Source organism: Silene latifolia, chromosome 4 (assembly GCF_048544455.1).
Source record: "Silene latifolia isolate original U9 population chromosome 4, ASM4854445v1, whole genome shotgun sequence".
NCBI classification, from domain to species: domain Eukaryota; kingdom Viridiplantae; phylum Streptophyta; class Magnoliopsida; order Caryophyllales; family Caryophyllaceae; genus Silene; species Silene latifolia.
In genome coordinates, this window is record NC_133529.1 from 29,296,089 (window position 1) to 29,368,177 (window position 72,089).

General features: G+C 37.0%; 2 protein-coding genes across 2 annotated transcripts; one reads left to right on the forward strand and one right to left on the reverse strand.

Annotated features, from left to right (window-relative positions):
• The first annotated feature begins 28,843 nt into the window (after window positions 1-28,843).
• LOC141651300 (uncharacterized) lies at window positions 28,844-30,013 on the forward strand. The gene has a single exon (XM_074459019.1). It carries the CDS (start codon window positions 28,844-28,846, stop codon window positions 30,011-30,013), a length of 1,170 nt encoding a protein of 389 aa, XP_074315120.1.
• A 9,689-nt stretch (window positions 30,014-39,702) lies between these two features.
• Window positions 39,703-40,131, reverse strand: LOC141651301 (uncharacterized). Its single transcript, XM_074459020.1, has one exon. The coding sequence runs from the start codon at window positions 40,129-40,131 to the stop codon at window positions 39,703-39,705; it is 429 nt and encodes a 142-aa protein (XP_074315121.1).
• Between the last annotated feature and the right edge of the window lie 31,958 nt (window positions 40,132-72,089).

Below are 72,089 nucleotides of genomic sequence, written 5' to 3' on the forward strand. Positions count from 1 at the left end.
TCTCAAATTTAATCTTTTTTAGGTTTAACTTTAATGTTCTAAAATAAAATACATTCAATTTTAATTAAAACTAATAAGTGATAATTAATTATGTATGATCAATATTTTATAAACAAATTTGTAATTGATCAAATATTATATTAATTAAAATAAAATTTATTCGATAATGCAACAATCAACATTAAGCTCTCAAATTATATCATTTAACGATAAGTTATGTTTTAAATCAATTAATATTTGTTCAAAATGATATGAATATGATTTTATGCAATTTTTAATTTTTTTATGTTTGACATGTGATATTTATGTGTTAAAAATATATGATCCAAACTCAACTGAAGATATTAAAGCTACGTTTTCATATCGTTTATAATATTATTTTACTTAATAATCATTACTTTTGTTTTGATTATTCAAATACACTCGCATTCACTATGTGCATTCATACTCGTTATCACACTATTTAAGCCTCTCAAAATCTCACATGTATTCAATTTGTCGCAATATAATTTTTTTTCATTCCTACACTATAAAAACATATCTCTTAGTAGTTTTCTTAAAGTTTTGTTTTTAATAAAAAAATAATGACTCTTCCAAATATATTTTTCTTAATGGATTTAATTGTCTAAGTTTTATAATTTTTCAAAATGTTTTTTTTACGTAAATGTAAAACATTGTGAGAAACTCGCTTTAATCATCTCTACATATCAAAATATTTCAATAAATATAATAAAAGTTATACTCAATTGAAAGCATTTTTCGTAATGAACGTAATTATTTACATTTTATAATTGTTATCAAAATATTTTTTAAATAAATTTAGAATCAAATCATCGTAGTTATTTATTTAATTTTATATAATAAAATTTACTAAATATAATTATTATTTTGCTGAGATTTATACAACATTTATTATGTTTATATTAAATGATTAGTTATAATTAATGTTTGTCATCAAGGCTGTTGCGACACGTCCCAGTCATTTATCGTCCTTTGGTTTTGGCACAAAGACCAAGGATAAAGAATATGGCTAATTATTAAATAACAAGTGGAACAAATTGAGTGTGAATGATCAAATTGCTCATTAAATGCATTCCAAAAATAGAAAGGACAACAATAGACTGAGACGCCCCAAAATGAAATAAGACAATAAATGACCAGGACAGAGAGGGTAGATATTTATTTAATGTACCTCCTAAACAAATTAAGGTACTTGATGATTTGTTGAAACGTGGTTGATAAATAATTCAAATAAATCTAAATACTTTTATGCGTACCTATAGTTAATTAGTTATTATAAGATGTACATATATAATATAGTCAATGTACGGTCAGGATCTGGTGAGAACCACCAACATAATGAGAACCGTGAGAAACGTCACTAAATCTCCACCAAATATTGTTTCGAAAGTAGATATAGTATAATTTCAAGCGAATATGGTGTAACTTCAACTGTGTTGCCCATGCTTTAGCTCATTTAATTCCTATAGTAGTTGGTAGATCGTTTTGTGCGGAGGTGTTCGCGCCATCTACGAGCAGTGTTGTTTTTTTTATTTATCGATGTTAGAGTAATGCCTTAGAACTTTCCTTTTCCAAAAAAAAACGAGCAGTACTGAAACTTCCGAAAATTCAATGATATAAGAAAATACTACCATTGCGACGGGCTCGAAAAAATAATAATTTTAGGTTTTTGTTTCGCCTTAATCGGAGTCGAGATGAAGATTTACGGAGCGTTTTATGTATCCGCTTTTATTTTACGCGGGTTTAATTGTGTCTGGTAAGATGTCAGTGTACGGCATGTTGAGAATAATATGACCTTTGGCATAAATATATTGTACGTACATATATTTTTCATTATAATAATATGACCTATAATAAATGTAAATTATTATAATTCAAAATAATAATTACCATAGGTATATAAAATATTTAGTTCAATTTTTATCAAATACGTTTAACTAATTTAGATTAATTTTATACTGAAGGTACATTGAATATAAGTTAGAAGTATAATTAATAGTTATTATATATATGTACATATTGTTTTAACAAATGTCTTAACAAACATATATATCAAAACAGATACAAAAATGACAACAAGATGAGTGTGTCATAATGGTAGTAACAAGGTCATATGAACCAAGAGGTCATGGGTCCAAGCCTCATCAATAACTTTTTTGGAGGCTTGACTTGATAATAAATCTAAGATGTAGTTAACAATTTAACTACATATGCTAAAGTACTAACCTAGCCTTAAACTAACTAATGAAAGTTAACTATAGTTTGCCACATGTCAAGATGTCATTAGTTGTGTATGGAAAAACCCATACACAATGTGTATGTGTAGCATCTTCCGGTCTTTGAGTGTATAGCATATTACTCTGTAGTACATAGTACAAATATCGAGTGATTAATTAATTGTATGTAATATTTGATGCTAACAACTTTACCTTTAATACACATGGCTAGCAATTTGGACGGATTATTGCTTTCCTTACAACATGATCAAAATCTTACCATGTTCTTGCTTACAAACATACATGCGGGTTAACTAATGATACCAAATTAAGAGTCGGTTGATGACAAAATAAAATAAAAAATCATGATTAGCATACATTGATCAGGATATAATGATGATCAATTAACTCCTATGGAATAAAACAAATAAACAATTTTGAGCACATTCCTTATTTGAGAGTGAATTACTAAGCTTTTCTCCAAATTATCCACCGTTGTACATCAAAGCGCAAACCAACACCATTGACAATTTTATACTCACGACGTTTTTACAGGGTACTTGTACAGTTGTACTTTCATAGATTAAATGTTCATTGTGTGCTTACAAAGTCACAATGACGTTAAAAAAACAAAAGTTATATATGGTGTAAATTAAATTACCTTTTTGACGCCAATCTATCAAATCTTTTACGAAGTACAACTTAAAAATTCGGGCACCAATTCTACCATATACATTAAACATAGTTTGTTAATTTTCAAAACGTCAAAATATTAACAAAACCTTACAAATTATCCGATGACAAAGTCAATCTTCCGCGACGCCATGATGTCTACAAATGAATAAAAGTAGGTTATCAAAACCGAACATCAAATTATAAACAAAAAAATACCGCTACCTAAAATATAAATAATCAAAATATATGATGCATAGAGTAAAGACATGAAAAAAAAAAGAGTAGCGATAAAGAATAGAATCGGAATTTGTATTTATTTTAAAACAAAGTTCACTATATATATATATATATATATATATATATATATATATATATATATATATATATATATATATATATATATATATATATATATATACAATACATGTAGGTAGTAGTAATTAATATGGCTTCAAATTCTAATAAAACTAATATCCCTCTTGGGAAGAAATACTTAAACGTAAATCTTTGGTCAACATGTTGAAAGCCAAGCTAGGTTAAGGAGTAATAGAATTTGCATGGGATTGTATTTCTGTTACACCGTAGATATTTAAGATAAAATTTCACATTTAGATAAGAATTTATGTTGTTGCTTATTTAAATAATTTTTAAAATTAAAAGCGTTTTGTAAAAGCTAGACTCTCTATAATCGCTCGAAAAAAGCTTACTTTAATAATATAGATAGATAGATGTAGATTTAATTAGGTGATATATAGTTGTATAGATAAATTTTATATGAATACCACCCAAACACAACTCTAACGTGAATAAAAAATTGTTGCTAAGACGTAGTAGTAGTATTCAAGTTGGATTTGTGTACTTGCATATTCAATCAATACTATATATTAATTCCTTCGTAACAAAAAAAATATATATATTAATGCCAGAAACCGAGGAACTTCTATGTAATTAAAGAAAGTTATACAAATTAATTATACTCCGTACTAAATAGTTTTAAATCACTAGCACCGTGTGATGGACCTGATTAAGGGATCTCAATGCAAATATTATATAGTTTGGATTAAAATTAAATTATATAGAAGTTTGGTAATTTTCCTAAACATTTGTAAGACATTAAAACATGGTCAATTTCCTTAAAATAAAATAATTAATTAAGATGGTTAATTTCCTTAAAATAAAATAATTAATTAAAATAATCAATTTCAAGGAGACTAAAAGAAAGAAGATGCTTGGTAATTTTCCTAAATATTTATAGAAGACTAGAAGATGGTCAATTTTCTTAAAATAAAATAATTAATTAGTATAAACATGCACACTTATGATATTAATTATTATCATCATAAAATTATATATTAAATTTAAAATCTATGCAGTTTTATTAAACTTTATAGTTTATTAGATGTATAGAGATGTTAATTATTTAACATACAAAAATATAATATAAGTAGGTTATAAATAATTCAAGTTAGATTCCATAATATATAATATTGCATAATTCTTTCGATTTGATTTAATGCATATATGTAATATATTTATATAAATATATAATACTCTTAAAATTGCATGCCTAAATAGTAAAAGTAATTTCGTCAAAAAACAAAAGAATTGTCTAAGTAGTAAAAGTAATTTCATCAGTAAACAAAAGAATTATAGTAACATTGGATATAATTCTATGATAGTAATCACTCATTTGAATAGTAAAAGTAACAATATTATCAGCGAGATTAGTAAAAGTGGTAGAAACAACAACATGAGTAGTGAAATAATCAATATTAATGCGGCAATAGAGAAAGCAACAATAATTACGGCGGGAGTAGTGAAATTATCAATATTAATGCGGCAGTAGTGACAGTAAAAATAATTACGGCGGGAGTAGTAAACGTAACAATGATTACGGGCAAGTAGTGAAATGTCCTGCCGTAGTAAAAGTAACAATGATTACGGGCAAGTAGTGAAATGTTATTACTATTGTTTCATTAATAAGAGTAAAATATTAATAGCGGGGGTAGTGAATTTGTCTCAAAATTTATTTCATCTTAATTTTGGGATATGTCATAGAAAAATATATTAATTATAAATTTATGGGTTATGCAACTTTAAGTAATTTTATTTAATGAAGAAAAAAAATAATGGTAAGTAGAGGTAGCCCGGGCGAAATCGGGCACCAATACTATTACTATATATATTCCAGAAACCAAGAGACTTCTATGTAATTAAATAAATCTATACAAATTAATTATACTATATAGTTTTTAATTGATTGCGCTGTGTGATAGACCTGAACAAGGAACTTCAATGTAAATATTACTCCCTCCAATTCGCTATAACGTTCCCTCTTTCCCGAAACGGATTATTCAAGTAATGTTCCCCTTTCCTTTTTTGGTAACTCTTACTCTTATTTTATTCATCCCTCTCTCCTATTACCAAACCCCACACACCTCTTTTACTCTTATTTTATTACTTTTCTTAATGTTTTGGCCCCACAACTCCTTATTTAACTCCTAATAATTCATTATTCATCTATCTCTCTCCTATCAACAAACCCCACATTTGTCCTTTATTCATTTTTATTCATTTTTCTTAAGTATTGTCTCCATCTCAAATGGGATCATTATGATGAATTGGAGGGAGTATATAGTTTTGGTTTAAGTATAAATTTAGAGAATACCAGAATATGGTGAGTTTCCTTAAAATAAACAGGTCCCACTTATGGTATTAATTAATATAAAGATGTTAATTATTTAACATACACAAATATAATATAAGTATGTTATATTTTGGAAACTATTAAAAGGTAAATAAATCAATCTAGATTTCCAAAAAATATAATATTCCATAATTCATTAGATTTGTAATTTAATTAGTAAATAAAAATGATTGCTCTTAATTAATATTTTAATCTAATATTTCAGATTTATTTAAATATATAACTCTAATACAACTAGATAATCAACTACTATGATAGTAATCAACCATGTGAGTAATAAAAGTAATAATAATAGCAACGGGAGTAATGAGAGTCATACTAACAGTAACGGGAGCAGTGAAATTAACAATAAAAAATGAGGGAGTAGTGAAAGAAAAAAAAAATGACGGCGGGAGAAGTGAAAATAATAGTAGTCACAATACATGTAATGAAAGTAACAGTAGGAACAACGGAGAAAGTATGAAAAATTAACTAACAATTCGATTTTAAGAAAATATTAATTTATTTAAATATATGAGTTTGACAAAACTAACGAGGTTAACCGTAAAAATAGCAGGAGTAGTTAAACAAACAATAGTAACCGAAAAAGTAGTAAACGTAATAGTATTAACAGGGGATGTAGTGAAAGTAATAATATTCACAGCGGTAGTGGTGAACGTGTCTCATAATTTGTTAACCAAATTTAGCGAATATTTCATAGAAAATAACATTTAAATGGTAAATAAAGGTAGCCCGGGTGTAGCCGAGCACGAAACCTACTTCCTCTATAAATGATGAAAATAATCTTTTGTAGAATTATTATTAGATCTAGATTTATTGCTTATTGCTTTAATTTTCTTTAGTATTTTGTATTCAGATTGTTTGTTAATGCTAATTTTTAATCCCAAGTGTTTTTTTTACAGATCATATTCTTCAACAGTATTGCATATATCTACATAGTATAAAAGATGAGTTTTTTGAGAGATCCTATTGGTTCCTGAATTTTAGGGATTGAAAAAATAATTCTTTTTGTATGGACCCTAATACCCCATGTTCATTCCAGTGATTTAATTACTCTCTCTCTCTCCCTCTCTCTCTCTCTCTCTCTCTCTCTCTCTCAATTTTAGTTACTTTCCATTTCATTTATTTCATGATTTCATTCAAGGGTCATTTAATTACTCTTATCTAAGAACATTTCATTTATTTCATGATTTAATTCAGATTTTCTTCATTGATCATTTAATTACTCTTATCTTAAGAATATTTGAAATCCCCATAATAATAAAAGTATTCAAAAACTATTTAATTTTTTTTGGTACAAAAACTATTTAATTAATGTAAAAACAATCATAATTAAGAAAATAAATTAATCTAAATAATTAAGTTCATATTTTTGTATTAAGTACAGAAAAAAGTCGCCTAAAATGGTACAAAACTGTCAAAAATGATTAAAAAATTGATAATATAATCAAACCTTATAATACACGAAAAGTATTTCAATAAAGATTAATTAAAATTCAAAATTTTAGTTTACGTTGAATAAGACTGAGAAGGTAGAGAAAATATAAACGGAATCTCATTGTTCTTGGCCTTATTTTTTTGTTGAGGGAGAGCCTGAAATTAGGAGGGACAATATTTTCATATAATCTAACAAATCAATAGAAAATACAAGGGTAAAATAGTCCACTTTTCAGCATTAATACGACCTCTGAAGCACAAGTTACTGTACGTCTGTACGTATTCCGATGGAACAAGTAACAAATTCTCATATACGACTAACAATAGGAGTAGTAGATTGCAGCTACTACCTACCAATTATTTATCAGTAAACAATGTACCTGCCAGCCCATTTAGCATTACCTACTTGACTACTCATTTACCATTGAACAAACTATCTTACAAGAGTGATGGCTCAAGTCTACAATTCGTAGAATCGTAGGTCTCATTTTTTTTTAAAAAATAAAATAAAATTGTGGTGATGGTCTGGCGACGGTGGAGTTGAGGTGCTGTGCCGGCGAGGTCGTCGGAAAGATATGGACTATACATTTGTCGAAGTGCAGATTTACGAAGGATGAAGCAAGCATATATGTTTGTTGTAAATGCAAAATAGGTGAACTGAAAGTATGGGGCCTCTTTGTTACAGAATACTTAATTTTTTCAATTTTCCACCTTGCTATTCTTTCTACAATACTATACTCCATTTGTCATACAAGGTAATACTACTACCATTTCATATGTATAAAGACTTGAATCATCACTCTATTTATCAATAGATCAACCTTTTTTCAAAATATTTTGATTAGTTGTGATTGTTGGAAGTACCTTGCAAGTTAATGATGTAAATCATGTCATTTCCCTTCCTTAATTACATGTTCTTCTCAACTTGCTTTTTGTTGCCTTCTGGCTGATATTATAACTGTGTTCTTTTAGCATTTACATTTGTTTTGTTGTCAGAATATTATTTGTTTATACTAATTTTTATAACTAATGTCAATATGTTTGTATTATTTCATAATTTTTGATTGCTGTCTATATGTTCATGGTCAAATTTTCAAACTCTTAACCTAAAAATACTACCTTAATATTACAGAGTAATAGAGTAATTGTGTACTATAAAAATATTTTTTTACTATAAAGCAACAATGCAACAGTAAGCTTAATGGATGTGTAATTTTTTTACCAACTCATTTTTGTTTTTTCCAAATGGAACAAAAAAAATCTAAGGCAATTGTAGGGTATACATGGGTATGATTAATGAAATAAAATTCGGACATTAATAATTGACTGCTCCGATGAATTGAAATACAGGTAAACATTTTTAGATAATAAGCTATATTAGGACATCATTTGTGTAGTTTACATAAGCCGTAATCAACTTCTATATAATAATATAAAAAGGCTTCTTGAGTCTCTATTGAAGCGACACTTCATCTCATCAACTACTTGCCATGTGTCACTACTAGAGTACTAGCCAACCTAAAGAATAAGACGCAAAGATATAAAAAGAAAAAAAAGCCGGTAAAAAATAAAAGCATAGCCACAAATGTTGCACTCCTCATCTTCCAGCCTCTTGGTTTACTATCTTAATTGACAACCCCCATTATTACACTTCTATGAAACACGAAAAGACATAGAAGGTATACAATAAATCCAATTCTCTAATACATTACTCTTCTTATAACGGTTCCATCATGTTTCCACCAATAAAAATCCCCATGGAGTTGAGGACTTCTAAAAAAAAAACAGTTTTGTGAGATTACTTCAGAAATTGTCACACTGCACCGATATGAAATTAGGTGTAACAGACCATAGATATCAAGATGGAGGAAATCAGCGTCAAAACAGAGCGGCCAAAACAATCAGAGACAAGACCATATAGAGCAATGCAGACGGAAGCAAAAACAACACAACACAATATTAGACTATTAGCTACTAGATTAAGAGGCTCATGCTTAGATCGAACATTTTGATGTCAAAAGATATTTAAGGATATGGTAAAAATATTTGGAATGTTGTTATTGTAATGCTCATTCATACTCCGTATATTATTGGTCATCCCTTATAATGTACCAAATGTTGGTGATGAAGAGTAAAAGTCAACAAACAACTTTGAAAAAACATGTTTACACTAAACATAAATCCTAAACACAATCTTATAACAAAAAAAAAAAACCGCCAACCAAAACTACCCCGTGAGTTTCACGGGCATTAAAACTAGTTATGTTTAAAATGTGATCTTCATGGTTCTTCCTCTAAAGTTGTTACATCACGTAAAGACATCATTCATGTCATTCACTTGGTTTATCTTAAAACCGTGTTTCGAGTTTTAATCCCAGGTAAACAAATAATTGAGACGGATGAGTATTTACCCTATTCCCTATGATTTTTTTATGTGTCATGTATTCTCACTTTTAAAGACATGTCTTCTCTCTTCAATACCTTCACATCCTAAGAGAAACTATGTCATTTAAAAACTCTTTTTTTTTATAAGGAATCTTAAAATGAAATTTTTATAATTTTGATGCGATCCAAGCTAGTAACTCGGAGTTGGTTGATGAGATGGTTGTGAACACTAGTGGTGATGGTTCGATGAGCTTGGTTCGTAGTTCTCATCCTATGGGCTTAAATCGTTCTTCTTATGCGAATTTGCTAAGTATGGAGCAAGGGGGTTGGTTGTGGCATGCATTTCCAAGGAAGGGACGGTCCAAGCTAGACGTTTTTATTAACATTTCAGATTATATTGGTTAAAATAAGATCTTAAGTTTATCTAGTATTTAATTGTTGCATTTAACTTAAGCTTTAATGTTGTAATCAAGTGAAGAGTGATTGCTCAACTCTTCACATCTTCGACTATTGGACGGCTCAAATCAGGCTATATAATGCCTTGTTTGATTATGAATAAAATCATCTCAGAAATTACAAACAAACACTTGTGTTAAAACTCGTTTCTTGCTTAGAAACAAAACTGATTTGATTGAAACGCGATTTCGATTAAATTCCCGAGTTGTTGATCAATAGGTCTAAATATCACTCACCTTGATCAAGTAATAGGTCTTACTTGTTCAAAATACTATCCCAAATACACGAAAATCAGAACTAGTCGTACCTAGTACGTTTGGTTCGCAAAAACAGTCCGTTATTTTAAAGCTTTCGTTGTTTGAATCATATCATTTGAGGATTGCGCCTGTAACACCCCCACACACCAACTGCCTTATTAGGACCACCTAATGGATGAGAATGCTACCATCTCGGTTACCCGAGGCATAGTAATCAAAAGTGACAATCAAGAAACGTACTTTAAGTAAAATAATTTAAAGTGATTACATCAAAACCAAAACTATAAAGTACGATACAACTGTTCCAAACCAAAACCAACTAAAGTAAATAAAATGTCATGACACAACAGCGGAAGACTACTATCAGACTCGTGGTGACTCCATCCCCAGCTAATCCCGCGCGCATCCACAATATACCTGCTAGACAACTGCTCACCACCCTCGAATGGATCACCATAGTTTTTAAAACATTTAAACGGGGCCAGTTACTGCATAAACAATATATAAAAGAAACAACAACAGATACACAATCACAATCTCCAATACCGTCACATCACCTATCATCTGATTAGCCTGAAGGTCTAGTCCTGCCAAATTATGGCCGCAACCAGTAATCCACACCGCCAGTGGGGGACCGCAACCGTTCCCACCTAAGCCCCACTCATCAATACCGAGCGCAAACCCATGTTCCATAATGTGCACATCCCCTCTGTGGCGGGTTCCACATAGGGTGAATCAAGGGCGTGAAGCCACTCCCGCATGTGAATCCACTCAGCCGAGGGCGCACCTCGAGAACCACAGACAATCAACAACAACCAATCACAATATCAATTTAAAACAATGCCAATACCAATTACGATATAATCATCATGCCAATCAACCAAACAACCATCTTATAATCATTTATACAATATACTGAGTAGGGAAACCCTACCTGGAAAAGCAATCACCAAAATCGTCACAATCAGCTAATCAAAATCGTTCTTCAATGAAATAACCTCCTATCAAAGATACAATCATACAATCACCATCTAATAAACACAATACTCCCAAAACCCCCAATTTACCCAATTAGGGTTTCAACCAAAAAACAATGAAACAACATAAAAACTATACTAGGATCTTACCCACAATACGACGGTCTCAACAGCGTAAAGAACACGAAGATCCGACACCCTAAGCCTTTGGGATTTGATAGCAATGAGAGAGAGAGAGAGAGAGAGAGAGAGAGAGAGAGAGAGAGAGAGAGAGAGAGAGAGAGAGAGAGAGAGAGAGAGAGAGAGAGAGAGAGAGAGAAGAAACGTAACTGTGTTTTACCTTTGTGAAGTTTAGAAAAGTGTAAAAATGAAAGAAACTGACGGATTAAGTATATATATCTTTCTCACGTTGCTATCATAACCCGTCAAAAACAACCCGTAAAAGTAACTTACTCGATCGAGTAAGTAACTTACTCGATCAAGTTTACTTACTCGATCGAGTGACCCTTACTCGATCGAGTCCCCAACTTACTCGATCGGGTACCCAACAGCAGAACACTGTTTCGTAAACCAAACTTACTTACTCGACAGGGTAAGCCATACTCGATAGAGTATCCAAAGACATAGAAAACCGTAGTATTACAGTCTTCCCTCCTTAAAAGGAATTTCGTCCCCGAATTTCAACCCATACTCAAAACAAACATACTAACTCGATCAAGACACAACAACGCAACTAAGAACTCAAAACAAAACTCCAACCTATAAAACATGAACTCTTAACACCAACTCCACCAACTATGCCTACCTCCACAACATGGCTCACGATAACGTATCAACTACATTATAGTCTGTCGACACTAACTCCATACACTTCCAAATACCATCCACCAACGTCGCTAGCTTCGTCTCACTACATATTATCTATTAGAAAATCTAATATAAAGACACTCATAAACATCAAACGGAATGTTACATTCTACCACCCTTAAAAGGAACTTCGTCCTCGAAATTTACTCCCACTCATAACATCATCATTCAACTGTTAACACTATCAAAGTATTCTCACATTCCAAAACATCACACTACTACAAGCACGGCCATGACCTTTAATAATATCAATCACAATACAAATCCATTATTTATTCTCCACCAAGACTCAAACATTCAATCTTACTACAACATGTACAACCATCAAACTCTCTTTGCCGCATCCTACTCCTCTTAAGATAAATGTTACGTCCTCGTAACTCACTAATACTAGATCCTTAGTTATATCTTCTCATTATCCTCATCACCATCGCATGTCAAAGATAACTGTAATACTCCGTATTTTAGTTGGAGTACTCGGTCGAGTGTGTGTTACTCGGCCGAGTGCACTTGACCGAGTAAACCGGCTCAGCAAGTTAGACGGTTTATTTTATGTTTTGGTCAAGGGTTTTTGTTTATAACAGTTAAGTCTTTTCTAAAATCATTTTAGCTTTTCTAAAACTCATTTCATTTAAACATAGAGAGGGGGAGAGAAAGAAGAGATGGACGAGCCTTTCATTTGATTGAAGATTTCTCACCGATTTTAACCTAATTCGATTTCCCTGTTTGTATGTCGATTTCATTCAATTGTTTATACTCTTTTAAATTCTTCGTCTTCAAAAAGTTTGAAACGAGAGTCCTATTTATTAGAAGTCTAGCTTATGCATATCAAATTTCGTAGTCAAATTCTTTACGGTTTATCCTAGGTGATTTATTTATGAACATGTCGTTGAAAAGTCCGTGAATTTGATGTGGTTGTGGAAAATGATCTGAAACCCTAATTTATATGTCGATTCAGTTTTGGGGCTTTTTTATACGTCATCTTTGTAGAGTTTAGATGACAATAGGATATGGAATTACTGAAAAATAATGATTTAAACTCGTTTTATGAATCAATACTTTTTATGCGACGGATTCTGCCAGCTTTTGGAAATCAGTCTGAAAACCCATGATAAATTTGGAATTTGAGAAAAATAAGGTAGATATGATTTGTAGGTAAGACTCATGGGGTTCCAATCCAATTGGCCTTGCATCGATTCTATTTTTTTGGAATTAGTTATGCATTTTATACCTAGTCTGTCATGTGTTGAAAAATTAGGAAAAGTCGTGTTTGTTCTTTAAGTTGATATTCCTATTAAGTTATGATGAGTCTAGGTTATGTGCATGATTAATTGATTGAGTAGGTGGTAATTATACATAATTATGTTATGTAGGTGATGGATATGTGAAGGATCATAATTGATTGCTTGTGTGTGCTTGGATTGCGAAAAGGTAGGGTTTCCCTACCCAGTTCCTATTTAATTGATTTGAGATTATGTTGTTTTGCGTACGATTGTTTGTCTGCTGATCATTGTTGGAGTGTTGGTGTGGTGATAGTGTTGGTGTTGTGATGATTATGGTGGAGTCACTTGCGGGAGTTGCTTCACACCCTAGTTCGCCCTCCGTGGAACCCGCCACGGAAGGGGATGTGCACATTAAGGTACAGGGGTATCACTCGTTGATGAGCGGGGCTTGGGTGGGGATCGGCTGCGGTCCCCCACTGGCGGCGAGGATTACCTGTTGCGATGGGTAATCTGGCAGGACTACACACTTCGGTGTGTAGTCGGTTACTGTGTGAGATCGGGAGACCGGAGGAGGATGATGATCAGCTGCTTGCCTATTGTACTTGTCATACTTTGATTATTCAGTAACTGACCCCATTGTTGTTTTATAAAATCTGTGGTGATCCATTCGGGAATGGTGAGCAGATTTTGACAGGTGATGCAATTCTTTAGCTATGGGGCAATCATCACTCGAGTCTAGCTTCCGCCGTCAAGAGACTTAGCTTTCATTTCTAGTTGTTTAGCTTTCACAGTTGTACTTTGGTTTTGATTTTGGGAACATGTAATCGTTAAACTCAGTTGCACTTTAATAAATGTGTTTTGGATTGTTAACTTTGATATACTAACCTCGGGCAACCGAGATGGTAATAATCTCTCATGCTAGGGTAGTCCTTGGTAATGAACCTTGGTATGAGGGGGTGTTACAAAGTGGTATCAGAGCGACGATTACGGCACCTAAAACTAATGAACCCAATGAACTTAGGGAGTCTAAATAAAATGAACCCGGGGAGAGTTGTTTGAAGCTACCGCAAAGACTTGGGAGACGTCCCGAAGTCGCATTGAGGCCCTTACGATCTCGAGCCGGTCACATGGGCGAGTCTTGGGAACCGTTGTGTGTTTAAAGTCATGTGTGTGCTGTAATTGTAGTTGTGATTTTTGTGAAGTTGTTGGATGAACTGAGAAAGTATTTTGTGTTATACTTGTACCTTCAAGTATATATTGGATGAAGTATATTTTTGGGTTGAATAGAAGTGATTGGAGTATATGTAATGTGATGTGGGGTATATCTATATGATCATGATGATGTTAATGTTTGGTTTGTTGGTAGTAGCATGTGATTAAGGTCATGCGTCTATATATATGAATGTTGTATTTAATTTACATATGGGTTTGATAAAAGTTCAACTATGTACTGGTTTTTAGAAGTATTGAGTTGTTATTGTTTGCCTTATTCATGTTCAAGTTGTTGTGTTAATAAAAAAAATTGATTTGTTTGAAAACCAATTATGGAAGGGTTGTCTTAAAACTGTCATAAGTCGAGTTCTAGAAATGATATTACTGTAATTCTAATTGGAGGTGATAGCACGATTCTAACGATAGGTCACACGCCCAAATGACCAAGTAACGAGTGAGATATGACTGTTTTACGAAAATTGGACGTTGCTGAGAACTGTGCCGATACTCGACCGAGTATGTTTCATACTCGACCGAGTAAGCCATATTCGGCTGAGCAATCTTTCTGTGATAATTCTGTTCAGCTTCTAGAGTCGTGAATTCGGCCGAGTAGTCTCACTACTCGACCGAGTGTCCTGTACTCGGTAGAGTACGTCATGTACTCAACCGAGTTTGTTTTATGTGACTGAATCTTATGACCAATTGTACTATGCGATGTTAAGTTTGTTACTTTGTGTTTGATAAATGCTTGGTTAAGTATCTATGGAAGACAAGTACAGTAGCATAAAGAGTTGCAAGAAATAAAGATTGAAAGATGGTTTATTTCTCAGATTCCGCCTCTTAATTGTTTTGGCTGCAATTTTATACATGTTTAAGATATGTTAATTAAATTTTTATATGTGTTATTCTCATGTGTTAGCTTTTATTTGCTGTTGGTTTCATGCCTATACGAGTTACAGATAAAGAAAAACAAATATTTTAGTGAGCAGTAGTCAGAATGTTACTACACAGTGCTAATTACGACCAACCAATTTGGAAAATTTACCATTTGATATGTGTGCATGATTTTTGAGTGATTCCAACTCTCCTAATTAGTAGACTCGTAGAAGTTTCCAAATTATAAATCTCACCTGATATGGATGTGTCATTAATGAATTATGATTTTTGCAAGTTGACCTTGAAACGTGATAAATTGCTGATAACAATCTGTTTTGACCTGTCGGTTTGGGAAAATCCTTATAAATTGATTGTTTCTGCTTTGGACCTAATTCTAACTCTCCCCATTCTGTGCCTCTCTATATTTTCTAAAAAGTATAAAACCTCATGTATTTCTTAAGTTGTTATTTATTGGTGATTCTTGAAGTTATCACATGCTTTATAGTGCCTGTGAATGTGTGTTTGATGACAAGTTTCTAATAAAGGTTACCCTATGAATTTTGAAGTCTTAGTTTCTATGTTTTGGCAACATGTTTAGGTGACATGAGAAGTAGCTTAACCTATAAGCCTATTTGGAATAAGTGATGACATTGAAAGATTGTGGGTGTCGTGTCTTATATGCCACTCATTACATGACGATGTCTGCAAATAGCTAGGTTGATTAAGTGGATTGATTGTTGCACATATTCAGCTAGTCTTGCTTGTGATGGGCTAATCCCGTCACAAGCTTGTGACCTCTCACAAAAAGGGAGAGGAGACAAAGTGGGGCACCCCCATGTGCTTCCCACTAGACCTGGCAAAATGGGTCAGACCCGAATGACCCGACCCGAAAAGGCTGACCCGAGACCCGAAAATGACCCGAACTTGCTTAACCCGAAGACGACCCGAAACCCGAATTGACTCGACCCGACCCAAACCCGACCCGAACATTGTCTGACCCAATGTTGACCCGACCCGAGGTGACCCAACCTGAAAAGACCCGACTCATAATTAACCCGGTCCCAAATGACTTGAAGTGACCCAAAATGACCCGAAGCGATTAGTACTAAGTCATATTAATATTATATATGTCAAAATAAAGTTTCATTGATTACAATAGTCCCTAATAAATAGTTAAATTTGCAAAATAGTATTTCTTAATCAAAATAATACTAACTTAAGTGCTTAGCCATTAACTCAAAAGCAACCCGCCTCAAAATGACCCATACCCGAAAATGACCCGACCCGAAATGACCCGACAATAGGTCACCCGAAATTGACCCGAAACCCGAAAGTGACCCGACCTGACCCAACCCGACCCGAAAAATGTGACAGACCCGAAATGACCCGACCCAAATTGACCCGGCCCGAACCCGACCCGAGTGACCCGTTTTGCCACGTCTACTTCCCACTCACCTCTTAATGGGCATTTTATGAGAGGAAACGGTATCCGTCACAAGCTTGTGACGGATATCGCCCATCTTTAATGAGATTTTGTGGCACATATTATAGATAGTAACAAGTGTGATTACGTGCAAGTAAATTGTGATTACCTAAGCTAACGAGTCTGGTTGAGTCAAATATGTTACATGGTTGATTATTATATTATCGGCATGAATATGGGATAGAACACAATAGGTGTTGAATGAATCGTTGTAGAATGAGATAATTCGTATAATAGTCCATGAATAATGTACGATGAGTTAATGGTGTTAGTAATTATCATGTAAATTGGATTAGACATACAAATAAGAAGCTAATATGTTGAAACAGAAGTATTAAGTGATTTATTTGTAAAAGATTAGTCTAGCATGTCTAGTGGTATGACAATATATGGTTGACGGTGCAAATAGATGGCTTATGTGATGATGTGAGCAGCTGAATGATAGTTAATTGATGGTAATATATTGGTGTTGAAGTGTGCACTTTTTTTTTTAATTTTGTGATCCACATGAGTTGACATAGAACATGTTATTAATCACGATGCAAATGATGATTGTCCTAGTATGTACTGTGCTTGTAAACAAGTGTGTAGTGATAATTCGAACATGTGTGGGTACCAAGTTTGAGCATGATGTGGAATTACAGGTTATACATGTATAATTGATTCATGTGCATATTCTAATTCATTTGCCAAGTAGTACTAATGTAGATACAAATTTGTGCGTAATAGCGAGAATTAGCAACTTATACTATGTATGTACAGCTTAATGAAAGTAATAAGCATGAGTAACGATAAGATGGCTTTTGTTGTTTATATCCCTTGTGCATTCTTGATAATTGCGATGAAATTGGTAACTCTGTCGGAAAGCATGATTAGTAACATAATAATTAAGTCAAGCATGTTCGGTTATTTGAACTAGTATAACATTGAAATGTAATTAAAGGTTGTGTTATTGCATGTGTTTATTGTTCGAGTATATGTGCATAAACAGTGATTTGGTCTCGTCTTTTTGGTATTAGTTGGCTAAGTAAGCTTTGACTTGCATTAGGGCTTCACGAGTTGTTACTGAAATGTGACATGATTTGATGATTTACAATCTTCTAGGAACGGGTTAAATATGACAGATGAGCACAAATATTGACCTTATGTGGTGGATTGTGGTTTGTTATATTGTAAAAGATGTTGGTGGTGCATCACGAAACCCCGGGGTCTGTAGGTATATGAGATGAATAAGAAACTTCGGGACGAAGTTTGTTTTTAGGGAGATGTAATGTGATACTATGTTTTTCTATGTGTTTATTTGGATTTCCATTAGTAATTACTACTTTAAACAATGCGGTAACATGTTTATTATATTAAATGATAGCTTCCGTGTGTGGTCGAACTATAGTTGTATATGCTATTTATATGTTTTATTTAGAATTGTATAGTTGCATATGTTGTTTATATGTTTTATTATGAATTGTATTTGTAGACCGTGATATCGCGTGGCTTGTGTGGTTTTATATGAGTTAGGTTACGGGGGCGTAACCTTCATTTATGGGGAATAAAATGTGACAACCCAAGTTTACTCAAGTCTATATGAGTTAGCATATATTTTACTAGTTATGCATATGAGTTATATTATGAGTATGAGTTATATTGTGTTAATTATATGTGATGTTAGGTGTCGTTGGTTGTAGTTGGTGCGAACTTCAGGGACGAAGTTCTTTTTAAGGAGGGAAGATTATAATACTCCGTATTTTAGTTGGAGTACTCGGTCGAGTGTGTGTTACTCGGCCGAGTGCACTTGACCGAGTAAACCGGTTCAGCAAGTTAGACGGTTTATTTTATGTTTTGGCCAAGGGTTTTTGTTTATAACAGTTAAGTCTTTTCTAAAATCATTTTAGGTTTTCTAAAACTCATTTCATTTAAACATAGAGAGAGGGAGAGAAAGAAGAGATGGACGAGCCTTTCATTTAATTGAAGATTTCTCACTGATTTCAACCTAATTCGATTTCCTTGTTTGTAAGTCGATTTCATTTAATTGTTTATTCTGTTTTAATATCTTCGTCTTCGAAAAGTTTGAAAAGAGAGTCCTGTTTATTTGAAGTCTAGTTTATGCATATCAAATTTCGTACTCAAATACTTTATGGTTTGTCCTAGGTGATTTATTTATGAACATGTCGCTGAAAAGTCCGTGAATCTGATTTGGTTGTGGAAAATGATCTGAAACCCTAATTTATATGTCGATTCAGTTTTGGGGCTTTTTTATAAATCATATTTGTAGAGTTTAGATGACAATAGGATTTGGAATTACTGAAAAATAATGTTTTAAACTCGTTTTATGAATCAATACTTTTTATGCGACGGATTCTGTCAGCTTTTGGAAATCAGTCTGAAAACCCTTGATAAGTTTGGAATTTGAGAAAAATAAATTATATATGATTTGTATCTAAGACTCATGGGGTTCCAATCCAATTGGCCTTGCATCGATTCGAAATTTAGGGAATTAGTTATGCATTTTATACCGAGTCTGTCATGTGCCGGATAATTAGGAAAAGTCGTGTTTGTTCTTTAAGTTGATATTCCTATTAAGTTATGATGAGTCTAGGTTATGTGCATGATTAATTGATTGAGTAGGTGATAATTATACATAATTATATTATGTAGGTGATGGATATGTGAAGGATCATAATTGATTGCTTATGTGTGCTTGGATTGCGAAAAGGTAGGGTTTCCCTACTCAGTTCCTGTTTAATTGATTTGAGATTATGTTGTTTTACGTACGATTGTTTATCTGCTGATCATTGTTGGAGTGTTGGTGCGGTGTTGGTGTTGTGATGATTGTGGTGGAGTCACTTGCGGGAGTGGCTTCACACCCTAGTTCGCCCTCCATGGAACCTGCCACGGGAGGGGATGTGCACATTAAGGGACAGGGATATCACTCGTTGATGAGCGGGGCTTAGGTGGGGATTGGCTGCGGTCCCCAACTGGCGGCGAGGATTACCTGTTGCGATGGGTAATCTGACAGGGCTACACACTTCGGTGTGTAGTCGGTTACTGTGTGAGATCGGGAGACCGGAGGAGGATGGTGATCAGCCGGTTGCCTATTGTACTTGTATTGCTTTGATTATTCAGTAACTGACCCCGTTGTTGTTGTTTTATAAAATCTGTGGTGATCCATTCGGGGATGGTGAGCAGATTGTGACAGGTAATGCAGTTCTTTAGCTCATCACTCGAGTCTAGCTTCCGCCGTCAAGAGACTTAGCTTTCATTTCTAATTGTTTAGCTTTCACAGTTGTACTTTAGTTTTGATTTTGGGAACATGTAATCGTTAAACTCAGTTACACTAATGTGTTTTGGATTGTTAACTTTGATATACTAACCTCGGGCAACCGAGATGCTAATAGTCTCTCATGCTAGGGTAGTCCTTGGTAAGGTACCTTGGTATGAAGGGGTGTTACAATAACCGCCTAAAATCTAAACACCCATCATTCCTATATCCAAGGCTCTCTTACTTAAACAGTTCTCATATCTCAATTTATTCGGCACACCACCTAACCTATACCACAAAATCCGTAGCAAAATCACTACACCAACTCTTCATTATTACCGCAAAACGACATACCTCTCTATATAAAGCACCTATCTCCAAAAGCATAACTCACGATCCACACTTGTTACACACACTCACACTAGGTCCTCAAGTTCCCCATTTTATTACCACAACTTATCCACAATTTAACATGATACTAATGTCCAACACCCTACACTCACTGTCCCAATAAAAGATTATGAACCACCTGGAGCTTCCAGATCAGTACAACACATGTTCTACAAATCACTTACCATTACTACGTCAACCAATGCCTCCTCTAAAAGAAGATTACAAGTACTCCAACAACCTCTCGCAACCGTGTCACATCAACAGGATATCACTATACCATGACAACAACGGAAACATACACAACTCTCTTCCATATCATACGCTACCCTTACTCCCAAGCTGAAACTGCTAAAAACATCAATAAACAAAACAACCGTCTATCTGTCCAAACCGAAACTCGCAGAAAACAACAGTAAACAAAACAACAATATATGTATAACCGGTGTGTACTTTCGAAAACTCGTATCGTAATCATCCCTCCTACTCCATAACAACCGATGACGGCATCGCAACAATGCCACCAACAGACGCAACGCAGCGCGAAAATACCTACATCACAACACGAAGTACCATGCCCGGATCACCACCCGAGGCACAACAACCACCTCCACATTCATCGCCACTTACACAATTCCCATAAACAGTGACTCGGTATAACTTCCCGGACAAGAAAACTTACTGAAACTGCTTTACTAGATCACAACGCAATATATTACATGGAATAAACAGATAAGAACCTTATGAATATCATCCATACCATTTCACGGAATAAACATATATCATGAATACACATACAAGTATAACTAACCATGCCAGATCACTCAAATTATCACTTTTGAATACCATCCCATAAGGTTACCATACCCAACATATATTATGTAACAATCAGATAACAACTTTATAACTATCACACCATACCACTTCTCGTGAGGTCAGAACCTCAAACAAACATTTATACAGATCATAGACCCGTAATCACATCCAACTAGTCAATCCTGATCACGTAAATTACCACTTGATAAAGGTTATCTCTTGCCCGAGCTTAACTCGCATGCCCTTCATAACACATTCTCCCATTCGCATAACTATCACCTCCTGACAAATGTAACCAACCATTAATACTCAACTACTAGCGAGCGCCATCTATAACCACATCTTATACTTCCTCACAACCATACATATCAATCTGGTCTCTACAAAATCAACCTCTTTAGAATGGCTATCTTTCTTGCTTATCATCACCTTAACCACTAGTGACAACACCTTGTGGACACGGGGGGCCCACGGGGGCGCTTGGGAAAACAAGCGTTTGCATTTGTGGAGTCGCCACCAATTTATTGTGGAAAATTGGAAACCGTTCGAATACTTCGTGTCATGTCAAGACACAAAGTAGTGACATGAACACTAAGAACTCGTTACCCTTAGCATTCTATGTCTAGAATGACTCTCGTGGATGCTAATGAACACGGATGTTCACAAAGATCTGGAGTAAGGGGTGAGGGTACGTATTAGGAAGCTCTTTTGATCGAACACCTAATCCCGCCCGCCTCGATAGCGGCCTCTACTAATGATTAGGGAAGTTATTTATACTTGATATGTTGTCGATTATATGCATGCAATGCAACATCCAATAAATTAATCCTAGCATGTGAGAATTAACTAAGTCGGTGAACATGTAATTTAGTATACATTGATTTAAGGTTGATTGCATGTGAGAGCAAACAAATGACAATAATTAAAATTACAATGATTACAATGGTTCAATGATTTACGTCGAAAATACGTTTAAAACGGATGATTTGAGAAAAGAAAAGGAAAATAAATTAGGGTTAGAAAACGGACAGACTAGTGGTGATATTACGATTAATAGTCGATTAATACGTAAAACTAATAAACTAGGTCAAAGCAAGAACGGAGTTCGAGACGAAATCACCTTAACAAAGCAAGTCTGCGTCCCTTGGAAGAGGCGCATTGGTCCCGCTGCGTCTTCTCGAGGTGAGTTCTGGCTGTGAAGCCGGAACTGCATATTGTTAATGTTCGTTGGTGATTTTAATGGTTGATTATTAATATTCAACTCAAGTAGAAGTGATTTAACGGATTATTTACATGCAAATTAATCATAAAAGCGATAAAGAACGAACTTAAATTAAATGAGAATTAATTAGAACGAATTAAAGTGAATTATAAACTTATTACAAATTAATTAGGTTTGATTAATATAGATTAATTAGGTACATTTGTGCAATTTAAAGAAGATGGATAATGATAAACAGATGACATATATAAAACGCGAATTCCAGAGACTTGATATGAACAAATCGAATCTCTAAAACCCGGGTTTGATTTTAATGACGAAAACCCACAAATATTGATTACTTGGGATTTAAGTTGGAAATTAAAGGGTGATAAATAATTATGAATTATGTATTATAATTATGAAGAAAATATGAAGAAAATAAGAAAAGACGAATAAAAGAAACGAATCAACAAAGAACAAAGGAAGAAGAAGAAAGGCAGAAACTGCGGCAGCCTCAGGAAGAGGCACAACAGATGCTGCGACTCTTTGAAAGGGCGCAGCAGTTGCTGCGTTTCTTCTCGACGTCTTACTTCTGTTAATCCGTAAAAATAAGTTTGATAAAAGGGTTTTGTAAATCGGTTTTAAACATGCTTTCGACGTAAACCATACAATAATTGATACAATAATAAATTTCAATAATAAAACATGGGATTTACACCCTCAGACTTACATGTTTGACGAAACAAGATTAACTAAGTTAACGATTAGTGATTGCTCGACTCGAATGTATGATGAAAGTGCCCTCGTAAGAGGAATTAAATTAAATTGAATTGATTAATTGAGTAGAGTTGGTCAAATTGGTCGGTCATGCAAAACGAGACTGGTACTCAGAAGGATCCGAGCTTACGTGGTCGAAAGTTCAAGCACGTAGACGTCAATAAGCAAAGAGCGCGGTCTTAGAATGCAAAGGGAGAAGAGAAGGGCGGACACTCGCGTGAGAAATATGAGGAACGAAGGTCCCTATTTATACTAATCACACGGAGGAATTAGGGTTACGGTAAAACTTTGGAAACAAATCTCGAAAAGATTTGAAAATACGTAGAAAAGAGCTGGGCAAGAGGCGCAGCAACCACTGCGACCCTTGGAAAAGGCGCAGCAGGTGCTGCGTCCTTTCCCCATAAGTTTCCTCCTGCGGAAGAAAGATTTTCCGCGTTTCTGTTATGGAATTGCGGTAGATCTCAACTTCCTTATTTTTTATCAAAAAATTTCGGGATATATTTTACCAAAAGATTAAAAATTGAAATTATGGAATAGAAATATCCGAAATATTCCAGAACATTCCGACTCGGCATTTTAAACGGTTTATTAGAAAATGAAGACGGTTTTTGACCCGGACTCCAAATGAACTCTAATTACTGTCAAAACGACCGTAATGGCGCGTAGATGACGACCAAGGGGTAGACACAAGTAATTGAGCTATCACTTGACGATAAACTTACAAATTGTCACAAATCATTCTGTGTACCAAACATGCGGCCCAATCATCACCGGGTGGTTTGCAGGAGGTGCAGAAATGTGGTATCTACACACCTCAACACTAGCACCGTTCGTATATCAAACCTCTTACACTCATCTCTAAATATCACGGTTTCTTTCCCATCTTCGGTTAACATCCCAAACGATGAACATCAAACCGATCAACAAAATTTACCTGAACATTCATCCCAACTCACCACCAAAATCTCATATCGTGCAAATACTTTACCAACTTGTACTCCTCTTAATTACTCGAAACTCATGGCTAACATGTTGCCCCAAAACTCCTATATAATCATTAACTCACATCCTCATGATAGTATCATACATCTCGACGATTCCTTACTTCTATATCACATAACTCCGGTCAACATTCTCCTAGTTTACTCCCCTCATTCTTTTTCTTTTACACTCGACAAAATCAATTAACAATTCAACTCCTTATTTCTTCTACCTAACTCTTTAGTGCTCCGGTTACCTTCTCATTGCTCCAAAACTCAAATCCCATAATTTCATATCAGTACCATCTCACTCTTTCTTACCATGGATATTCTCTCATCATGTTATCACTCACACTTATCACCAATCCGTCCACACAAGCAAAGTTTACTCTCCAACCTTTTTTTTATACTAGAAACCAAAACTCAATTCATACCGTTAATTGCCCAAGGAAGTCAAACACTAGTTTCACCTCATAATAAACGAAATCTCCCAAACTCACTCGATATCTATAAATCCACGTCGCGACATGTCTTCATCTAAGTTCATTATATACCACTTTTCTCCATCCCTCTACAACGACCTTTTATTACATATATTCTTAACCAACACAATCCTAACCATCTTCCTCCATAATTTCCTTACACATCTCAAGTTGCTACTATCCACATCCTTCCTTTCAATCTTTTCATTCTCACGTTCCATAAACTTACATCACCCCCTTACCCATATTCACTTACTTTTACATTACTCAAACTCATAATTATATCACCCACCACATCTCACAAAACATGCTCCTTGCCTCGATAAACTCATCAATCTTCCCTTTACTTCTCCACTATCTTTTACAACCACATATAACTCATGTCCTCCCCACCGAACTCATACCCGTCACAAGGTGTTACTCATTATATCATAAGATCTGGTAACTTACGCATCAGAACCAACAGATACGTAAAATAATGCATAAAGAAGCAAAAGAACACCTTTGAATTAAACATGATATGAGACGAGGTAAAAATATAAGTATATGACCCAAAAAAGGGGTCACTAGATCGAGTACAGCCTACTCGATCGAGTAGGTGAAGATCAGAAGCATGTATAATAAATTACCATGTCTACTTGATCGAGTAAGGGGTACTCGATCGAGTAACAAGAGGTGCACTCGATCGAGTAAGGGCTACTTGATCGAGTAACAAGAGGTGCACTCGATCGAGTAAGGGCTACTCGATCGAGTACCCTACGCATTTCTCAGCACTGTCCAATTTTCGTAAAACGGTCATATCTCACTCTTTTCTTGGTCATTTTGGGCGTGTGACCTATCGTTAGAATCATAAAAGAACAAGCTATCACCTCCAATTAGAATCAAATCAAAATCATATATAAATCTCAAGTTATAACAGTTTAAAGACAACTTCTCTATAATTGAACAACATAACTATTTGATTTTCCCTTTCAAACAACTTAAATATCAACAAAGTGAACAAAAGCGACTCGATACTTGTAAAACCATTACCCCTAACCACATGTTACTATCTACCAAAAGCCAAACAATAACATCTATCGTGCTCACATAATATTCAACTTATCAATCATGTACTACCCGCATGCTTTAACTTTATAACTTTTCGTAAAACAAAACATACTTATAGATTACAAATTCTATTCCCGTGTTACTAATATAACAATATTACAACTCCACTTCGTCACCTAAACATATTCTTAATCACGAAATTCATATTTTCATGCAATTGCCACTCCATCTTTTCCAATCAATTCATCCATTTCAACCACAATCTTCATCCAACATGTGCATATAAAACAACAGTAAACAAATATATAACTTTATTATATAACTTTACGTAAATAAAATCATGTGTAATCATATCACATCCCCTAATCACATGTTACTAGTATAGCCACATTATAAATTCTCCCTTTCATCACATAACATGATCTTAATCATAGATCATATTCTTATGCAGTAATTACTTCATATTTTTCCACCACATACTCCATTCAATCACATACCATTCATCCAATAAGTTCATATATACATATTCTTCTAACATATGCAATCGAACATTAGTAAACACATAGCGATCCCATGACACCCCATAGTGACCGATTTAAAGTTATAGGGCGAGTTCGCGACTTTAGGACGTCTCCCAAGCCTTTGCATGAGCTCCTAACAACTCTTACCCTGGTTTATTTTAATTTGACTCTCTATATTCATTGAGCTCATTAGTTATAAGTTCCAAAATCGTCGCTCTGATACAACTTTGTAACACCTCCACATACCAACTGCCTTACCAGGGCCACCTAATGGATGAGAATGCTACCATCTCGGTTACCCGAGGCATAGTAATCAAAAGTGACCATCAAGAAATGTACTTTAAGTAAATTAATTTAAAGTGATTACATCAAAACCAAAACTATAAAGTACGATACAACTGTTCCAAACCAAAACCAACTAAAGTAAATAAAATGTCATGACACAACAGCGGAAGACTACTATCAGACACGTGGTGACTCCAACCCCAGCTAATCCCGCGCGCATACAGTGTATACCTGCTAGACAACTGCTCACCACCCCCGAATAGATCACCACAGTTTTTAAAACATTTAAACAGAGCCAGTTACTGCATAAACAATGTAAGATAAACAACAACAGATACACAATCACAATCTCCAACACCGTCACATCACCAATCATCTGACTAGCTTGAAGGTCTAGTCTTGCCAGATTACGACCGCAACCAGTAATTCACACCGCCAGTGGGGGACCGCAGCCGTTCCCACCTACGCTCCGCTCATCAATACCGAGCGCAAACCCATGTCCCTTAATGTGCACATCCCCTTTGTGGCGGGTTCCATAGAGGGCGAATCAAGGGCGTGAAGCCACTCCCGCAAGTGAATCCACTCAGCCGAGGGCGCACCTCGAGAATCACAGACAATCAACAATAACCAATCACAACATCAATTCAAAACAATGCCAATATCAATTACGATATAATCATCATGTCAATCAACCAAACAACCATCTTATAATCATTTATACAATATACTGAGTAGGGAAACCCTACCTGAAAAAGCAATCACCAAGATCGTCCCAATCAGCTAATCAAAATCGTTCATCAATGAAATCACCTCCTATCAAACATACAATCATACAATCACCATCTAATAAGCACAATACTCCCCAAACCCCCAATTTACGCAATTAGGCTTTCAACCAAAAATAATGAAACAACATAAAAACTACACTAGGATCTTACCCACAATACGACGGTCTCAACGGCGTAAAGAACACGATGATCCGACACCCTATGCCTTTGGGATTTGATAGCAATGAGAGAGAGAGAGCGAGAAGCAACGTAACTTTGTTTTACCATTGTGAAGTTTATAAAAGTGTAAAAATGAAAAAAAACTGACGGATTAAGTTTATATATCTTTCTCACGTTGCTATCAAAACCCGTCAAAAACAGCCCGTAAAAGTAACTTACTCGATCGAGTGACCCTTACTCGATCGAGTCCCCAACTTACTCGATCGAGTACCCAACAGCGGAACACTGTTTCGTAAACCAAACTTACTTACTCGACAAAGTAAGCCCTACTCGATAGAGTACCCAAAGACATAGAAAACCGTAGTATTACAGCGCGTACCTTGTACGAACAGTCCATATTTATGTCCATTTGTTTAAGTTTTCGCTGCCCAAATCGTATCGTTTGTGGTATCAGAGCTTCGGCTCTTGATCCTTGATCGATTATGTCGATAGACTTCAATCATTTAGATTTCATTCATCAATTACGTGAGGCCTTAAAACATGCTCGCGAAACCGATGAACGTTGGCAGCCTAGGATCGGAAAAGGAATTGTCGATGCATTCAAGACAAGTGATCTGCTTCGTTGGAGGGGCTGATCCCGAGGCCTATTTGGAGTTGGAACGGAAAATTGATTGTTTATTCGATTTTAAAGACTTGGATGATGATAAGAGGTGTAGGTTTGTAATTCTGAAATTGAGCAAATGAGAATTGTTGTGGTATGAGGCGTTGAAGGCTAAGAGGGTCCGAGAAGGCAAAGAGAAAATTGATTCTTGGGAGTCCCTAAAACGCAAACTACGGAAAAGGTATGTACCATCGACCCATAGGCTATCCACTTATCGTAAAATCACTGATTTTAGACAAGGCAAGATGAGTGTTAGTGAGTATTTAGATGAATTTTAGAATCTTGCTATTATGGGTGAATTGGAGGAAATGGAGGAACAAAAATTTGCTCGATTTTTGCGTGGCTTAAATTATAATATTGCTAGTACGGTTGAACTATACCAATTTTCTGATTTTGATTCTTTGTGTAGTCTTTGTTTGAAATTGAATCCCAAGGGAAATCTAAGTATGGGAGTGGGTCGAGTTCAGAATCGTGTAAGCCTAAATCATGGTGTAAACCCGAGTCTAAATTTGTTGGTACTCCTAATAACCAGGCCGTGTCTAACACCTCGATTGGCAGTCCTAAAACCACCGCTGGTCAGTCCTTTAAAACCTCAGGAAAAGAGACTAGTTTGGCTAAGGTTTGATGCTTTGAGTATCAAGGATTCGGTCATTATCAAAATGCGTGTCCTAATCAACGTGTTATGACCTTAAGAGAAGACTTAGAGTGTCGGGATGAGTTTTTGGCCGAGGAGGAACAAATGAATGAATTTCTGATATCTAATGATGATGAGGAGGGGGAAGAAGAAGTAGAGGGTTATGAGGCACCTCATGTCGATACTAGCTTGGTTTTGCGAACTTTGAAAGTTGATTCTAAACCAATTGAGTCGGGACAGCGGAACCAATTGTTTCATACTAATTGTAAGGTGAATGATAGATGGGTGAGTCTAATTATCGATGGAGGAAGTTGCACTAACGTTGCCTCTACCGAAATGGTTTCTAAATTGGGTCGTAAGACCACGAAACATCCCCGTCCTTATGCATTGCATTGGCTCGATAATGGTAGTAGTGTTAAAGTTACAAAACAGGCCCGTGTGAATTTGACTATGGGTTCGTATATTTATGAGATTTTGTGTGATGTTATACCCATGGATGCTTGTCATATCTTGTTGGGTCGGCCTTGGCAATTTGATGGGGATGTATTGCATCGAGAAAGGAATAATGAGTATGAATTGAGGGATAGGGGAAAACGAATTGTGCTCAAGCCTCTATCACCTCAAAACAGCCGTGTTGCTACTACAAACACGGTTCCTAAGGCTGTTATGTCGTTGTTGATTGGAGAACGGGATGTGGAACGTGCTATTGATAATGGTGAACGCGTTTTCTTACTTGTTGCTAAAGAAAATTCGAGTTCTAATGTTATTTTGCAGGAGCATGGCCGAGTTGATAAACTCCTTGTTGAGTTTAGTGATGTATTTCCCGATGATTTGCCGATTGGTTTGCCTCCTATTCGGGGCATTGAAAATCAAATTGACCTTATTCCGGGCTCATCTCTTTCGAATAAGGCTGCCTATCGTTGTAATCCCGAAGAAACAAAGGAACTCCAAAAGCAAATGGATGAATTGATGGCTAGGGGCTATGTTCGTGAAAGTATAAGTCCTTGTGCTATACCGGTGCTACTTGTGCCAAAGAAATATGGGTCGTGGAGGATGTGTGTTGATAGTCGTGCCGTGAACAATATAATAATCAAATATCGCTTCCCAATTCCAAGACTCGATGCTATGCTTGATGAGTTTCATGGTTCGGTTATCTTCTCAAAAATCGACCTTAGAAGTGGTTACCATCAGATTCAGATGCGTGGAGGTGATGAATAGAAGACGGCTTTCAAAACGAAGCATGGGTTGTATGAATGGACCGTCATGCCATTCGATCTTACTAATGCTCCAAGTACCTTCATGAGATTGATGAATGAGGTACTTAAATCTTTCTTGGGCAGATTTGTTGTGGTTTATCTTGATGATATATTGGTGTATAGCAAGAGTGTTGATGATTATTTTGAACATTTGAGGCAAGTGTTCGAGACATTGCGAAATCAGAAACTTTATGGGAAGCGTGAGAAGTGCTCTTTTCTTGTGGAGAGCGTGGTTTTCTTGGGATACGTGGTGGCCAAGGATGGTGTCTCGGTTGATCAATCAAAGATTGAAGCAATTCGATCTTGGCCGGAGCCTAAAACCGTTAGTGAGGTACGATCTTTTCATGGGCTTGCTTCATTTTATCGTCGATTTATTCGAGATTTTAGTACCATTACTAGCCCTATTACGGAGTGTTTAAAGAAGGGAGGTTTTAATTAGAGAGGGGTGCTAAGCAAGCTTTTGAAACGATTAAAGATCAGTTGTGTACCGCTCCTATCTTGGCTTTACCCGACTTTACTCAACCTTTCGAGGTCGAGTGTGATGCTAGTGGCGTGGGCATAGGGGCTGTTTTGATTCAAGGGAAATGACCTATTGCCTACTTCTCAAAGAAATTGGGTGGAGCTCGATTGAATTATTGCACTTATGATAAAGAATTTTATGCTATTGTTCGAGCTCTTGATCATTGGAGTCACTATCTTCGTCCTAACCATTTTATATTGCATTCCGATCATGAATCTTTGAAGTATATTAATGGGCAGCAGAAGTTGAGTCCAAGGCACGCAAAATGGGTTGAATTTTTACAATCATTTCACTTTTCATCCAAATATAAAGATGGAAAGAGTAATGTTGTAGCCGATGCCTTATCTCGTCGTTATACCTTGCTGTACACACTTGATGTTCGTCTCTTGGGCTTTGAAACTTTGAAGGATTACTATGGTGAAGATGGAGACTTTGGTGCAATATATCTTGAGTGAAAATCAGGAGCTAAGGGAGAGTATTTGATTCATGACGGTTTTCTTTTTAAAGGAAATCGACTTTGTGTTCCTAAGCATCCTATTCGGGAACTACTTGTAAGGGAGGCTCACAGTGGAGGGCTAGCTGGTCACTTCGGGGTGGCTAAGACCGTGGAGATCTTGAAAGAGCATTTCTTATGGCCACGATTGCAAAAAGATGTTCACAACATCGTGGGTAAGTGTGTTACTTGTCAAGTTTAGAAAAGCAAGTTCAAACCGGGCGAATATACTCCTTTACCAATTCCGGTCAGACCTTAGGACGATGTCTCAATGGACTTCATTGTTACTTTGCCATACACTCAACGTGGTAAGGATGCTATCATGGTGGTGGTTGATCGTTTCTCAAAGATGGCCCATTTTGTTGTTTGCCATAAAACCGATGATGCTCCTAATGTGGCTGATTTTTACTATCGGGAAATTGTGAGGTTACATGGAATCCAAGAACTATTGTGTCGGATCGGGATTCTAAGTTCTTGAGTTACTTTTGGAATACATTATGGAGGAAAGTGGGTACTAAGTTGTTGTTTATTACTTCTCATCATCCTCAAAACGGATGGGCAAACCGAGGTCACAAATCGAACCTTGGGTACTTTGTTGCGTGGTCTTGTGAGCAAAACACAAAAGGATTGGGATCTCAAACTTTCTCATGCCGAGTTTGCTTATAATCGGTCACCTACTTATGCTACTAATCATTCTCCTTTTGAAATTGTGTACTTTATTAATCTCTATCTTCCTTTGGATTTAATTTCGTTACCTAAAGATGAATTGGTACATAAGGATGCCAAATCAAAATTGAAAACGATGTTGAAGCTCCATGAGCAAGCCCGGGCCAGAATTGAAACTGTGAATGCTGCCTATCAACGCAAGTCCAACAAAAATAGGAAACCGAGGGTGTTCGAGATTGGAGACATGGTTTGGGTGCATTTGAGGGAGGAACGATTCCCGAGCAAGCGCAAGAATAAGCTCATGCCTAGGGCCGAGGGTCCTTACAAAATCGTGGATAGGGTCAACAACAATGCTTACAAAGTTGAACTTCCCGGTGATTATGGTGTTCACGCCACTTTTAATATTGGTGATCTCTCTCCTTACTTGGATGACGATGGCCTAGCTGAATTGAGGTCAATTCCTTTTCAAGGGGGAGGGGATGATGCGATCCAAGCTAGTAACTCGGATTTGGTTGATGAGCTGGTTGTGAACACTAGTGGTGATGGTTCGATGAGCTTGGTTCGTAGTTCTCATCCTATGGGCTTAAATAGTTCTTCCTATGTGAATTTGCTAAGTATGGAGCAAGGAGGCTGATTGTGACACGCATTTCCAAGGAAGGGACGGTCCAAGCTAGATGTTTTTATTAACATTTCAGATTATATTTGTTAAAATAAGATCTTAAGTTTATCTAATATTTAATTGTTGCATTTAACTTAAGCTTTAATGTTGTAATCAAGTGAAGAGTGATTGCTCAACTCTTACATCTTCAACTGTTGGACGGCTCAAATCAGGCTATATAATGCCTTGTTTGATTATGAATAAAATCATCTCAGAAATTACAAACAAACACTTGTGTTAAAACTCGTTTCTTGCTTAGAAACAAAGCCGATTTGATTGAAACGTGATTTTGATTAAATTCTCAAGTTGTTGATCAATAGGTCTTGATCTCACTCACCTTGATCAAGTAATAGGTCTTGCTTGTTCAAAATACTATCCCAAATACATGAAAATCAGAAGTAGTCATACCTAGTACGTTTGGTTCGCAAAAATAGTCTGTTATTTTAAAACTTTCGTTGTTTGAATCGTATCATTTGAGGATTGTGCGTACCTAGTACGAACAGTCCATATTTCTATCCATTTGTTTATGTTTCCGCTGCCCAAATCGTATCAAATTTTCAGACTAATATATTTTTGTAAAAGTCAAAGTTATAGACTCGCCTAAAATAGTGTCATATAAAAAGAAATGAGTGGAGGGATCAAAGTATGTTATTGTGTCACCTAAAATAGTGTCATATAAAAGGATAATTGTCTCGGGACACTATAGAGTACTTCAACAATGTGAACTATCCAATATTTCAATTTTTTCATGTACCAAAAAATATTTCAATTTTTCCCACTCTAAAAATACGTTCAAAAAATAAATTTGCAGTAGTGAAATTAACAGTAGTATCAGTAGCTAGAATAAATACACCTCTAATATTTATTTTCAAATTTTAATAAATAGATTTAATTTTTAAAAATTAAAAACAATCCCGTGAATTTTCACAGGTGTTATACTAGTAATGTAAATAATTTGAGGTTTACACTTTTACTGTGAGGGAGAGCAATAGAACATGAGGAAGGCGGAAGAGTGAGAGGTTTTAGAAAGAGGGTGAGGTGCATTCAATAGAATTAGGGTTGAAATATATGGAAAGTCAAATTAATTTGATACACCCGGGTCCCGGGCTGATTGTGGATTAGTTTAGTGCGGCTTAGCCCAATATCTTTTTTTTTTGGTAATACTTAAATCGATTACCCCCTCCATTTCAATTTTATTGTCCTCTTTCCTATAAAATGAATCCCAAAATAATTTTCTACTTTTTAAATTTGGTAAGTATTTATAGTATGAATCAATTGTCTTTTCAATTTTGTTAACTTTTCTTAAATCCACCCAAATATCGACATTGGTTTAATATTTATAAAAATAATATTATTATTATATATCGTATTATTTTGTTACCTAAGAATAGTTCTTCTAATTATATGGCATTCGTATTAGTTAACATATTTTGAATATGTGTTATCCCGAGTCTCTGACACGGGCGTTGTGAGGGTTAGTGTCGGTTGTCGAGTGGTGGCTACAACTTTATTTTGTGCTAATTTTTCAACTCGGTATCGTGTTAGACACGCGACACAATGGCACCCGAGTGAAGTGCCAGAGTTACATAGTTTTGAATATCAAAATTTAAAGAGCAGCTCGTGCAGTTTTCACAACTGTATTATATTGTCAGAATGAAATCATTACTTAAATTATATGTACATTGAATCCTAAATTATAGAGTTTTTTTATAATGTCACAAACTCATATCATTGCACATTTAATAACACTAATTTATGTATTCATGTGTTCAATAATAGCATAGATTATTACGACCCATGCATTTTTTTTTTTGCACGGGTTTAAAACTAGTATGGAGATAACATTGAGCTAGATTTACTAAAGTATACTCCAGACAACATATATAAATAAGGTATCGTGTTATTTCGAACTTGATTTGCTAAATACATGGTCACATTCCTCTAATAACCTTACGTTTTGAGAATTTTTTTCACTTATTGCCTAATGTGTATGTTTAATTTTATTCCAGTAAATAATAGAATTTTAGAAGTTTATGTACTCCGTAATATGTTCACTATTGGTGATGGTAGAAAGAGTTGTTATGGCTTATGTAGAAGGATGTCAATAATCCCAACATTCATTATTTTTTTAACAGGGAAGTTCTTGGTGCAGGTCTATATATGATTGTTCAAAAAAAGAACCATGTCCGTCTAATCTTCATTATGGAGTATTTTTTTTCTTTTTTTTAGGAAGTACGGAAAAATAAGTAGTGTTATATGCCTTAGTATGGTGTTTCCGTGTTTGTAGCTTCAATTTATTGGTGGGCTTTCTTCGGCTATTTGTGAGCCTCCAAATCTATCATACTTCGATAATAATTGTCGAATTTTCTAATATGTACCCTAAAGGACTTAAAATAACTTTAAAATTAAGTAAATCTAATTTTTAATTATGTAAATTTTATTAAACTACCTCTTCCGAGTCCCCATGTTTTCAAGATAGGTTATTTAATTTAGATTTTCCATAAAAAAAAGAGAGATATACATTATATCATTGAGGATTTATGACATGAACTATACGAATAGTATATTAAATTGAATAAAAATGGTGAATGCTTTATAAAAGTTACGGTTTGATTAGGATCATACTATCATAGATTGACCAGTTTCAAAAGTAGTAGAACGACACTACTTATTTATATGTACATAAAGCAAAGGCGCCAAGCCATCTCATTTATTACGCAAATAATAAGGATTATATTTTTACCGATAATAAAATAAGGATCAGAGTAATTTTTTACTGTTAATTAGAGTATACTCCGTACTTGGGTAATATATAGCAACAAAATAAATAGTTTTTTTAGTACACTACATAATACTTACCCTATTTTGCGAAAAAATTACATAAAGTTTCTTTTGTTTTTTTGCAAAAATTTATTCCTCCATGAATGCGAAAAAAAAGAAGGTAAAGAACTTACAAGCATCTAAACAATACTTAGCTCCTAGGTAAGAAGCCTACTAGCAGTATCAAAAGAACTATTATTATGCAATTACATAATGTTTCGTATAATCGTACTTAGTTAAATGCCGCGTAAGATTGAAGTAGGTTTGTCTCAAACTACCACAAAACCATTTTTCATCAAAAATATCAATTTTGTACGTCATTAATTGAAATATATCATTTGTAAATGAAATTTATTTAGTTTTTTAGATAGTGTTTGGTAAACAAAAAAAAATGTTGGTGATTTTTCAGAAAGAAATAAATATGGGGTAGGCAAAAAAGAAAAACTTAAATAAACTACAAAAGAGTCATGTGTAATGGAACTATCGAAGTACGTCTCGCAGAAAAAAATCGTAGTAAGTGTCATAAGATCCTAAAAATCAGTTTTGTTTTTTCTTCACCAACTTATCAAAGACGTACTTCCTGAAAGTTGAATAATAGACCTATAAAAAAATTGTTAAGGGATTATGAAGGGAATGATGATTGTATTAGCTTTGGCTTGTAGCCTTATATAGTTACAGCGCAAGGTAACAATATCCTACAGTTTAGGCTAGAATATCGCTACGGAATCGTAATAATAGCAACAACAATATTACGTAATCATATATTTCTAATACCCCCCCCCCTCAAGCTGGAGCATGGAGATCAAGAGTGCCCAGCTTGCGAAGAAGAGCAAGAAATTGTGAAGCGCCCAATGCGATGCTTTGGTAAGGATATCCGCAAGTGATCTTTGGTAGAGACATGAGACATAACAATGAGTCCCTCGGTAATGGCATCGCGCACGAAATGACAATCAATTTCAATGTGTTTCGTGCGCTCATGAAAGACCGGATTACTCGCAAGTTGAAGAGCAGATTGGCTATAAGAGAAAACGGCCATAGGCCGAGACAAAGTAACACCGAAATCATCTAGGAGTCCTTTCAACCACTTCAACTCGCAAACAATATTGGCCATAGATCGATACTCAGCCTCCACGGATGACAAAGAGACCGTGTGTTGTTTACGAGTCTTCCACGAGATAGGAGAGCCGCCAAGAAAAATATACCACCCCGTAACGGAGCGGCGAGACAGTGAGCAACCCCAATCGGAATCAAACCAGCCGATAATGGTGAAGTCACTATCGGCCTGTAATAAAATTCCTTGACCCGGACTTCCTTTGAGATAGCGGACCACGCGTAAGGCAGCATCCATATGCTCGGTATGAGGTTGATGCAAAAAACGCGAGAGAATGTAAACGGCATAAGATAAATCAGGACGAGTAACCTTGAGATAAACTAACCGGCCCACGAGATGGCGATATGACTCAATATCCGTGAGAAGTTCACCCGTGGCCGCATCCAACTTATGGTGTTGCTCGATCGGTATGGTAGCAGGTTTGGACCCAAGTAACCCCGTTTCGGAGATAATGTCAAGAGCATATTTGCGCTGAGAGACATAAATACCTTCAGTGCTGCGAGATACCTCCAAACCCAAAAAATACTTCAAAACTCCGAAATCCTTCATATTAAAGCAAGTCCCCAAATAGTCCTTAAATTTTGCAACAGCGGAAGAATCATTACCAGCAATAACTAAGTCGTCAACATAAATGAGAATGAATAAACGAACTTCGCCTTGCAAGTAAGAAAACAATGAATAGTCGGAGTAAGACTCAGTGAAACCATAAGACTTAAGAGCAGAAGTGAACTTAGCAAACCAACATCTGGGAGCTTGCCGAAGACCATAAAGTGACTTCTTGAGACGACAAACCTTACCCTCTTTTCCTTGACTGAAACCGGGAGGCAAACGCATATAGACTTCTTCATTCAAATCGCCGTGTATGAAGGCATTATGGACGCCCATTTGGTGTAGCTCCCATCTATTAATGGCGACAACAGCAAGAAAAGCACGGATGGTACCCATCTTGACAACTGGAGCAAAAGTCTCTCCATAGTCTAGACCCTCAACCTGATGATTCCCAAAAATAACAAAACGGGATTTTAGACGTTCAATAGTGCCATCGGACTTGTATTTAATTCTGTACACCCATGTACACCCTAGAGCCTTCTTGTTTGGTGGTAAATATGTCAATTCCCAAGTAGCGTTACGCTCAAGGGCATCTATTTCGCGTTTCATTGCATCACACCAACCAGGATCACGAATAGCCTCTTTGAATGACGGAGGCTCGACACCTGAGGTCACAGCTGCAAGAAACTCACGGTGTTTGGCCGAAAAAGAATTGCAATTGACATAGTTAGTTAAGGTGTATGGCGTACCTGAGGAGGACGTTGGAGAGCTAGGTGTGCTTGAAGTAGGGGACGACTATGGACGGTGTCGAGCACATAACCACTGAGACGATAATTAGGAAACTTTAACCTGCGTCCTTTACCCATTTCGGCAGTCGAAGAAGCAGTAGTACCGGCGCCAGAAGGACCAGCCACAGCATCAGTTGCAGGCGTGGGTCCAGTGGAGGTGGCGGTGTCAGTTTCTGGACCTGTACCCGTGGCAGTCTCAGGAGGCGGTTCAATGGCGGGAGTAACAACCGTGTTATCCGACCCATTAAGCGGCTCATCGGTAAGAGGCGGGTCAATGGCAGAGGCGGGGATCGAGTGGGTCGAAGTAGGATCAGCACTAAAAGGAAAAATTCCTTCGTGAAAGATGACATCACGAGAGACATAAAAGGATTCGGTCTCGAGATCATAAAGCTTCCAACCCTTTTTATTACTCGGATACCCAACAAAGATACTCTTCCGACTCCGTTTCTCAAACTTATCGCCATGTGTGTTTTGATTGTGAGCATAAGCTAGACACCCAAAAACTCTCAAATTGGCATAGGAAGGGGCAGTAACATAGAGACACTCATACGGGGTCAAGTTATTTAACAGGGGAGACGGTGTCCGATTAATTAAATAGGCAGAGGATAGGATACATTCACCCCAGAAAGATTTGGGTAAATTAGCCTGAAAACGGAGTGCCCGAGCTACATTCAAAATATGACGATGCTTACGTTCTACCCGCCCATTTTGTTGGGGTGTACCCACGCATGAAGTCTCGAATTTGATGCCATTGGCGAAAAAATAACCTCCCATGCAATTAAATTCCGTGGCATTATCACTCCGGACATTTTTAAGTGATTTAGAAAATTGGGTTTGGATTATATGAATAAAACTCATGAACATATCAGTTACTTCAGTTTTATCTAGCAATAAATATACCCATGTTGCACGAGAGTAATCATCTACTATTGTCAAAAAATATTTGGCACCACACAAAGAAGAAATACGTTATGCCCCCCATAGGTTACAGTGAATTAACTCAAATAAATCCGATGCACGCTTATTATTCAAAACAAAACTGTCACGATGTTGTTTAGCCAAATGACAAGTATCACAAACTGTATCTTTATTAGAATTTAAACTGCTAAAAGAGGGAATAGTCTTGACCACTTTATGTGACGGATGTCCCAGACGCCGGTGCCAAAGATCAAATGTGTCGTGTCCTGACACCGTATGAACCGCAAGTGGTTTCTCCCCCGTATGAATCCAAAAAAGTCCGTCCCTTAGCTCACCTGCTCCAATCGCCTTCCTCGAAGAAGGGTCCTGAATAAGACATGAGTTCTTAGCAAAAACAAATGAAAAATTGGCATCCACAATAAGTTGAGAAACAGATATCAAATTGCATGTTAAATTGGGAACGAATAAAACACAGCGGAGAGTAAGAGATTCATTTATATAAACCGAACCCATTACGGTAGACACGACCTGTTGGCCATTCGGGAGCCCAACAGCTCGGCCTGGTATTTGTGTTTGATTCTCCAAAAAAGATAAAGTACCAGTTACGTGATTGGAAGCTCTCGTATCAATTATCCAATTAGACATACCGCTTAGACGATCCGAGGAAAGCAAAGAGTGAGCAGATGGGTTAGTGATGACGACATTTGCGTGGACAGCATGTTCCACTGTTCCAGTACTATTCGAACCAGGCGCATTCGAACCAGAAACACCCGAGCCCCCAGTCTGTGATGAATTCGACCCCCGAGTACTCGCATTTCGTGCCCTGTATCGCTTATACTTGGCAAGCGTGCGGGGTCTATCCCCCCACCAGTCGGGAAAGCGCATTGTTTTGAGGAAACACTTGGAATTTTCATGGCCACGAGTTTCACAAGAAGTGCAAAACAGACCACGCTTTTCATTTCGTTCTTTGTCACGAATGGCACGCTAATCAGTGGTGGCGTGTGGGATAGCAAAAATAGCAACCTCAGAGACATCGGGTTGCGTTTCAATGCGCAAGCGTTCTTCTTGAAGAACCATATTATAGGCGCGGCTAAGAGTGGGTAAGGGGTCTAATTGAAATTGAGAGGATCAGATATTACCGTAGAGGGTGTGATCGAGACCCATGAAGAACTGATGAAGTCGCTCATTGTCTTGTCGTTTGAGGGCAGCCTCACCTATGCCACACTCGCACTTACCACATCGACACGCAAAAGGTGGTTCGTGCTTACCAATAGAGTCCCAAAGAGTCTTCAGCTTGCCAAAGTATGTGAGAACGTCCATGCTCTTAACCTGTTTGTAATTATTTAATTGAGTTTTAAGGCTATGAATCATGGTGCCGTCAACAACAGCGTATTGTGCTTTAATTTCCGACCACATGACTGATGCGTCATCAGTGTACGAAAGGTTTTCGAGCAGCGTAGGATCAATCATGTTTCGAATCCATTGAATTAGGGTACAATTGACCACAACCCAGTTGTCGAGTTCGAATGCATCGGTGGGTTTTTTTGATCGTGCCATCGATGAATCCAAACTTGCGACGAGCCTTAAGGGAAAAAGTCATGGATTTTTGCCAGGAGTCGTAATTGTCACGACTTAGAACAATATTCGAAATTTTTGCTCCCGAAACATCATGAGAACCGAGATAGTAAGGGCTTAGAGGATCGATTTTTTGTGTAGTGTCGACCTCGCCGACCATGGCTGCGGAGTTGAGGATTTTCGTGGTGGTGGTGGTAGGAAAATTAGGGTAAAAATTTTGTGAGGAAATTCCCTGATACCATGTTAAGGGATAATGAGGGGAATGATGATTGTATTAGCTTTGACTTGTAGCCTTATATAGTTACAGCGCAAGGTAACAATATCCTACAGTTTAGGCTAGAATATCGCTACGGAATCGTAATAATAGCAACAACAATATTACGTAATCATATATTCCTAATAAATATCAAGAGTAGTGATCAAAATCATGCCGTTATTGGAGTATGTCTTAGATGCATCAAGTCAGTGGCGGAGCCAGGATTTTAAGTCAGCGGGACGGGGGGAGGGAATTCTTAGCGGGATCAAAAGAGTAATATTATAATAGGGCCTTCAAAAAATTTAAAAAATTTAACTAAAAATTTCGAAATTTTTAAACTCAGCGGGGGCGACCGCCCCTGCTAGCCCCCTCGCTCCACCACTGCATCAAGTGATCAAGTCGTCATACAACGCAGCCAAAATGAAATCAACATTGATCATAATAACACCAATAAATAACTAAGTACAGTCTAAGTAAATTAAAATAAAGATTTTTTTTTTCAAAAAAAAAAAAATTAAAAAAAATAAAGATTTGACATTGTTTTTTTTTTTTGGTACGAGATTTGACATTGTTTTAGGTGTACAATTACATGATATGGTTCTCCTAAAAATTCTCCAATATGATAGTATTAAATTGCACATTAATAATGTAAACTAAATAGGCGAATATGGATAGTTATATAATTTTATAAACTTACGTAGTGAACTTACTCAATAATAATTTACTACCTCCATCTTAACAAGTTTTTATATTTTATTAATATACTCCTTAGTCCTCACAAATGAATAAAGTGTAAATAATCCTCTTAGAATCCTACATTTAGGCTCGTGCATCGCAATGTTTTCTACAAGCTTTCTCTATAAGGGGGTGTTTGGTTCACGCGTGGGTATGAGTTTGGAATCGGGAATCATACTTGGTGGTATCGGGTGAGAACTTGATACCTCATACCATGTGTTTGGTTCAATTTTGGGGGGCATGAGGTTAGAAATCAATCAAAGCTAAAAAATCTTCAAAATACAATATCTTACTCATAATGCTAGGGTAGGTTTAGCTAGTGTAGGGTAATTATGGTGTTTATTTGCATAAATAAGAACACCCATTATCACCCCTAACCACCCCAATTTCGGTCCACCCTTGTTAAAATAGACATCCATTTTACAACTTACATTTTGTCATTTGTAATGTGTGACATGTGACACATAACATGTCACAAGAATTTTTGATGCATATTTAACAAATTAAATATTATTATATTATCAAATAAATTACAAATAACAATTTAAATGGTAATTCACAATTACATATATGTAAAATGGGTCATTTTGAACTTAGCTAATATAATCTACAACATATTGTAATTATAACTAACTAACTAACAATTTTTATCTCAAATGTTTCATAAACATTAATTAATTTTAGTAATATAACAAATTAATTACTAAATCGAATCTTATTTAATCACATTACAATAAGATATATGACTCTCTCTTATAAAATAAATTTGTTCAATTTAAGGATTTAATTAATCCGTATCAACATACAATCAATTAACTTATCAGTTAAGGGACTTGTCCTATAGGTGTGACCTTAAGGGATCAACTGACCACCACCGTCAAACGACAGTAATGTCAAACTCTAGTTAGCCAATCATTACCGATTAATGTTGATCAGTTGACTATATAAATGAATCATCCCTTACGTATTCTTATTATGAGATTTAATTATGATTATAAATCATGTGATCGCACTATTGTTGAGGACACATACTCCAACAATCTCCCACTTGTCCGAGACAAGTGTGCGTCACCAATTCTCTTGTCCTATTACAATCTCTCACTCAATGCAAGGTGTCTTGCAGGTCGTACTTACATTTGATCATATCTTGAGTGGTTTCCTCGATCTGGAGAGTAACTGTCTGATCGGAATTATCTACCGTACATACCTTCCGAGCGTGGCCACACATTTTCAGTTCACTACTCCTCTAGTGGCCCTGAGATTTTAGATAACCCTGACAAGGGGGTGGACAATTCCTATCGCACTATTTCCTTTGAATAGCCACAGCTCATCATGACCCAAAATATGCCCATTTGACCTCAGTTTCGAAAGTCGTAGAGCATAAATTAAAGTCACTCAGAAATTGTGCCACCTTGGGCGAACATTCTCTAGTCAAAGAATCGACTCATAAGAATACTATAGTAGCTCTCGTCACGACCAGGCTTTATAAAAATTACTAGAACTCTATAAGCGGTCATTGCCGACGTAGTGTCCCATGCGATGCCCTATGTGATCGACTAGTCATCCCATATGACTCTATGACACTTGAACTTGCCATCAATCGCATCACACTCTAGTCACTTTGAGACGTCACCTCATATAAGCAACTAGGGGCCAATACTTTGTTAATCCAGTTCACTTTAATAGGGTACAACGTTGTCCTTAAAACTTATTTGGATATTACAAAGTAATAAAAGAGTTTTTAATAAAACTCAAATGATGAATGCATTATCACATATATAAAATTGATACCATATCAATTACTACAGAATCTATCATCCATACTTAATATTGTATATAACTATACATCTCAACTTAATTGAAATGGCATGACTTATCATGCTTAGCCTATGAAAAAGCCTTGGTTAGCAAGTTTTAGCAATACTTTGCACTTTCCCTAACCTTACTTTATACTATTTCCCATTCTTGTGAATAATCTTGTATTATAAGAACTTCTTTGAGTACGTGTCTAGATCCAATCTGGACATAAACTCTCTTGCCTTTGAATAACTCCCACTGTCCTCACAGTGTGTAGGGATAGGACCTTCGGTTATTGGAACGAGTTACCATAGTTCCTCCAATTCATAAAACCGAATCTTAAAATGATCCATTCCTTCTTGCATATGTCATTATTGCAAGTGTACTCAATTTTCGTTGTGTATCTCATTGTTCAACTGTCTAGGATGTTCCTAGTAGATATCCTCCTTAAATAACATAGCCAAGATGGTTCTCTAACCATCCTTATGTGTTTTGAATATGGTTTTTGTGTAACTCCTTGCACATAAAACCATCTCATTTCAAAATGCTTAGCTTCATTTATTTAGTACTTCCTGAGTACTAACTAATGAACTATGTGGCAATATAGAGACTTCTCTCAAAGATTCGATTTGTAACATCTCGTCATACTCCAAGTATACGAGGTTTAAGAATGGTTATAAATCTTAGCGTAATGAATTAATCCCGCAGCGGAAGCATGTGGATTCGATTTCTACATGTTCAATACTTTTGAACTTGTCAAGATTCTTATTAACATAAGAATATTCATTCAACACTATTATCCTCTTAGAACTATCTTTATAGGTCTGGATACCTTAAAGATGTATTATTATTCTCCTAAGTCTTCCATCATTCAAAATGATCAATATGTCCCTTACATATAAGACTAGTAACACCACATTACTCCCACTAAACTCCATGTATAAACGGAATTACTCGACAATTCGAGAAAAGTTTATCACATGATCAAAACATACAATTCAATTCCTTGACTTTTACTTAAAATTCTTTTAAGTTTGCATCCTACCTTAGGATAGTTGTGATTATCAAAAACTCATGCAAGATGATTTTAAAATCCAACCGTCAAATTATATCTGAATTCAATGAGGCGTTGTTGTTGCGTGCAAAACCCTTTGTCACCAACCAACCAAGCTAAATAAAATTTTTCATGTTTATGCTCATTTCGGACTTTTGAGGAGTTGAAACTAGATAAAGCATCTTAATAAGTTACAGGTTTGTTGCTTTCAAAAATAACATGACTCCTGTCCACTTTAGATTTCGAAGAAATAATTACTGATTTTGACCAAGAAGGAACATCTTCCTTTGTCTTATGTTCAGTTTGTGGCTCTTAAAGCATCTTCTCACACTCTGTCTTTAAGAAATAATCCTCTTTTCTTAATATACAGTATCACGAGCCACAAACCCTTTGTTCTCGTGATCATGTAGGAAGAGAGAGCACAAGTTTACTATCGAAACAAGCTACAATTTAGGTACCATGCCTAACCATATCTCATATGAATTGTACTTGATGGCTTTAACTATATTTTGTTTTAGTGGAAAAAATTAAAATAATGCTAGACAAATTTATAACAAAAACTACCTCCAACTTTATAGTAAATATTCAATCATATCGTATAGGATTCTTTGTAACAAAGTACTAATACTTTGGTTTTATAATCTGTAGGTTTCGATACTTTTTCAACACTCATTGAACTTGTTCAAAGAATTTCTCTTCTTACCTCTATAAGTGGATATCAAGTTATATCTACCTAATCCGTTGGTAAAAGAGATGAAGAAGTAATAACCTTTTCTGATTGAAATTGTATTCGACCATACACTTCAAAGTGTAAGTTGGGCGAATATCTTGCTCTATTCATAATTCTTTTCCAGAAAAAGTCATGAATTAACTTGCGTTGAATACAAGATATGCACACACCAAAAGATTCCCACTCAAATGGTTTGGGAGACTAGTCAAAACTAGTTTCTTAAATGTGATTTTCAATCGAGAATTGAGAGATGATAAGGGTCACCAACTTGAGTCTTGTATATATATGACATTTATTTCTAGTTTGAATATAATTACCATGATTTGTATGGTCTCACCATAAACTTAATCGTGGTATGTAGGAGTACAATGCTTGTTTTAATTGCATAATGGTAAAACCCTTTACCTTTTGTGCAAATCAAATTATATTCTCATTTAGATATAGTGTACATCATGACAATTATTAAGGTACAATTCTAAATACAAAACTAAAATGAGTACAATATAACACTTATATGTCAATGGATGAAATGGCAACTACCCTAGTTCCATTCATGTAAATTTCTAAATTTATTCTTGCTAGTCGTCATACGATTATTCAATGTTAGGATTCTAAGGATTTACAAAACCCTCGAATAGTGTTATGAACACATCCTCCTCTAAATACCCATTTAGAAAGGTGGTTTTGACATCCTTTTGCCATATTTTATAATCATGAAATGTGGCAATATCTAACTTGATTCACAGATTTGCATCAAATACACATGACATGATAATTCGCAGGAATCCAATGTCAATGTCATAGATATTCAGAAGGAATATGTTGGAGTCACACGACCAACTTCCTAGATCTTTACTTATTTGGAGTTTGTCTCTATTTTAGTGTCTAACACCTTCTCTTTCGAGCCTAGTTCCATCCTTAACAATTAAGATAGGTACTTACTTCTTATTGCTCCCACTCACTTCAAGAATTTCTATTTGATGGAGACTTATCTTCATATAAATTCCTAGTTAATCCTTTACAAGTATGAACTCTATTGTGGTATTAGGTCAATCAAAATTTCTAACAAATCCATTTACCAATTTAACATTGTCATATTCTTAACAACTTAAGTGCTTGATGACAAGTGTTTAGGTTGAGCAATAAGACTTTTGAACCATGGATGCATAGAAGATATAATCAAAACATATTTTGACTAATCATTACCCCTAGTCATATTCTTTTCACAAGAAATCATACATAGGTATGTTAGGAATTTTAAGATGCTAATCTTATATGAAATAGGACAACTCCTATGGAGTTCTATGGAATAGAAAAATTCCTATGGAACTAGTCCACAATCTATGATACGGTTCATTTTTAGAAAGAGATTCTTTGTCGTTAGCAATAGTGGTTTAGCGGAGACTCGTGTTACAATCAAATGATATCGCATATGAGTAGGAGTAATGAAATAAAACAACATTAAAAACAATGAAATAGTGGGAAAATACAGCATTCATCGTTATAATACTTGTAAATATTAATACAAGTATAGCATTGATATAGTGACCTCTACCCAACTATAATAAATGATTCCGAGATCCAAAATTCATATTAACTTGGATGTGAGCCTACGGGCCCTCTACATCTTTACTAATATAATTTGTTGGGTTAACCCTCTTAACCGATTCTACAATTACAACTCTCGATCGATGAATTTACGTTAAGTTCATCTTTAGCCCGAACCTATTGCGGCTACGGTCGCAAAATACCTTCGTTGAGATCAACCAAATTTTCGAAGTGTAATAACTATTTATTACCCCACTTACCCAACGTCAAAGCAAGCACCCCGGTATAATATTTCAATACCGTATTGTACCTATATGAAATTGAGATTCATGGGCTCCTACTATTTGGTAAGGCTAAGTCTCAATCTTTTAAAAATAAAGGTCTTGTCAATTTATTATCTATCAATTTTAAGTGAGCTAAAAATCGAATTATTGATAATTATAATTGACACGGTCGAAGACTCGATATGATATGCATGTGTTATTATGGCGATTTGGCAATGCATGCAACATATTAAAAGAAATGCAAAGCAAATAATAATTTCCTAGTATGACCTTCCTAAAATAGAAAATCTAATATTCTATTACATATTCGGAAACCAACTTCATTGGTCCCTTGAACTTCAAGTGGCACGCTTCCCAAGGTAACACCATCTTGATCGGAACACCTTTCCGCATGGCACCGTCTTGAAGGAACTCCGGAATTACAAATAATAATAAAATACGTAGCTATTTCTATTATACATTTGTAATATGAAAAACTAGTAAAAATAAAAGTGATACGAGATCACATTAAAATTACAACCGAATCGGTATTCCCTTACATTACGGGTAATACCGATTAAAACTAAGGTCATTCTAAGATAAAATTACATAATTCAAAATTACATAAATAAAAATGACATTCAACAATGAAATATACAACATTATAATATGTATCTATCATGCCAAATTATGTGCCAAATCGCCCTACTTAAACCTTATATCGTATATAATCTGGTTTTATGGAAATGCGTGATAATAACTTATTAATATCACAAATCAATACTTAAATCAAATTTTTGACAATAATTCAACTTGGTTTTCTATTATTTCTTATTAAACTTCTTTTAACCATAACAATTATGAAATAATTCCCAATAAATCATAAAAATTTGAAAAAATTCGAAATCAATTTTTTTTAAATACTGGAATATTATCAAGAATCCAAAAACTCAATAACATTTTTCCACAAAATATTTATAATTTACTTCATTAATAAATCGTACAAATCATAACTTTTATCATTTAATTCCAAATTAAACATAAAAATTATGGAAAAATCAAAATCAAAATTTTGAACATTCTTAAATAATTTCCAGAACCTGGAAATGGCAAAATTCCAACCAAAAATTTTGAATTAATTTTTATAACTAATAAAGTTGCTCTTTTGTCTATTTTATCACATAAAAAACAATAAACATACCAAATCAATCAAAATCAGTCATAAAACTTTAGATCTGATGTTCATATCATATATACAACATTAGGGAAAAATTTTATGCCATAAAAATTTAATTTAGCTATTTTTGCTAAAAAATAGTCATTATTTACATCATTTTAACCATAAAAATTATAAATCATGCATAATAAATCACATTTATCTAAAATTGTACATAAAATCTGTAAAATATGCATGTGATATCATATTAAAATTTCATGGCCTGTTTCAAAGTTTAACTATTTTTAGTCATTTAACCTCTATTTATACCATTTTTATCACATAAAAATCATAAATCATGAAATATTAATCACATTAATACGAAATTTTACATACAATACACAAAATATTCATGTGAGGGCATACTAAAAAATCACGGCCATTAGTGAACTTTAACTATTTTTAGTAAATAAAAGTTCATTTTACTTATAAAAATGTAATTGTTTCACTAAAAATCATTAAAATAAGCAATAATCATCCATAAATTATCAATATAACCTAAAAACAATTTAGAACCATAATGTATAATATGCAAAAAATTTCGTGGCTTTATCCTCATAAATCACAAAATATCTAGTTTTAATTAAGTTACTTTTAACTCGGAAAAACCAAACCGATTATGCATGCAATACCAAAGCTCTTGATGCCAATTGTTAGATTTATATACCCATATTAGACTCATCTAATCATTTTATAAATTACTTATAATTTATATTTATGTGGATCTAGTTGCATGCACAACAAAATAAACAAAATAAGAAGGGAAAAAAAAATCCGATTTCCTTACATCATATGGACAAATTTAAGGGCACTAGTTTTGGACTCCTTCTAAAACTAGATCTTGAGCTATTACTATTATGGATGATCCTCCAAGAATCTTCATGCATTCAAATGTAGAATGCCTCCTTTTAGTTGCACCCAAGACTATCCCAAAACACTAAGAAAGTTATTAACTAGATAATGTTTATTAGTAACCTTAAATTTTAGATCTAATATAAATATTAATACTACAATAGTATTTTGTGATGATATTAGATTTTTAGAACAAATTCTATGCATAAAAACCCATTTTTATGAGAGAGGAAGAGAAATGTTGTAATGAGAAATAAGAATGAGTAAAATGAAAATTACACTACTGAAGTGTAGTAGGGGGCACCGGTTTTTCAAGCATGGGAAGGCAAGGCTTTTGCTTTTTATCTTACCCAAATGCTTTTTGTCTTACCCATAATGCTAGGGTAGGTTTAGCTAGTGTAGGGTAATTATGGTGTTTATTTGCATAAATAAGAACACCCATTATCACCCCTAACCACCCCAATTTCGGTCCACCCTTATTAAAATGGACATCCATTTTACAACTTACATTTTGTCATTTGTAATTTGTGACATGTGACACATAACATGTCACAAGAATTTTTGATGCATATTTAACAAATTAAATATCATTATATTACAAATAAATTACAAATAACAATTTAAATGGTAATTCACAATTACATATATGTAAAATGGATCATTTTGAACTTAGTTAATATAATCTACAACATATTGTAATTATAACTAACTAACAATTCTGATCTCAAATGTTTCATAAACATTAATCAATTTTAGTAATATAACAAATTAATTACTAAATCGAATCTTATTTAATCACATTACAATAAGATATATGACTCTCTCTTATAAAATAAATTTGTTCAATTTAAGGATTTAATTAATCCGTATCAACATACAATCAATTAACTTATCAGTTAAGGGAATTGTCCTATAGGTGTGACCTTAAGGGATCAACTGACCACCACCGTCAAACAACAGTAATGTTAAACTCTAGTTAGCCAATCATTACCGATTAATGTAGATCAGTTGACTATATAAATGAATCATCCCTGACGTATTCTTATTATGAGATTTAATTATGATTTTAAATCATGTGAACGCACTATTGTTGAGGACACATACTCCAACAATGAGAAACCCATACCTCATGGGTTTGAGGTATGGGTATGAAACCTTCATTTATGTCAAACAAACATATGGTATGGGTTTAGTTCATTCCAAACTCATACCTCATACCTATATTGGATGAACCAAACACCCCTGAAGGTCGATCTAACATTGGAATGGACATCGAGTAAAGCCAACAAATTTTTTATTATTATAAATAAGTCATTCTAAAAGCTGGATTAAAGACTCTACCAAAAGGCTCGTGCATTGCACGGGCATTAAAGCTAGTGTATATATATAAAATAGGCTTTTTTCAAGCAATTTTAGAGACTCCAACTTTTTCACAACACTGAAATTTTAAAAAAACATTAAGGTATGAACTTGATAAGATAGAATTTTTTTTTTAAAAAAACATTAAAATATATACTTGATAAGATACAAAATTTGTGTATGTAGCAAACTCTAACCTAATTGTGGACATGGGCCACGGGGGCGCTTGGGACAAGCGTTTGCATTTGTGGAGTTGCCGCCAATTTTTATGGTAAATTGGAACCGTTCGAATACCTCGTGTCACGTCAAGACACAAAGTAGTGACATGAACACTAAGAACTCGTTACCCTTAGCATTTTATGTCTAGAATGACTCTCGTGGATGTCAACGAACACGGATGTTCACAAAGATCTGGAGCAAGGGGAGGGGGTACGTATTAGGAAGTCCTTTTACTGAACACCTAATCCCGCCCGCCTTGATAGCGGTATGTACTAATGATTAGGGAAATCGTTCGTATTTGATATGTTGTCGATTATATGCATGCAATGCAACATCCAACGTTTTAATCCTAACATGTGAATTAAACTATGTCGGTGAACAAATAATTAGCATTCATTAATGTCGAATTAGGGTTTAGAATTAATAACATGTGAAAAACAAATAAATATATATATTAATGATAATAACGAATAAATAAATAACGATAATTAAAATTACAATAAATTACAATGATCCGATTGAATCACGTCAAAAATATGCTTAAGACGGACAATTTGAGAAAATGAAAGGAAAATAAATAAGACTAGAAAATATGGGCAGATTAAGGGTGATATTACAGCTAATAGTCGATTAATTACGTAATTAAGGGATTAGGTCAAAGCAAGAACGGAAGTTCAAGGACAGAAATCACCCCGGAACAGGCGCAGCATTGCTGCGTCCCTTGGAAGAGGCACAGTGGTCACTGCGTCTGTTCCTGAGGTGAGTTCTGGCTGTGAAGTCAGAACTGCGAGTTGTTACATTCGTTCGTGTGTTTAATGATTGATTATTGATATTTGACTCGGATGAAAGTGATTTAGCGTATTATTAACATGTGAAACCGTCATAAAAGCGATAAAACGAATTAAAACGGGTTAAAGCGAATTAAAAACGAATTAAAACGAATTATGACTAATTAGAACTAATTAAAACGAATTAGGTTAAATTATGAAGACGGAAACGAATTGAAAGGCGTGATAAACTGGAAATAAATGGTAAAAAAATATTGATTATAAGGGATTTAATGGCGAAAACCCAGGTTTAATTTATTGGCGAAAACCCGCAAATATTGATTATAAGGGATTTAACCCGTAAATAAAACACGATAATTATTATTAAGAATATGTATTAAAAGATTATTATGTATGGAGAAAAGAGAAGAAAACAAGAAAAGGAAGCAAAAGGGACGAACTAACAGAGAACCGAGGAAGAAGAAGAAAAGCAGGAACTGCGGCAGCCTCTGGAAGAGGCAGATCAGATGTTGCGACTCTTCGAAGAGTCGCAGTAGTTGGTGCGTTTCTTCTCGACGTCTTCCCACTGTTAATCCGTAAAAACAGTTTAATGAAAGGGTTTTAGAAATCGGTTTTAAGCATACTTTCGATGTAAATCTTAAATTAATTAGTACAATAAATGAAATACAATAAAAAGATGGGATTTACACCCTCAGACTTACATGTTTGACGAAACGAGATTAACTAAGTTAACGTATAGTGATTGCTCGACTCGAATGTATGTAGAAAGTGCCCTCGTTAGAGGATTTAGATTAAATTGATTGATGTGTAGTGGTCAAATTGGTCGGTCATGCAACGTGACTGGAACTCAGAATGATCTGAGCTTACGTGGTCGATTGATCAAGCACGTAGGCGTCGAAAGCTTAGAGCACGGTCTTAGAATGCAAAGGGAGAAGAGAAGGGCGGACACTCGCGTGAAAAATATGTGGAACGAAGGTCCCTATTTATACTAAACAATATGGAGAGTTATGGAATGACTCAAACTTTGGAAACAAATCACGGAAAAATCTGAAAATATGCAGAAAAGAGCTGGGAAAGAGGCGCAGCAGCTGCTGCGATCCTTCGAAGAGGCGCACCATCTGCTGCGTCATTTCCCCAGAGGTTTCCTCCTGCGGAAGAAAGAATTCCGCATTTCTTTTATGGAATTGCGGCGGATCTCTACTTCCTTATTCTTTAAAATAAGATTTTCGGGATATATTTTACCAAAAGATATAATTTTAATTTATGGAATAAATATCCGGAATATTCTAGGACATTCCGACTCGGCATTTTAAACGGTTTCTTAGAAAATGAAGCGGTTTTTTACCCTGACTCCAAATGAACTCTAATTACTGTCAAAACGACCGTATCGGCGCGTAAATGATGACCAAGGGGTTGACACAGGTATTTGCGCTATCACTTGATGATAAACTTACGAATTGTTATAAATCGTTTCGCGTACCAAACATGCGGCCCAATCATCACTGGGTGGTTTGCGGGAGGTGCAGAAATGAGGTGTCTACAGAGCCCCCATCTTGACTGAGGCTTGGGCAAGGCGAAAGTCAAAGTATAGCCATCAGGTAAATCGAAGATTACAACCTGACGACTATGGCGATGCGAGGCGGCTCAAGGGGTCTGAGCCAAGGGCCTGTCGTCGGGAACATTTTAGAGTCTGTCGACTTCCGGGGAGGGTCGTTTAAAGTCCATTAGACTACGTAAGGAGGCTCGCCAGCCATAAGAAGAAACCATACCTGAGATTTCTTTCTCGAAATAAATATTGAGGACAGCAGGACATTGGTAGAAACTGCTGGGGGAATTTGCTGACGATCCTGTCCGGATTGGATCATGTCTGGGAATCTGCTTGCGTCGGCTTCCAAGCGAACTCTCGTCGGGGGGTATGTTGATGATTTTGTCTGGATCGAATCATTCCTGGGAATCTGCTTGCGTTGGCTTCTGAACAAACTCCATCTCTCGAGAAGTACAATCGGTTGTCATGAACTCTCGGTGGACAAAAGGTATTGACAAAGGTGTGTTGAAACACCGCCGGGAATCCGCTCTTGCTGAAAATGAAATCCTGATGAAAGATGAAATACTGCGACGGTTCGTAGTCTGCTTAAGAAGGATATAGGCGAGATAAAATACCGCGACGGTTTCACAGTCTGCTTAAAAATACGGGTCCGGATAAAAAATAAATGCCAAATAGACCAAATATATGATATATGGTGTTGGAGAAGAGGCGCACCAAAGATGTGCCCATAAGCAACCAACTTATAATGAACTTTTGAAAATTAAGCTGGAGGGAAGCTAGGGAAGGGGCGCAGCAAGAGCTGCGACTCTTGGAAGAGGCGCAGCAGGTGCTGCGTCTTTTCCTGGGATCGTCCCTGTCTGAGTAAAAACTCGCAAAAACCCGTGTTTCATTTCATAATAACAAAACACAAAATCTATTAAAACTCTCTCAAATTCCAACCTTTTTCCGTCAAAATTTGTTCAATCCACTCCATTAATCATGACTAATAGAGGTATGCACCTTATCCTTGCTTTAATTCTTGTTTTTTTCTTGATTTTGGTAAAAAAAATTAGGGTTTTCATACCCAAAATGACGAAAATTTTGGGCTTTTCTCCCTAATGGATTTGTTTGATAAAATTGACATTAGAAATGGATAATTGGCAATGTTAGGAACATAACCATGTATTCTTTTTGAATTTTCGTCAAGTATTGAACATTTGAGTGAATTTGAGACGGTTTCTCAGCTGTTTCGAAAATTGCTTCCAAAGTGCCTTTAGGATTGTCCATTTTTGATGAAATTTAGTTTTCTAGAACCCTTGTGTAATGGGTAAACTTCCTACCATGTCGGATTTTTGGTTTGCAACAGCTTTTTTAGGATACTTTTCTAGGGCATAATTGCTATTATAGCGAAATGCTGCCGAATTTTCGACTCAAACCCATGACTAGGCTTGGACTTAGACTTGACTTGACCCAATTTACTACATGAGCGGTCGGGTTTTGAAAGAAATTGCCAAAGATGGCGAGAAAAGGCCTTTTTCGGGGCTCGAAAGGGCTTGAAACAACGTGAAAATGCTTGAAACGACCTTATCAAAGCTCGTCACGGCTTGACGCGGCCTATTTTATCTTAATTTTGCAGGTAACATTCCTTCTACATTAGGGAGGGCTCCCATGGACGTGTACTTTGATCCTTCTCTCGCTCTTGTAGGGGATGAGAGAGAGGAGGTGGTACAAGAGGAGGCTGAGGAGGTCCCGAGGTGGGCCAACGTTGGACGAGGTGCTCGTCAGCTAGTGGGAGCACCCGAGTGGGCTGATAAATGGGATGGTAGACATCTTGTTTGGGCAGCAGAGAGCCACCTGTCGTACAGGACGGTGAGGAGTTTGGTAAGTCTCGAACTTGTCACTTTTTATTTACCTTATTTCTTTTTGTTTGCCGTTTCATTTCTCATTTCTTCGTGCTAAAGATAACTTTGCGTTGAATTAATACATGACACCGGGAATATGAGGTCCTTCTTGGGTTACATGACGATGATGGAGGCTTACGAGAGACTGACGAAGGAGGAGAAGGCCATCATCGAGCTGGGAGCCTTCGAAGCTTTGGTAGGAGCGCGGAGGGCGATTAAGGAAAGGAAGATTCAGGCTAACCTTTGCCTGATTCGAGCTTTCCTTGATCGGTACTGGGACAAGACCTCGACCTTTCACATGCCTTTTGGAGAGGTCAGAGTCACTCTTGAGGACTACGGCATGATCTCGGGTCTGCCGTACAGAGGGGAGGCGTTTGTGTGGCCGTTGACGGCCATGAGAGTGGACTCAGCCGAGGCGAGGAGGCTGATCGGCTGGAACCTGGCGGAGGGTGCTGCTACCGTTCCGGGGTTGGTGCCGAGTTTTTACGTCAGGGACTACTTTGCGGGTAGGACCCCGACGACGGTGCTGATGGATGGGAGGAGGATGGCTCCTCCTGCTTGTAATGCGGAGTAGAGGGCTCGTTTATGGCTTTGGTGGTTCTTGTCTTCAATTTACCTCGGAGACAAGGGGGAGAGGCTGTCGACGAAGCTTCTTTCGTTCCTTTCTGACTTGAGCGACCTAGGTCGGTGGGACTGGGTTACTCCTGACTTTGCAGTCCTCACTCGCTACATGAGGGCCATGGTTCGTCCCGAGCTGATGGAGAAGAGGACTTCTCCTGCTACTGTCGGTCCTGGGCTGCTGTTGGAGGTATGAACCTCTATCATTATTTCTTCTTTTATATCCACTTCTATCGAATTATGAAAGATCATTACCGATTATTCTCTGTTTTGCAGGCGTGGGTGTACTCCTACTTTCGCGCTTCGCGCCCAAGAGGACGGAGCCTGAGCCGAGGGCGTACCCGGTCGTGAGGGACTGGGTGGTGTGTCGTAGGAAGAGCCAGCGCTCTTCTTGCGATATTTGTCGACGGGGCGTGAATGCCCTGAAGTTGAACGACGTAAGTACCTTTAATTACTTTTCTTCATTGTTATTTTTATTTAGGAGCAATCATAGGAATGACTCCCATTCCCGTTTAGAGCCAATCATAGGAATAACCTTTCATTTTCTTGTTTTAGTGGGTGCCTAGACCCTGGGTGGACTACTCCGACGCTCCGGCCTTCGTGGTTGAGGTCCTTCGACCTACGAGCTTGAGTCAGTTGTTGTTGAGGACGTCCATGGGACCAGTATAGTACATGGGTGAGCGTTTGACTCGTCAGTGCTCTCGTGACACCTTTACGGTTCCCATCGATCCTCTACGGACGATGTTTAGGGAGCCTTCCGATGCTGAGAGAGAGGCTGACTTGGCGGATGCTAGTGGTGATGCTCTCCTCCTTCCTGGTGAGGAGTACTCTGTGTTTGTTCGTCAGAGGCTGGCGTACTGGCCAATCGTGGTAAGTATCTTACCTTTGAATTGATTTGACAAACTGACGAATGATCGTCGAATGAAGAATTCATTTGAACTTCGCAGGAGATCAAGGTAGAAGGCGTCGAGCCACCAGCGTACCCGGAGACACTTCAGTACACTGACGCGGCAGGGAGGACGACGATCTCAGAGATCCGCGACTTCGGCGAGTAGGTGACGGACACTGGCCTGGAGGAGTGGCAGCACTTAGTGAGGAGGGTAAGCCCTCTGTTTCGGCTGTCTTTTGTTGTTTTTATCGCATAAGAATGCATTCGTTTTTTTTTCTGAAAACCTTTGTTATTCAAATGCAGGTGGCGCCTTCTCAGCACGTGGCGTTGTGGAGTATGGCCAACCGGCTGCGGGCCACGACCGTCGAGGCACTTGTAGGTGGTTGAGGACCACAGGTATGAACCTCTCATTCTATTTATTTCAATTCAAATTTTGTTGCAATTTATCGTACTTGTTTTGAATTGGTTGAATGAAATGATTGAAATGGGGCATTTCTTTATCATTTGCAGAGGGAGTGCGAGCTGGCGCAGTTCCGAGAGGAGACCGCTCGTCTGTTGAGGGAGTTGGAGGTCAGGGACGCTGATATCACTGCCCTCGAGGCGACCGTGGCTGAGCTAGGTGGGGACCAGGAGTAGCTGCCCTTCTTCTTTTTTGTTGTCTTGTATATACTTTGTACATTTGAACTTCATTTTCGGACTTTTCGGACTTGTTTTGGGCGAGAGCCCCCAGTTTGATGTACATATCACATTTTGGTTGTATATGTAGATTGGCATGAGTGCCTTTGCTGTTGGTTGTTTGCTGTCCCTGCAGGTTAGTTTAAAACAGGTTTGGTAGATGACGGTTTACGCCGTCATGCTGCCGATATTTACATAGAATTTACAAATAAAACACGCAACGCATGGGTGGCTTAGATTAGCGCAAAATGAGAAAAAGTAAAAAAATACCCAAAGATGAGCAAGAAAAGTGCAAAAAGATGCCCGAAAACGAGAAAAAAAAACGAAAATGTGCCCAGAAATGAGCAAAAATGAACGAACGGTGGGGAGGGCTACCCCTTAAAAAAAACATAAAAAGAAATGTATAAGTGTGAAATATAGTGAAAATGAGGAGTGAAATGATTCCCCCTAAAAAAAGAATAAAAAAGAAATGAATAAGTGTGCTCGATTGGCAAAAATGTCGAGTTTGTCTCGAAAAGCGTGCCCGAGAAATTAGGAAACGTAAATATGGTAATTTGTCGGAATTACCAAAATAATATCCTATAGGAATAGGAAATTATAGCCAAAAACAAATAAGCAAATATCCAAATCTGAATTTCACGGAAATCAGCCTGGGGTGCTGCGCCATTTCCCCAGCTGGTCAGACATCAACCGAAATTAGGAAATTGCGTTTTGTATAAATAGAGACTTCGGGGAGGCTTTTATTCACACAATTCCTTCATCTTTATTCCGTCTATCTCACAAAAACTCCCATATCTTCTAAAAAAATTCAAAATCATGGATGCTTTTGAGAACCGTCTCAAGGAGTAGACAAATGAGTTCACGAACGTTGAGAAACATGACATGGGTGCTTTTAATTTGGGATCGATCTTAAGTCTCAAATTAGTGAAAATTGTGAAATATTTCTTGGATGCTTGTCTTGACTATTGGGACCCGAATTTTCATGTATTTGCCTTCCCTGGAGGCGATATTTGTCCTTTCCCTGAAGAAATAGCTGTTATTGGAGGATGGGACTCGGAGAATGCACCCGTTGTACCTCCTAGCTCTCAAGGGTATAAGGGTAAATTCAGAGAATTGCTTGGATTGACCAAGGCTGAAGTAGACCGTCTTGTGATCTCGAAAGGAGTCCGTATGTTTGACTTTATTGACCGATTTATAAATAGGGAAGACCCTTCTATTTCTTATGAAGAGAGACGCAGGGCGTTCGGGTTTTGTCTACTTCACTGCTACGTCCTTCGAGGGCATGTTGACAAGGAGATGAGAGGGGATCCCCGTTTTCTGAGCCTAGTAGAACAAATGGAGCTGCGCAAGGGCCCATCATGCCTTTGCTTAGGAGAGATCATTCTTGGTTTAGACAACAGAAAGGCCAACCGCGAGCTTCCTTATTTGGAAAGTCCCATCATTCTACAGGTATGAACCCGTTTTCATCCTATATCAACCTTCTTTTCTTTTTTTTTTCCTCTTTCGTTTTTTTTTTCGGTTGATGAAAGGGACATTAATTCCCATCATCTATTGTAGGTTTGGCTGATGGAGAGGCTGCGGTTGATCGAGCCTCTAATTAATGTGCCCAGATATCATGCTCGATCGATTGCAATGAGAACTAGGCTCTATATGGTGGACTTCACTCGGGTTTGCAATTACTAGGAAAATAAACTGAAGAGTGAAGGAGAACCCCTAATCCGGTGGATTGTGCCATGGTGGCATCTCACGTTAGTCACTGGAGTTTCATCCTTAGACCCGACTCGGTCAGTTCGCATCCCCGGCTTGGAATTCATGATTTGCATCTTTCCGGAGAGATTGATGAGGCAAGTGGGCCTTAAGAAAAAGATTCTGAAGCTCGAAACCGTTCCTCAGACGGGCGCGGCACATACGACAGAGACTTATCGAGAGTGGGCAATCAAGTGGGCTTAGAGAAATATGTGGTTCATACCTACTCCTATTGGCTCCTTGTGGGTATCTGACTCATACTTGCAATGGAGGAAGGCTGATACTCCTGAAGAGCGTGAGAAATTGAGGAAGCACGAGCCTGTTGACTACAAGATTCGCGAGGTGGCAAAGGAGAACCAGAAGTATTTGACTGAGGAGGAAGAAGAGGTCGGATTCCGAGTTGTTCACCCGTCGAAGAAACCGAAGACCACTCCTGCCGTAGAGATGGTGATGGATCGAAGTGGTAAGGCTAGACCGTGAGAGAGACCTTTGATGATTAGGTCGGAGATAGCACAAGAGCGCCCGACTCGTGGTCGAGACAAGAAGTATGACAAAAATGACAAAGGCAAAGGGAAGATGGAAGAGTAGCCTTAGTCGTATTACTATTTATTATTATTATTTACGTTGTAATAAACGACGGGGTTTTTAGAATCCTAGCCTAGCATTTATTTCAGCATTTATATTATTTGGCATACTATTATTATTTATGGAACAAATGAATAAAAGATTTATTAGTTAAGAAACCGTTGTGATTTTATTTTATTAATCTTGTCGAATTTCAAATGCAAATGCAAATGTCCTTCTATTTACATTTTAAAAATAATGGGTTGTATCCCGTGAAGCATTGCCTACGTATTCATTAAAAATGAAATCAAACCCTGTGCGTAATTCGAATAAATGTAAAAGAATAATTGTTCGAAGCAAGAGCTTGTAATGAACTTTAGAAAAAAAGCATGAGCTTTACTTACTTCTAAAATACAATTCAATTTATTTGGTGACGTGAGGATGTCGAATCGTCAAAACGCAAAAGCATAGTGACATAAGCTTTCTTTCAGCGGGCCAAGGGCCATTTTTATTTCGTGTCGCATGAGCGGCACGTGGCTGTTACGCGAGGCGCGTTTCCTATCTGATGCTAAGGGTAGTATCGTTTTAGTTGGTCGAGGTTAGTTGGGTTAGCAAATTCATTCCCATCTAGGTCTGTAATCCTAACCGCACCCCCTGAGAGTATGAACTTGACTAAGAAAGGGCTGGCCCAGTTGGGTTTAAACTTTCCACGTGGATCGACAGGTAGGAGAGCTCTGACTGATTTGAGCACCAAGTCTCCTTCTTTGATGTTTCTGGGCTTGACCCATTTATTGAGGCTCGTCTGATACGTGCCTGATATGTTTGCACATTATGTAATACGCGCAACCTTCGTTCATCCAAGAGGATGAGTTCTTCATATCTAACTCTCTTCCAATCAGCTTCTTGAATTTGACTTTCGAGCAGAATGCGTAGGGATGGAATCTCTAGCTCAACTGGTTGCACGGCTTCCATGCCATAGGTTATAAAGAAAGGAGTGGCCCCGGTGGGCGTCCTAACTGATGTGCGATAACCCCATAATGCAAATGGTATTTTTCTAGGCCAATCGCGATAATTGTCGATCATTTTCTTGATGATGGTGACGACATTTTTGTTAGCTGCCTCTACTGTGCCATTAGTTTAAGGTCTATAAGACGAGGAATGGTGGTGTTTGATTTTTTATTTGGCTAGCAATTGCTCAGTCTCAGCCTGGAAATGTGATCCATTGTCACTGATGATCTCATGTAGGCAACCATATCGACAGATGATATTGGCTTGTATGAACTTTGCCACGTTTTTGGCGGTGAGACTAGTGTAAGATGCCGCTTCGACCCATTTGGTAAAATAGTCGATAGCTACCAAAATTAAACAGTGACCTCCTGTTCCGGCTGGGGTGATCTTTCCAATGATGTCGATTCCCCAAGCAGAAAATGGCCAAGGAGATGTCATGGTGTAAAGTAGTGAAGGAGGAACATGTTGCACATTCCCGAAGATTTGGCAATTATGGCAATGTCTGACGTACTTAATATAATCTGACTCCATTGTTATCCAGTAATACTCCAGATGTGTGATTTTATTTGCCATCATGGGGCCATTCATGTGGGGACCGCATTCTCTATCGTGAACTTCTTCCATTATTTTTTGTGCCTGTGAATGATCAAGGCAACGCAGGACTACACCAAGAGGTGTTCTTCTGTATAATTCTCCTTGCATGAGGAGGTATTGAGAGGCTAGTAGGCGTATGGCACGTTGTCCCTACTTATCCAGATCTGGTGGATATGTACCATTGAGTTTGAAGTTTATAATGGCTTGAAACCAAGGCTCCCCTGGGCTTTCTTCTTCATCGGTAATCTGGTGTACATAGGCTGGTTCTGACCGTCGTTCGATGCATAAAGGCATTTCTATCATGTTGTCTGGAATATTAATCAAAGATGCAAGTTTTGCAAGAGCGTCTGCAAATTGATTCTCTTCACGAGCTAGGTGTAGATAAGTGACCTGATCGAAGAATTGGGCGACTTGATCTATCCTAGCCTGATACGGTGCTAGACTTTCACTTCGAATTTTCCAAGATCCCGTAATTTGGTTGATGATCAAGGATGAGTCTCCATGGACTCTGAGGTTCTTGATGCCTAAACTTACTGCTGCTTGTAGGCCAATGAGACAAGCTTCATATTCTGCTGCGTTATTTGTCACCTCGAAGTCGAGTTTGACAGAAAGTGGTGTATGCTCACCTTCAGCAGAAATGAGCAACACTCGTATTCCAAACCCTCTTAGATTTGATGCTCCATCAAAATAAAGATCCCAAGAGTCTACATTTGTTTGTAGTATCGTCTGGAAATGACCACATGTCTATTGCTTGGGTGTCGTTGATAGGATTGTCTGCGAAGAATTCGGCAACGGCACGACCCTTTATAACTTTTAGAGGTATGTATTTAAGATTGAACTCTGAGAGAATTGGGGTCCATCTTGCCAATCGACCATTGAGAATGGGTTTCTCGAAGAGGTACTTGATGGGATCCATTTTAGAATACACCTTGACAGAGTAGCTAAGCATGTAGTGGCGTAGCTTCTTTGTCGCCCACACAAGAGCAAGGCATGTCTTTTCGAGAGGTGTGTACTTACACTCGTATTCTATGAATTTCTTACCAAGGTAGTAGATAGCTCTTTCTTCTTTCCCAACAGTTTGTGCAAGCATAGCCCTCATGGTTGTTTCAGTAACTGTGAGATATAAACCAAGAGGTTAATCTCGTTGGGGAGCCATTAGCACCGATGGTTTGGCTAGTATCTCCTTAATTTTTTCAAACGCCTTCTGAGAATCATCGTCCCATATGGTGTGATCTGTTTTCTTGAGTTTCTTGAAAATAGGTTCGCAGATCATAGTAAGCTTCGATATGAATCGGCTTATATACTGCACTTTATCCAGAAATCCTCTAACCTCCTTCTCTGTCTGGGGTTGTGGTATTTCTATTAGAGCCTTGATCTTGGATGGATCAATTTCTATTCCTCTCTGACTGACGATGTATCCTAGAAGCTTGCCTGACGTTATCCCGAATGCACATTTCTGATGATTGAGTCTCATGTTGTACTTGCGCAATCTTAGGAAGAACTTGCGAAGGTTATCAATATGCCATTTCCTATCCTTGGATTTGACAATCATATCGTCGACGTATACTTCTACCTCTTTATGCATCATGTCATGAAGCAAGGTGGTTGCAGTTCGTTAATATGTAGCTCCCGCATTGATGAGCCCAAATGGCATGACTGTATAGCAATATGTGCCCCATTGAGTAACGAAAGTTGTCTTATGCGTGTCTTCTATGGCCATTTTGATTTGATTATACCCTGCTTACCTATCCATGAATGACAACAATGCATGATCTGCTGTATTATCTACCAATATGTCGATGTGTGGTAGAGGGAAGTCGTCTTTAGGACTTGCTTTATTTAAGTCTCTGAAATCAACACAAACTCGGATTCGCCCATCCTTTTTGGGTACGGGGACTATGTTAGCCACCCAGTCTGAATACTCGGAAACTTTGATGAACCCGGCTTTGAATTGTTTATCGACTTCTTCTTTGATTTTAAGAGCCCATTCGGTCCTCATCCTACGAAGCTTCTATTTTACAGGTTTGAAACCGGTTTGATTGGAATTTGATGTTCTGCAATATCCCTGTCGATTCCTGGCATGTCCTTGTAAGACCAAGCGAAAACGTCCTTGAACTCGTGTAGGATGTCGATAAAACTGGCCCTTTCAGTTGGGTTTAAGGTCGTCCCTATCCTAAGTTCTTGGGGTTCTAGTTCGGTTCCTACGTTGATGGGTTCGGTGTTCTCTATAACTGGTACCCCTTCCCCCTCTTGTAATATTTCTTTAACTATGTAGGGAGGTCATTCGACTGAGTCTGGGTCAGGATCATCCTCGTTATCATCATAAATAGAATTACATTCAGAACAACACAAAGAGTAAGCAGAATCTGATTTATTCATATTAAATTTTGAAAAGAGTTGAAACAAAGAAGCCATCTGTTCAGTAGTCAGTGGCGGTAAAGGGACAGCTGCCGGGACATTTCCCAAACTACTGTTACTACTCGACGCTATGCTCGGAGAAACAGGGGGTGAGGAGTGATGACAGAGGAAGACTCCCTAGCGACTTCTCTAGACTCAGACTCTGATTCCGACTCCAACTCCGACTCTGACTCGAATTCGTTGTCTTCAGGCTCTCCTTTGAACATCTCTCCTTCTCCAGTGGTGACTTTGAAGATCTTTCCTTGGTTATTGGTCCACTTGACTTATTTTCTCCATCCTTTCTGCTGATTTGAATTGGCTTCAGTGATCAATGTTGTGGGGTTGAAGTGGTCTTCTTGAAGTATCATGGTAATAATCTCATCTTGTGTAGCTCTGACCAATCAGTCTTCTCCAAACAGAAGGCTAACAGCCTGTTCGTTGAAACAAGGTATTTGACGAGTTTTGACGGTAGGAACCGTTTCTGGAGGGATGAAGTAGCAATCGTGGAAGACCTCGATTCCAACTAGTTGCATTCCCTTGTAGTGCCAAAGTTCGGGAAACCCGTGAAAGTATTCCTGACTCCCCTCTCTGACGAAGTATCCATTTAGGATAGGGAGGTAGAATCGCATTTGGATTCCTTTGTTCTTACGGTTTTGAAATTGAGTGAGCATTTCCAAAGCTTCTTCTTTTGTGGGTTTGTATCCCAATCCTAATGGTATCCTCTGGGAGTTCCCTTCTTTATAAGGTGAGAAGGTATTTTTCTTGGCAGGATTCAATGGCATTCCCGGGAAGTATCCCTGGGACTTGAGTATGTGGTTGACCACTAAATTGGAGTATGGGTTGAAGTATAGAGGTGCCAGTTCACTTTCTACAAGGTTTATGCTCTGAAAGCCCCCAAGCTCATATACTGGATCTGTGACTACTTGGTTGCTCGACAGTTTTTCTATGACAGCCTTGATAGGTGACGAAGTGATCGTCACTATTTTGCCTTCTAGCGGAATCTTAATCTTCTGGTGCAAGGTGGATGTTACTGCTTTGGAAGCGTGAATCCAAGGCCTTCCCATAAGTATATTAAATGATGCTTCGATATCCACTATTTGAAAATTAACCTTTCGCTCAATTGGTCATGTGGCTATAGTGAGGTTAATTAGCCCTACTACTTTACGTCGTGTTCCATCGTATGCTCGAACACCTTGGTTGGTAGGAGTCCAATCTGATTCTTTCATGCCTAGCTTATATGCTGTCTTTAGTGGTATGACATTGACTGCAGAGCCATCATCCACCAAAGTCATTGGCGAAGGGAGGCAAATCCGGCCTCATCTGAAAAAGTAACTGGGTTAAATAATTTAACTGAATCTTGAAAGACCAAGTTGACTACGTCATCAGTCATAGAGTTGTGCGCTACATTCAATTTAGCTAATGCTTGCAGTAAAGCTTAAGGATGGGGAAACGAACTCGCAACTATCTAGTTGCCAGACTGAAAGATCAGCCTTTGTCTTCTGCAATTGTTTTAGCAAGTGGTCAGTAGACGTATCTTCGTCGTCATTTGGGGTGACGACATTGGCATTAGTAACTGGACCATTAGTCGTAGGACCGTTCCGGGAGACATTCTGATATGGACGTCCTGAACGAGTAAGGTGGTCTATATCTTGATCTTCGCTAACCTTGACTATATCCTCACTAGCTTTGACTAGGTAGTGTTCTGTGAGGTATACATCTTCATCGTCGTCGGCCCATATTCCATTGACGATATTAAGCTCTCTCAATCTGATGATTTCAGCTTCCAGACTGATTATTTGCTCAACTAGGTTGTCAACTACTGCGATCACCTCATGCATTGTGGACCCTTGAGATAGACTTGGGGTTAGTGACGCGTTTTCCTTAGGTATAGTGTCAGGATTACGTAGAGATTCTACCACAGCTTCCAACTCGGCAACTTGCCTACTCACACTCCTCGCCCATGCAATGAAATCGGTGATGGCAGGAGAAATGGTGGAATATCTCTTTTCTTCTTCTAGAGCATGAATTTCATCTTCGATTGGAGAAATGAGGTGTGAACAATCCAAGGTGGATTCTTCATCTGTAATCATCAGAACTCCAAGAGGATTCTGAGTATTGTTAGGCTTACCTCCAGGAGGTATAGGTAAATGACCATCTTCGATCATATCCTGAAGGACATGTTTTAGCTTAAAGCATTTCTCTGTATCGTGTCCCTTGCCTCTATGTTATTCGCAGTATGCATTTTCGTCCCAGAATTTAGACTTCTTTTCTGGATCAGGTGCAGGTCCTATGGGTTGGAGCTTACCTTGTTTCATCAACCTTTTGAAAGCGTTGGAGTATGAATCTCCAATGTTTGTGAACTTCCTCTGTGGGTTAATCTTCTTAGATGATTCGACAAGGTTAACCTCATCAGTCTTGCTAGTAGAGCCATAAGAACGACTCGTCGAGCCTTGATATCCACGACCTACCGTTTTGGACAAGAGTCCTTTACGGATGTCATCTTCAATTCTTGTCCCTAGTACAGTCAAATCTTTGAAAGACTTTATGTTTTGGTATCTCAAGTGGTTTGCATAAATGGGTCTCAGATTATCCACGAACTTTTCCACAAGAGTGGCCTCGTCTGGACGTTCAACAAGTTGTGTTCTAGTCTTCCTCCACCTAGTTAGGAAGTCGGTGAAGCCTTCTTTTTCATTTTGGGTAAGAATCTCTAAAGTAGGCATGTTGACTTGGATTTTAACATTATCCGCGTATTGTTTAGCGAACTCAATTGCAGCATCATCCCAAGTGGCAATCTTCTTGTGCTCCAAAGAGTAGAACCATTGCTTAGGAATGGTGTCGAGAGATGAAGGAAAGATCCTTAAGAACATCTCAGGTTTGATGCCTTTGATAGACATGTAGTCTTTGAAAGCACGAATGTGGTTCAAAGGGTTTTCATGCCCCTTGAACTTTGGGATATCAGTCATGTTGAAGTTGGTTCGCAATTGAGCATTCACGGCCTCATACTTGCGATTATTCTCCCTGTAGATGTCATCTCCCTAGAGGTACATTAGTTGTTCCTCCAAGTATTAGAGTCGCCTTTCAGCTTCAGTAGGACGTACTGGAGGGTTGGTTTCTTGTTGTCCAACAAAAGGTGGAATGCCATCATGTACGCTTGCATTAGGAACATCATTCTCTGCTGGAGGAAGCCTAGTTTCTACAGCAACAATTCGGCCTTCAATAGCATTGAGGCGAGCATAAGCTTCGTCTTGGCTTGTTTGGAGACGGACGAGCGCAGCTAGGATTTGATCATTACCATTTTGGGGTTGATCACTAACACTTGTGTGACTAGTTCCAGACATCTTGGAAACTGGATAAGAGATCGACGACGAATCAAAACATGATCTACCATTCTAGTACACTTACTCAAAGAAAAGACTCAACTTGTGAAGTGGGAGTGAGCCACTGTGTTAAGTGAGGTTTGAAAATGACAAAGTCTTGAAATGTCTGTCTTAGGCAACTATAGTGTTATTGTAGGAGTGCTGACTCGAAATGAGGTTTTGAAATGGGTTTGAGGCCCGAATTTTCTACTCATTTTGTGCTAATTTCGGCCATTTTTGAAAGTATTTACATTTTGAAGAAGGATTTTTACAAAATTTCGTCATGGTTTTGTTTATAAAATGGTGATCACTGTAGATACCTCATTTATGCACCTCCCGCAAACCACCCGGTAATGATTGGGCCACATGTTTGGTATACGGAACGATTTGTGACAGTTCGTAAGTTTATCATCAAGTGCAATCATCCCTGTTTGAGAGAAAAATTCGGATTTTGTGTTTCGAAATAATGAAACAAAACCCCTGTTTCATCGGGTTTTTACTCAGGAATGCCACGCCCAGGAAAAGACGCAGCAAGTGCTGCGCCTCTTCCAAGGGACGCAGCTCCTGCTGCGCCTCTTCCTCAGTTTCCCTCCATATGAATTTTCTAAGATTCGTTATAAGTTCGTTATTTTGTGGGCCCATCTTTGGTGCGCCTCTTCGTTGATGTCATATCACATATTTGGTCCGTTTGACATTTATTCTTCGCCCGGACCCGTATTTCCAAGCCAACTGCAAACTGTCGCCATATTTTTACCAAGAATTTGCTTGCCACAACGAGCGAATATTCTTTGACAGGTGTTTCGACACGCCTCTATTATGTTCCCCCAGCGAGAGTACACGGACAACCAATCGTCCCTCTCGAGACATGGAGATCAGTTCCCGATTATGTTCCCCCAGCGAGAGTTCACGGACAGGCAATCATCCCTCTCGAGACATAGATATCAACATCGACCCCAAGCTCTTCCGAAGTTTGTTTGAAGCCGACCCAAGCAGATTTCCCCCAGCAGTTTCTGACTACGTCCTGCTGCCTCCTCCCAATATCGCGTTTTGTTTCCCCTGGAGTTTCAAGGAATTTCAGGTATGGTCTCTTCTTATGGCTGACGAGCCTCCTTACGTAGTCTAATAGACTTTAAACGACCCTCCCCGATAGTCGACAGACTCTAAAATGTTCCCGACGACAGGTCCTTGGCTCAGACCCCTTGAGCCACCTCGCGTCGCCATAGTCGTCAGGTTGTAATCTTCGATTGACCTGATGGCTATACTTTGACTTTCGCCTTGTCCAAGCCTCAATCAAAGTGGGGGCTCTATAGATACCTCATTTCTGCACCTCCCGCAAACCACCCGGTGATGATTGGGCCGCATGTTTGGTATACGGAACGATTTGTGACAGTTCGTAAGTTTATCGTAAAGTGATCGCTCAAACACTTGTGTCTACCTCTTAATTGTCATCTACGTGCCGATACGGTCGTTTTGGCAGTAATTAGAGTACATTTGGAGTCCGGGTCAAAAAACCGTCTTCATTTTCTAATGACCGTTTAAAATACCGAATCAGAATGTTCTGGAATGTTCCGGATATTTCTATTCCATATATTTTTCCAATCTTTTGATCTTTGGTAAAATATCTCCCGTAATATTCACACAAAATATTAAGGAAACGAGATTAATCCGCTATTCCTGTAATACCCCGTAGTTTAATGAAGTTTATATAACTAATTTATGTAATTCGAATAATTGATTAAGACGGTTATAATTAATAATTGTGAATAAGACAGAATGATATAATAAAATAATAGAGTAATAGAGTAATGGGTCGTAATGGTAATTGGGTAATAATAATATACGATAATTTATATGGTAATAGTGAATGATTATTAAGTTATAATAATAATAGGAATACGATAATAATAATAATAATAATAATAATAATAATAATAATAATAATAATAATAATAATAATAATAATAATAATAATAATAATAATAATAATAATAATAATAATAATAATAATAATAATAATAATAATAATAATAATAATAATAATAATAATAATAATAATAATAATAATAATAATAATAATAATAATAATAATAATAATAATAATAATAATAACAATAATAATAATAATTGTATTTATAATAATAATATTTGTTATGAGACAATAATTAAATAAATAAAATAATAAAGAAAGACGGGATTGGAGTTGGGTCATGTGTTATAGGGCTTGGGTCGACTATATATGTTGCGTAAATTGGTTGATTAATTGTCGGGATCGGATAATTACTAATAATAATAATAATAATATGGTAATTACGTATTTTTCCTAATTGATTTCCCATATAACCTTAACCTACCTATATAAATAGATAACAAATCTACAACAATAGACCTTATTTATCATAAAAACACAAGTAATTCACATAAGAGAAAAAGGTGAAAAGAGAAGGAAGAACTAGCAGCTGTGAGATCGTCACAAGGTAATTTTCTAACCGTCTCATAACATACTCGCCTTAAGACTAATATAACTCGTTAAATAGACAACCGTTGACCGACCCGAGACCATCACCTTGACCGTGGGACACCAGGGATTTACCGGACCGATCGTTTACCACCACTGACCGACGGGAAAGGGTTGTTCAAAGGGTGTTTTCGAGGGTGGTTTAAGGGAGCAGGGAATTGATTGAACACGGGTTTTGAACCCTTTTCTTTGACTTATCAGACATGGACCTGGGTTGGGTGGCTCCTTGGTGGTTAGTCGACCACTATGGCTGGTCAAGGGCGGTTAAAGGTGGTGATTTTGGCGGTGGTTGGACGGAATTCGAATATGGGTTTATAGTTATGTTAGAACACGGTTTGCACGGAATTGACCACCATGTAGTTTGACCCATACCTGGCCGGAGTTAGGGTTGGTACCAGGGGTAAGAGTCGACCGTATTGGGTGGTTGTCGGTGGCCTTAGGCGGTGATTTGCGTGGTGGCAGTCGCAATATGCGAAAACAGGGGAGGGGCTTTAGTTGTTATTATTGTCGGGTTTTGCTGGTCGTTGTGGCGTTGCATATGGGTCGAGATGAATAGGGACGACACCTGGAACCACCTTTTGTCCGTGGTAGTTGTGGTGGCCGTGAATAGTGCAGTGAAGCCGTGAATTGTATAAGGTTGTGTCGGTCTCGAATGTTGTTGTTGGGTCGTTGGAGTAGCAGCTAGGGCGTTAGATTTTAGGGTACTGGTGGCGTTTTGGCCAGTGGTTGGTGGTTGGTGGTTGTTGGGATGCGCCATGTTGAGGGCTTGAGATGGCAGGCGGTGGTGGAGTCATTGGGGGTCGGTGGTGTCGGGAAAAGGGGATTGAAGGAAGGCTATGTACATGGTTTTAAAACCGTGAATGTGTATGGGTGTGGGGGTTGTTTCACGTGTTTTGGGGGTTGGGTAAATGGGTTGACTTATTTGTTTGTGACGGGTTTTGACTTGGGTGACTCGGGTTTATTTTGTAAGCGGGTTTTTAATATCGTAACCTTTAATAATTAATAATAATAATAAGTAATTAATTTGAATAATGAATATAATTTATAATTAATAATGAAAAGTAATAATAAATAATTGAATTGCATTATAATATTTTGATTAGGTTGATTTGTGAAGAAATTATAATCGGGTCGGATTGCTTTAATTATTTGGATTGCTTAAGCTGCATAATTGGAATCGCTTGCCAGGTAGGGATAAATCCTACTCAACTTTTACTCGATAATGTTTGTTGGATGATTTATATTAAAGTGAATTGATCATATGAGAATTGTGTTGGTTGATATCATTGAAATTGTTGGAAGGGAGAAGTTATATTGTATATGTTGGTTGGATTGGTTATGATGGAGTTACTGTTATTGCATTGGTTATTCAGTTTAATACTGGTAGACATCCCTTCGTGGCGATGTAGATTATTATTGCGGTTATATTGGCAGACGTCATGGTAAGAGCCTTCGGGTGACGTATTTCAGATTTATTCTAGCAGACGATATTTATCGTATTTACTCGAGGCAGGCCCCAGATTGGTTTGCAGACCATCTAGTGGATATTTACTCAACTATATGTTGAGGCAGACATTACCTTTTGGTAATGTAGTGTGTGTTTACTCACCTTCGGGTTGAGGCTGCCCCGGCCAGGGATTAGCGGGATGATTAGTGTAACGAATAAGTAAAAGAAAGGAGCACGTTGTGAGGGGGTTGTGCAATGTCAAAAGGAAATTGGATTGTTTATCGTATGTTTTTGTTGTTAGTATTTATTCCTACTCAACCTCGCGGTTAACTTTGTATTCGTGAACACCTGCGGTGAACCGTTTTATGGGGAGCAGATTTGACAAGTACTAAAGATTAGCTGACTCGGGAGCATTGGGATGAGAGCTCGACTTGGACCATAGTTGAAGTCTAGATCACATAGAACAATTATATCACTTTATTTATTTCCGCTGCGAGTTGTAATTATTTTATATTAAGTTTTAAGTTGGATTAAGTTGTAATAAACATGTAATCATTAAAGTTTTAATTTAAAGTACTTTGGTGAGTTGGACTTTGTTATTCACTACCTCGGAAAACCGAGAGGGTAACAGTCCTATTTATTTAGGAATGTCTAGCTAAAGGCTCCTGAATAAATGGGGGTGTTACAAAGTAGTATCAGAGCAAAACGATCCTCAGGCCTAATCAATGAACATAATAATGAACATAGGATGTGTCCAATAAAATGAACCCGGATAGAAACTGTTAGGGGCCCACTTAAGGCTTGGGATAAGTTAGGCGCCCCCTCACACCAAACTTCTAGCCCTTTCAGTTTCGAACCGGATACCTTGAGAGATGTTACAGTGTGGGGAAATTTAAAATGAATGTTGTTATTTTGTCTTGGGAGTTTTGGTTGCCTTGGTTGACTATTGGTTTCGTTGATGATTGCGGTTACGGGAACGTAACCTTGCTTTTAAGGTAATAGAATATGATATGATTTTAAGCGTTGTTTTAAGCATGTTGATATAAGGAAGTATGTGGGCATGTATGTGGAAGGAGTGAATATGGTTAAGCATGTGAAATATTAATTGTTGTGTGGAATTGTGAAAAATGCGATTTTGGTTGAGTTTACAAGATTTTACCCTTGATTATTTTGGCTGCCATTTACTTCCTGCTTAAAATTCTTATACGAGATTTTTATGTGTGATACCTTTGTGAGTTAGCTTTCATATGGCGCTAGTCTCATATTCAAATAATATACGGTTTAGGAGTAATAAATATTTTTGTTGACAATGGTCGAAATATTCCTGTACAGTAATGTTTTCGCGCTATGTTTTTGTAAAATTTGCCATTTAAAAACTAATTATTGATTAGATATAATTCTAATTCCACTGTTTAAAAGATTCGTATATGTTTGTAAATTGATAAGCCACGTTGTAAGAAAATATTCTGACAATTTATAGTAATTTTTACAAATTGACCTAAGTTTTTTACAAGTTGCTGTAAAATTTCTGTTTCGATCGAATAATTGTAAAATGCGTTATAAATTGACCTTATGAGTTTTTGACTTGATTCTTTTTCTCATGGTTTACTAACTCTCTGTATTTTCTAAAACGTATAAGTTCTCAAGAAGTAATTATGTTATTATTTATCTATGATTTTTAGAAGTTATAACATGTTTTCCTAGCCTTTAGATGTATCAGTTTTTGTTTCATATCTTTTGAACATTGATATTTTGATGTTGTAAATTATGTGAAGTAGGATGACATGTCTAGTGATATGCGGATTGTGTTTCCCTAAGCCTATATATATGTTCACATTAAATGCATCCATGTCTAACTTAGATATCATTATGAAGAAAAGATTAAACT

What these genes read in the sequence shown, in the direction of transcription:
- LOC141651300 (XM_074459019.1), top strand. Translation starts at nt 28,844, where the DNA reads ATGACCTTAAGAGAAGACTTAGAGTGTCGGGATGAGTTTTTGGCCGAG.
- LOC141651301 (XM_074459020.1), bottom strand. Translation starts at nt 40,131, where the DNA reads ATGGCACGATCAAAAAAACCCACCGATGCATTCGAACTCGACAACTGG.